The 60,625-nt window shown below is 25.5% G+C and overlaps 9 protein-coding genes and 1 pseudogene across 13 annotated transcripts; 5 read left to right on the top strand and 5 right to left on the bottom strand.

Annotated features, from left to right (window-relative positions):
• Positions 1-1,520: 1,520 nt before the first annotated feature.
• Positions 1,521-16,611, bottom strand: LOC113551552 (casein kinase I-like). Its single transcript, XM_026953849.1, has 8 exons — positions 16,206-16,611; positions 13,244-13,350; positions 3,919-4,144; positions 3,709-3,848; positions 3,545-3,623; positions 3,370-3,444; positions 2,564-2,840; positions 1,521-2,275 (listed from the first exon to the last, which is right to left on the bottom strand). The coding sequence occupies exons 1-8, from the start codon at positions 16,329-16,331 to the stop codon at positions 2,247-2,249; spliced, it is 1,059 nt and encodes a 352-aa protein (XP_026809650.1). The 5' UTR covers positions 16,332-16,611; the 3' UTR covers positions 1,521-2,246.
• A 4,373-nt stretch (positions 16,612-20,984) lies between these two features.
• On the bottom strand, positions 20,985-25,482 carry LOC113553914 (NADPH-dependent diflavin oxidoreductase 1). Of its 3 annotated transcripts, none has more exons than XM_026957491.1 (10): positions 25,333-25,482; positions 25,116-25,250; positions 24,738-24,920; positions 23,402-23,653; positions 23,191-23,329; positions 22,442-22,699; positions 22,128-22,382; positions 21,610-21,774; positions 21,301-21,527; positions 20,985-21,237 (listed from the first exon to the last, which is right to left on the bottom strand). In XM_026957491.1, exons 2-10 carry the CDS (start codon positions 25,205-25,207, stop codon positions 21,027-21,029), a joined length of 1,782 nt encoding a protein of 593 aa, XP_026813292.1. In that variant the 5' UTR covers positions 25,208-25,250; positions 25,333-25,482; the 3' UTR covers positions 20,985-21,026. The 3 variants fall into 3 exon arrangements, with proteins under 3 accessions (XP_026813292.1, XP_026813293.1, XP_026813294.1); XM_026957492.1 differs by having other exon boundaries at positions 25,336-25,396; XM_026957493.1 differs by lacking the exons at positions 25,116-25,250; positions 25,333-25,482 and having other exon boundaries at positions 23,402-23,567; positions 24,738-24,874.
• Positions 25,483-25,579: 97 nt separating this feature from the next.
• Positions 25,580-27,726, top strand: LOC113553915 (isocitrate dehydrogenase [NAD] subunit beta, mitochondrial). Its single transcript, XM_026957494.1, has 9 exons — positions 25,580-25,757; positions 25,899-25,949; positions 26,016-26,084; positions 26,145-26,363; positions 26,447-26,653; positions 26,714-26,878; positions 26,989-27,198; positions 27,257-27,412; positions 27,538-27,726. Exons 1-9 carry the CDS (start codon positions 25,716-25,718, stop codon positions 27,610-27,612), a joined length of 1,194 nt encoding a protein of 397 aa, XP_026813295.1. The 5' UTR covers positions 25,580-25,715; the 3' UTR covers positions 27,613-27,726.
• Positions 27,727-29,658: 1,932 nt separating this feature from the next.
• On the top strand, positions 29,659-33,398 carry LOC113553850 (WD repeat-containing protein 91). The gene is made up of 13 exons (XM_026957402.1): positions 29,659-29,946; positions 30,130-30,253; positions 30,310-30,450; positions 30,522-30,637; positions 31,060-31,247; positions 31,318-31,484; positions 31,552-31,651; positions 31,736-31,877; positions 31,952-32,073; positions 32,140-32,419; positions 32,503-32,724; positions 32,789-32,962; positions 33,125-33,398. Exons 1-13 carry the CDS (start codon positions 29,827-29,829, stop codon positions 33,275-33,277), a joined length of 2,049 nt encoding a protein of 682 aa, XP_026813203.1. The 5' UTR covers positions 29,659-29,826; the 3' UTR covers positions 33,278-33,398.
• On the bottom strand, positions 33,376-37,944 carry LOC113553851 (kanadaptin). The gene is given in 11 exon segments (XM_026957403.1): positions 33,376-33,567; positions 34,300-34,367; positions 35,264-35,465; positions 35,467-35,544; positions 35,607-35,786; positions 35,881-36,041; positions 36,106-36,248; positions 36,312-36,489; positions 36,720-36,936; positions 37,041-37,295; positions 37,373-37,944. Coding segments are annotated over 11 exon segments (1,869 nt in total). The 5' UTR covers positions 37,640-37,944; the 3' UTR covers positions 33,376-33,447.
• Positions 37,945-38,085: 141 nt separating this feature from the next.
• Positions 38,086-39,609, top strand: LOC113553534 (E3 ubiquitin-protein ligase RNF113A). The gene is made up of 2 exons (XM_026956902.1): positions 38,086-39,279; positions 39,457-39,609. The coding sequence occupies exon 1, from the start codon at positions 38,319-38,321 to the stop codon at positions 39,252-39,254; it is 936 nt and encodes a 311-aa protein (XP_026812703.1). The 5' UTR covers positions 38,086-38,318; the 3' UTR covers positions 39,255-39,279; positions 39,457-39,609.
• Positions 39,610-42,090: 2,481 nt separating this feature from the next.
• Positions 42,091-42,936, top strand: LOC113552213 (small integral membrane protein 8). The gene is made up of 2 exons (XM_026954967.1): positions 42,091-42,407; positions 42,743-42,936. Exons 1-2 carry the CDS (start codon positions 42,312-42,314, stop codon positions 42,899-42,901), a joined length of 255 nt encoding a protein of 84 aa, XP_026810768.1. The 5' UTR covers positions 42,091-42,311; the 3' UTR covers positions 42,902-42,936.
• Positions 42,937-42,969: 33 nt separating this feature from the next.
• LOC113550911 lies at positions 42,970-44,070 on the top strand (annotated as a pseudogene).
• A 921-nt stretch (positions 44,071-44,991) lies between these two features.
• LOC113553543 (aspartate aminotransferase, cytoplasmic-like) lies at positions 44,992-49,870 on the bottom strand. Of its 3 annotated transcripts, none has more exons than XM_026956916.1 (9): positions 49,687-49,870; positions 49,495-49,621; positions 48,493-48,671; positions 48,197-48,305; positions 46,492-46,709; positions 46,247-46,397; positions 45,596-45,761; positions 45,386-45,528; positions 44,992-45,282 (listed from the first exon to the last, which is right to left on the bottom strand). In XM_026956916.1, the coding sequence occupies exons 2-9, from the start codon at positions 49,601-49,603 to the stop codon at positions 45,143-45,145; spliced, it is 1,215 nt and encodes a 404-aa protein (XP_026812717.1). In that variant the 5' UTR covers positions 49,604-49,621; positions 49,687-49,870; the 3' UTR covers positions 44,992-45,142. The 3 variants fall into 3 exon arrangements, with proteins under 3 accessions (XP_026812717.1, XP_026812716.1, XP_026812715.1); XM_026956915.1 differs by having other exon boundaries at positions 49,495-49,605; XM_026956914.1 differs by having other exon boundaries at positions 49,495-49,870.
• A 1,946-nt stretch (positions 49,871-51,816) lies between these two features.
• On the bottom strand, positions 51,817-56,112 carry LOC113553943 (aspartate aminotransferase, cytoplasmic-like). Its single transcript, XM_026957546.1, has 8 exons — positions 55,870-56,112; positions 54,887-55,065; positions 54,580-54,688; positions 52,986-53,203; positions 52,740-52,890; positions 52,467-52,632; positions 52,257-52,399; positions 51,817-52,171 (listed from the first exon to the last, which is right to left on the bottom strand). The coding sequence occupies exons 1-8, from the start codon at positions 55,976-55,978 to the stop codon at positions 52,032-52,034; spliced, it is 1,215 nt and encodes a 404-aa protein (XP_026813347.1). The 5' UTR covers positions 55,979-56,112; the 3' UTR covers positions 51,817-52,031.
• Between the last annotated feature and the right edge of the window lie 4,513 nt (positions 56,113-60,625).

Genomic DNA, 60,625 nt, shown 5'->3' with positions numbered 1-60,625 from the left:
AATTTAAAAAGTGTCTGAAGTTTGAATTTTACCAAATTTTGTAAAAATTGAGAAATTAGCATATCATTTTGTGGTTAAAAATTTATAACAATTTTAATAACCATACTTAAAATTTAAAATAACTAGTTTTGCAACTTATAAAAAAATTTACTTAAGTCATATTAATTAAAGAATTTAATGAATTAATCTATTTCTAAGCAAAAATTAATCTAACAATTCTAAAAAATACATTAAAAAACATTCTAGTCATTTATATTTTTAAATAAACATCATTGATCATTGCCACAAATGAGTTTGTATAGTTTATTTATCTTTAACCTTATTTTCATTTAATTTATACTTTATGTTTATTTTATTAATAGTATAATTTGAATTTAAATATACAAAACAGTAAAACAGTACAGTACTTACTTATTTCATAATTTGTTCATATTATGAAAAAATAATAGCTTAAAGTATCATAATATTTAAAATTTAAATAATTGTTAACATTTTTTATATACTGTGTTAACTTTGTCAAATAGTAACTTTTAATAAAAGGTAAAAATATAAAAAAAATATGCAAAATTGGTTATTAAATACTATAATAGCAACACCATGCTATAACTAAATACTACCATAGTCCATAGATACAACTTGGCATTAGAAATAGGGTTTGGTGCTAGTAATATACTTTTGTAACCTTACCTTTAGATATTATCACAATTGAAGAAGCTTTTGACTATCTTAAACCACGGGTATAAGTTAATATTAACAGTCTTAACATAAGCTATGGACTTATTATAAACAATATTTTGTCTGCGGCTAAAAACTTATACTTAAATAATTAAATGATGAAACTTCCAGTACACTTAAAAATATTTTCTTAAAACAGAAATATAAATTAGTATCGTGATATATCTCAACTTTTGAACAAACGCGACACAACAGATGATAATATAATTATGAAAACAAATATAATTCAACAATATATTCAGGTTTATGTAAATTGAGATACTGAACTCAGATGATGATGAGGTTTGAAGAAAATTTCAATTAATCAATTTCGAGTTTATTTCAATTGTTTAAATCTCCAATTTGTTATTAATATTCTTAATATTTCACCAGATATTTTCATACATTGAAGCCTCTTTCAAATATAATATAGGATCTAGAAAACATTTTGGTAATTGTACAATAACGTACACATATATATACAGGTAAGACACTAAAATACAAATAAAATTAAATCTTTAAACATTTACACGGAAGAAAACAATATTACTCAAGAATAAAATAAATATATATCGCCCTAGTAAATGCAATTAAATAAAGCAATAAAAACATTATTCATTAATACTTCTTAAGTTTTATGAACATAATAATTGGCATAAATTAGTTCAATAATGCTGAACATAATATCTCTTACAAAATTCTGAAATTATTTTACTTTTTATTTTATTATGCATCTATGTATGAATAATTCAAAAACAATAAAGTAGGAAACAAAGTAAAAAAATAACATTAAATGCAACTTAAAGTAATAATAAAAATGAGTTATAGTTTTTTATTTTATTTAATACATAAACGACATTTATTTATATATAATTATTTTAATTTAAAAGTAAGTTTCTGTATCACCTAATACTTAACTTTGAAAAAAAACATATATATATATTTATATTTATATGTATGCATATAATAAAATATAAATACATATATATTATATGAAGTACGACTTATTTGAATTGACAATACATACAAGAGCGTGTATTTTCAAAATAGTTGGTTTCCATTATAATAAAAGTCAATGAGAGGAATTAATAATAATAATAATAATAAAAAAGAGAGATGGGAGTATATCAGTTTTGGCCACTCCACTCCACAAAATAGAGGAAGGCGCGATTCATATAACTTTTTTTTTATAATGCTATATAATGATGGCAAATAAAAAATAATACAAAATCGCATTTTAGATAGAGGGGCCAGGAGGGTTAAAGGATAAGGGATCCATTGTTTAGTTTTAATTTTAGTGATTACCTGAAACAAAAATTGTTGTACATTATGATGTAATACACTAAAAAAAAAAATATATAAAATTATACACTTCGTGTGAGATTTTCTTTTAAATTTTTGTGCACAATTTTGAAAATTGAAAAATAAAAAGATTTGAATTTCAGATTTGACATTGCTTTAATTAGTTGCTGAATTTCAAAATATTTATATCAATATATAAATTCAAAGCTAAAATTAAAGTACATGAAGGCTCAGTTCTTGCTCGCCTGGTTCGCAGTAGCTAGAAAAATATTAATACATATTTGTTTTTTGTTTTTCAAGTTTTTTGTTATTCTAATATTATGTTAGAATTATTAAAATAAAAAAAAAATTACGATTGAAAACTGAACAAACTGTGAAAGAATTACTATATCAATAACCATTAAAAAGGACAACACATCTGGAAATACTGTCAGGTGTTTTTTTTTTGTTTTTAAATACAATTATTTTAAGAAATTTCAGTTTGTTTATTAAACAAAGATCATAATTTTTTTTTCCATTAACATTTAATTGGTTCATCATGGATTACCTAGGGTAGCTGACGTCTGGGGGGGAAATGGTTGTGGTCCTCCAGCTGCAGCTGCGCCGGACACAGGTGAGCCGCCTTGTGGTACAGCAGCATTTTGTCCATCATTACTGTACTCCTTTTGTTTCAACATAGTCCAATCAAATATGTAATCATATTGGTGATTTAACGTTCTAAATAGAATGCGGAATAATTGTCTCAAGTACATATAGTCTGGTGATTCTTCAAATCTTAAACCTCGGCTGTAGTTTAGGAACATGGCGAATTCTGCTGGCAATCCCTAAATTAAAAGTAATCCATAAAATATTTTTTTTCGAGAGTTGTATATAAGTCAATTATTAAACAGAAATGTTTAATATTATAACATAATTATATTACTAAGGAAATTAATTAAAATATTTCTATCTATTATTATGTAATATTTGAATATTAATATATTAAAACAAAATACAATGAGTAATAATACAAAGTATGATTCTTTTAAAAGTGAACATTCAAAAAGTATAACAATTTCAAAACGGGTAATTTTAATTTTCCAAAAATATTAAATTTTAATACTTTTAAAAGTTGTTAATTTTTAATGTTTAAAGAATCATCATCTAAAAAATAAAAGAAAGACTTCTTTATAAACATTTAATCTTTACTATTTATTAAGCTAAATATAATGCATAATAATTAATAAACTAAATGTATATAATAAAAACCTATCTGAATATCATATCTCTAAAATATATACAATAACATTGCAAATAAATCATACATTTTATTATTCAACCTTATTAAAAAGTTTAATAGTTTTTTAATATTACCTTGCATAGGAATTCGACAGGTGTTGACATTTTTTTCTCACTAATTTTTTCATATTTTTGCCTTTTTGTTGCTGCCTAAAATAAGTAAATAATTATTTATAAACTTATTTAAAACACTATTATTATATAATTTATTTTTAAGTAAACATGCCCAATTCAAAAATTATTATTATACCTTTAATCCTTGCCATGGCAAACATCCTTTATTAAAATACATAAGTACATATCCCAAGGATTCAATATCATCCCGACGGCTAAAATAGAAAAAAAGAAGTATTGATTTAATAACATTTAAGGAGTATAAAAATAAATATTTAATTATCAATGTGTTATAATAACCTCTGTTCAATTCCTAAATGAGCATTGATAGAAGCATAACGGGCTGTTCCTGTAAGATTTTTATCCTCACGGTATGAAATATGCGTTCTGGTACGCATATCTCTATATTTTTTAGCCAATCCAAAATCAATAAGAAACAACTAAAAACAAAGAATTGTATTTGTATTTATTTATGTTTAATTTAATTAAAAACAGAATAATATGATTTACTTTATTGCAATGACGTCCAATTCCCATAAGAAAGTTGTCTGGTTTAATATCACGGTGAATAAAGCTTTTACAGTGTACATACTCAATACGACTGATCATTTGATCGGCAAGCATAAGAACTGTTTTAAGTGTAAACCGCCGTGAACAAAAATTGAATAGATCTTCCAATGATGGACCCAGTAAGTCCATCACTAAGATGTTGTAGTTTCTTTCTAATCCAAACCATCTATAACCAAAATATTAATTATAATTTTTTAACATTCAAGCTACATTATACAAAATATATATTTTTGAATTAAATTTTTTATTAATCTATCTCTATTAGCAATCATGTAATTGTATTCTTAAATTACTACCTATCTTTCTTATCACTTAACTCCCTTATTCAAATTATTATGATGTTACTTCATTATTCATAATTTTGTATGTTAAATTGTTCTTTTATTTTGAGCCTTGACCCATTTTACTATACAAATAAAATGAAGAAATAATGTATGTATTAAGAAACTATATTTTCTATTTCCCTAGATTAGGATCAATAAATGGTCAAGAATTTGTTAAATACGGATGATACTTCTTAACATTTTATTAAAAACTACTAAAAAAATTTGAAAAATCACTTAAAGTTAACTTTACTTTCTATTTCTAATCTATTCAAGTGGTAGATAAAGGTTTTAAAGAATTTTTAAGCTAATAACTGGTAAATAAAATGTTGTTAATGTATTTTTAATACTTTTAAACTGCTAGTAAATACAATTTATAAGAACATTTCATTAAATTATAAAGATTTTTATCAAGCATACCATTTTTTATTAAATTTATAGAAAAAAAACCTAAAACAATATAAATATTTGAATTTCTATAGCACAAGAGTTAAAATATTTCAACAATTATATTATGTTTAGAAAATTTTAACGTAAATTTCTAATGGAAAATTCTAAGTTTCTACTAATGCAGTAATTCATTTTTTAATTACAATTTACAATAAAAAATAATATATATATATGATCAATAACTGGTTTGTCGTAAAAATTATTGTTTTTCATATTATTATTTTTCATACTGCAAATGTTTTATCCCCAAAGCACCAACTAGATCCAATTTGTACCAAAAAGTAGAATCCATTCTCAAGTTTAAGATTGAATTATTTTGACTGTCCCTAAAGGTGAAGTCAGGTATAAGCAAAAAATATATCTATAAAACCTGAATTAAATACATTTACATATAATATTTGGGTTATTCATTTATTAATTATAGATGATAATTATTTCTATATCTACATTTTATTTACATGCAAATATACAAATTTTAATATGAAGGGATACTTAATCAAACTCTATTATGGATAAGTACATCAATATTTTATTGTATAAAATATTAAAATAAATTTCATAAATTCGAAAAATGATTTGGCGGAATATTTAAATCAATAGAGGTCATAGATGTATTTTATAATGACAAAAGTCGAAAAAAGTAAAACCCGCCTGAAAATAGAAAACGAAACCAGCATTATAGGCGTGGTATGTTTTTCACGAGTCTCTTTATACGCAACTCCGCCCGGTGACCTATAAACCTAATTTCCTACTTGCATCATCAAAAAATAAAGATGGACCCAAATAATCGTTCACCCTTAAAAATCTCACGTGCCGATTAATTAAAAATCATATTTTATCAAAATACTATAATAATTAGATATAAGAATATGTTATTATATTATATTACGCCGATAGTTGATGAAAATTATATAATTTAGATGACTAAAAATTAAACGAATTAATAATTATGATTATAGCATTTTGACTATATATTTTTTGTCCATTTCACTAATAGTAATTAAATATTGTGACAATTTATTATGCAAGGTTTTTCAAACATAATATATTTCTTTGTATATAAAAATGAAATAATTAATACTAATTAAACAACAATTACAACTTAAACTAAAAAAAAATGATGATCTCGAAAAGTAAAATGCAGAATAAAATTGCATACAAATAAAGAGCCAACGAAGAACATTTATATGTTTAACAACAACGTAGGCAAGGTTAATTATTACTCGTAAATATATTGTATCTCAATTTTTTAACTTTAAGAATTATCTTTTGTCTAAATAAGCCACAAGAAGGATTTATAGTTGGGGACTTGTTTATATAACATAAATACCATTCAATATCATTCACCTTGTCTGGTTTATAAATGTAAATATACTGGTACATATACTATTGAATAAATAATATTTATTAGTTTTAAACATTTTACATTTACTTTTGAGGTTTCCATTATTTAGATCAAATATTACTATAGAAACACCACTGTGCAACCGAAACGGATGACTGATTCAGCATGAATGAGACGCCTACGATTTTAAATTATTTATACCCATAAGTATAACAAAATAAATACGTGTATCAAATTTGAGGAAAATCGGATCTTTTCAAAATCGTTATTAAAATAAAAATGAAAACTACTTTCGAAATGTATAGGTATAATGTATAATAAAGTCAACTACTTTAATAAGCAACGACAAAAATGAATTGAATTTGATAAATGTATTAACTGACAAATAATTAAATATATTATCCAGAATATCTCTAAAAATAGACTTATAGACAATTTATAATGAAATCTATATTAAAATAATCAATAAAACCTAATAACAATACATTTACCAACTAAAATGTAAATAATTTACATATAATTTATAAAATTTATCAATTATAAAAAAAACCTGGGGAAGTTGCTCTTCTATTATACATAAATTTCAAATGCACCTTTTAATTAAGTAAATCACTTTAATGGAAGTGTTAAATTTAAATTCAATGATAAATCATTGGATAGGAACAAATAACGGTATACGATTTTAAGAGAAGACGATGAGTTGCCCTCTATTTCTAGAGATATTTTATATAATTTATTTATATTACTACCTAATGGTAATTTATTTCTCTGTCAGTAGTCCGATATGTCAAACTAAATCGTGCTAAGAACATTAGATATATTATATTAATACATTATTAATTAAAAGTTCTAAGATTTATATGCATATGCATATTTTTACTGGTCGATTATATTATTTGCTAAATAAACATAAAATATGATACATGAATAAAGCGAGATTTCTCGTTGAATTTTTTTACTCTAAAATTTAGAACATATTTCAACATTTCGCCGATTTTAAAACATAGGTTACAATTTTAAGGTCATATTAAGACTTTTTATTCGACAAAAATACAATGTTAAATTTATCAAGTCTAAAAATGCTAATATTTGGTGATAATTTCAAATCTCTACGATTATACGATTTTGAATTACAATATAATTGGATTTAAAACGAAAACTGGGTTTTCGTAAATATTTTTTTTTTGGTTTAACAATGAGTTAAACAATGTACCTACCACCTTTTAATTACAAAAGCGTTTTTTTTTTTAAGTTTAATCGTCCTCAAAATCAGTAAAAATACATTGGATTTAAACTTTAAGGGATGAAAGGTAGTCGAAAGTAAAACTAGCAGTACTTTTCTAAAAATACAAATAAAACAAAAACTATATAGAAATTTTAAAATTTCTACTTTTTTTTCAATTTGTTTTATACAATTTTTATTTTTGAATAAAAAAAATTGAAAATTGAATTAAAAGATAATTCATTAAAATTATAAAAAATTATTTTATACATTTGTAAATTCATAACAAGTTCAATAACAGATTTTCTAATTAGTATACTATAAAGCTATATAATTTTTTTATAGATGGTTTAAGTTTAAACGTATAATTACGATTTATCCTATAACAATTTTATTTATTTTCTTATTGTTCAAAAAATATTAATTAATACAATTTAAATTACTTAAATTATCATTTTCATTATTTATAACACATACCTATTTATATTGGTCTATAGTGCGTCGATATTGACTTATACGTTTATAACAGCTGGTAATATCTTCATATGAAATAACATTATACTAATAACTTTATTACTATGTATTATATTATGATTTGATATTACTTATAGAAAAATAATCTAGTAGTAAATTAAATAAATAATATCCTTAGGTGACGACCATCTCTGCTCAGAATCGTTTTTCGTATGCAACTTAATTTATTTTTTATTATTTAATTTAATTATTATTTTTAATTAATTTATCGTTTAATTTAAATTTAACACATCTACTACAGTAATCAACTCAATGACGAAGTACACTTGATATTAACTATACATCTTTGACAAATGAATTCCCAAATTATTTTAAAATTACTGAAACGACCAAAGTACCAACTAAATCCAATTAACTACCCAGAAACCATCCTTAAAATTAAAAAATATATATTTTTACTACAAATGGTGATGACAGATAACAAAAAAAATACATTGTAAAACAAATACATTCATTATTTGGCTAAGAATCTAATAACCTTTTTAGATTTTTTTTATTTTTGTTTACCCTCTGATAAAGGTATTATCAAAACAATTGTTTTGTAAGTTATAAAGAATTATATTAAAGTGCAGACCATTATATGTGTATAGACAGTATAGTACTATAATGTAAACACATTACTCAACATAGGTAAATGTAAAACAAAAACGAAAATACTAAATGTCACGTTCATAGACAAATAACATTAAAAATCAAAACTGTTCGTAATTATTTGATATCATACAAATACCATATAATGCACATAAATCAACATCTTCAAGAAATTTAACGATAAACAAATATTTTATGAATTATAATAAAAAAAAAAGGTAGTTAAGTGGGAATCGATCTGCTGCATATTAGGTGTCGAGCGGGTCACTATTATGAGTGTTCAATTTGAACTTGATAATATATCATTGTGAAAAAAAGAATTTCGTCAAAATTCTAACTTCAAATCTAAAAAAAAAAATGTTGTGGTTATTTGTTTTTCGAATTACGAGTATAACAAAATAAAATTATCATTATTTCAAAATCTAGATAACGTAAAAATTCCTTTTTTCCTAAGTTTTTGGTGTATCCAATTATAAAAAAATATCGTACATTTTTAAAATAACCTCTCTAAAATAACAACTTTCTATCCAAAACTATCCTTGAAGTTGAAAATCAAAACATTTTATTGACATATGAAAACTTATCTCATATAAACACCATGGGCGGATAGGTTATTTTTGGCCTAACGGGAAATTTTAAAAAGGAGCCTCACACAAAAAAAAAAAGTCTAAAAAAAAGGGCCTCATTACCGAAATACGAAGGGAGGGGTCCACCGGGAAATACCTGGTTTCCCGGTAAGCCTATCCGCCCATGATAAACACACACATCATCGTAAAATCAATACATTTATTGCTCTACTCAGAATCTAAATTTGTATTTTTAATCAATATCGTACTATAATAAACTAAAATTACAATATAAACAATAATACAAAATATAGCCTGAACCTTAACCCTAATGTGTAGAATATAAAATTAAAATTGAATATATTTTTTTCATAAAGATTATTTTATTTTAAAATATTGTTTATAAGTTGTATAGTTAAAGATAACATTTCAACCTTGCAGTGCAAAATAGACAAATATAACGACTGAGAATATAAATATAATATGAGCTTAATAGATCAATTATTTAGGGAATTAATTATAATGTTAAACTAACAGAATTCATGGTCATCGAAATTCTAATAAAAAATATGTATATAGCCATATAGGTCATATTTTAAAACTAAAAATATAACCTTGATATTACAATAATTCGGAAATACGGAATATCTAGATGTCCGGGATAACTATTATCATATGAAGTCAAATTTAACCTAACCATAATAGGCAGTGCTTGCATTGAAAGGGAACATGGGGGCGGAGTCCCTCTTATTTATTAAAAATGTGAATGAGTAACCCCCCCCTTCTAGTTGTATCCTAATCAATAATACATTTAAATATTAAGACACGCACATATTTTTTAAACTTTTTAATCGCCCTCCTAATTTTTTCCAATTCAAGTACTAAAATAAGGTTTTTGAAAGGATTAATAAGTCGATTTATTGTTACATAGAAACGTAATATATTATGTCAACATAATATATTTTAAAAAGTTGTAAACAATTGGTAGGCTAAAAAAGAGTTGAATACATTTTTCTAATGAAATTCGAAATGTGTGTAATAATTTACTTACAAACGATAATAAACAAAACCACTTAATAACTTTTAACAAAATTAATAATTTTACAGCAGTAAATTTAATTATAAATAGATAATATACATCACAATTTTTATCGGAAATGTCGGTCGATATTTAAAAATTATTAGCCAAGTTCACCTTACACTGGGATGCTTTGCGATTCTCAGCAATCCTATAGAGTTCAAATATTATATGTAATTTTTTTTTTACCTATAACAGTTATAGTCTTTATAGTGAAAACTTATATAAATATCCCAACACATTAGTACAAAAATAGGTAAAATATAAAAAGATCATTGATCTGATGATTGATTATTACTGTACCAAGCGTAAAATGTCAATAAAATTATTTTTTCATTATAATGTATAAACACAGTATATGCGGTAATATGAAGTTCACTTATAGTACTATTAATTAACATTTTTTTTTCACAGTACAGTATTCTGTTTTATTATCGTCTATAATTGCCTAATAGACGGTACTGATTTCGCACGTGTTACTGTTATTTGGAGAGGAGTAGGGATCAGAACGTTTCCGACTAAAATTAAATTCGTTTCGATATCTAGTTCGAGACTTATTTTCTTGTCGATGACCAAATGCGATTATTAACAAAAATAAATAAATGTTTAAAGAAAAACACGGCCGTTGGTTTCACAGCAATACTACGCTGGAACTGTTGTATATTAGACACGGCACGCATTATGCGTACCGCATACGGCAGAGTGCTAGGACTGGCGAGTGATGACTGCAGCTGACGGGCCCCAGACGAAGACAATGATGAGGTTTAATGGCCCTAGAGCGACGTTGCCAGCTGTTGACCAGACCCGGCGTAATACACTAGTACCGTAGTATGAGCAACGTTGCCGTATCGTTCGTACGGAATAGAAAAGTTTCGTGATAGGTATAATTCCGTGGCAGTGGTACATAATAATGTTATATTGTATATTTGTGTGTATAGTTACATATTATATTACTTATTTTATAGTGGCGTCGGTGTACTCCAGGAGAAAGAGCCGCCGGGAAAACATTGTTACATAACGTCATAACGATAATAACATAACTACGTAGGCACGACGACGTCTATATTGCGAATTCAATCAAAACAAACGTCTAAGAAATAAACTATTTAATAATAGTCTGTTATTATAGGGCGGGCGATGGGATGGATATTTTATAATATCATTTATCGACAAACATTATTCTGGTCGGTGACAAAAACAAAAACGATTTTTTTAAATTGTATTATAGAATATAGACACCGTGATTAATATATTAGATAACCGTAGGTAATGCACATTCATATTAATTATCAAAAAAACCTGAATACGCAAACATCATAATATATTCAATTAATTAAATACTACACATCTTAAAATAATAATTTGCATATTTTACATATAATTTTAAGTATTACTTGTAATAAACAAAAATCATAAAACGAGAACAATGAAGAAACAATATTCAAGATTATACAATCTAGTACTCAGAAACTTAATACATATGATTGTTTATAAACTTAAAACACATTTACTTTTATTTAATATAATGATGCCAATCTACCTACACTTTATTTTAAGGGAGGCTTGTTGCTTTATGTATTTACATTTAGTAGAACTACCCTCCTTCCATTCACAAACTAACAAAAAGTAAAATACAATATATACACACTAAAATATATTTTTTTTTAAACATGCATATTATTAGTTTTATAGATAGACAAAAGGTAGAAATAATCATTTAGTTTAACAAAGAAATTCATTGGGCAAACCAACAGTAAGGTCAATATTGTTACAGCCAAAGATACGTTAAATATTCTAAAAAGAGAATAAAATATACAAACTAAAATTAAAACTAAGATTGTATGTATATTGTATGACGTCTTAATAATTAAGACAATGATTGTATAACAATACCAATACGCGTTTAAAATAATATTTCAATAAATAAAAATAGAAATAGTATTGTTTTATATTTATGGATAAAAAAACATGAAGCCATATTTTAAATTTTAATGATATGTTTTTTTTTCTAATGTATAATCCAATAAATGTGTATACTGGGCACAGTAAAGCACACTATACACAAAATTTATAAAATATAAATAAAAACAGAATATTTTGTGGCATTTATACCATCAAAATAGCTTTTAAAATAAATTATTAGCTGTAACATATACCAGCATATGTAGTAGCTTTGTCTCCAGTTATAAACATATAATATACCGAATTCCAACAAAACCAATTTAATCTATTAGCTTTAATACTTGAGTAAATTAAAGGTAACAACATTATCTGTACATGGTTTTTTACGATATTTCAATTTAAAAGTGAGAACTGAGTATTTACAATACTGCAATTTAAATATACTCATAATTTGCCTAAAAATTAATGAAAAAAAAAAATATTGAAATTCATATTGTGTTCTAGTTGGTCTAATTATATGTTAACTCACTCTAATATTAAACCAAACAATAAAAAATTGGTTTAGCTAAATGCAAATCAACTATTGTTCATACATAAAACTGATAAAAATCATGTGGGTTTTGTGATCTTTTGGTAAATTGTCTTTAAAGATTATAACAATATTTAGCCAAATACAAATTAACATTTATGAAATAATTTTCACTCAAATGGTAAAAAATATATTATACATTATAATATACATAAGACTATAATTTAACCCTATATGATTTTACAAAATAATTGCAAGTAATTTTATGATCATATTTAAACTAATAAATGATAATTATAGTAAAATAATATTCATTTTCATGGGATTAAAATAAAAGTTAGGTTTCTTTTCTTTGAAAACACAAAACATTTTTAATGTTTAAGAACATTATACTATTTCTACTTATATTTTACACTTAAGGTATATTACTTAAAAATAAGTTAATTCTTTATATTTTTCATAAATATTAATATCTGATTCACAATTAATAATCACTTTGTAAAGACATTGAGTTATTAAATAACTATAGGTTTCTATAATTTTATATTTCATCATACTTATTAAAATAACTGATTGTTTTTCAAATTTGTTAATCCCTAGACAATTCTATGCATGTCCCGTGGTATAATTTTAATATAATATATGTATATAAGTACCTTTGTGGTATAAAGATATTAAGTTTTGAGTCTACAAATATTTTATAAAATAACGATAAATTAACTTACCTCATATGTGGTATTCCAACTCCTCCTTGTAATACTTTATAAAGTCTGCTTTCATATTGCAGCTGGGGATGGCGAGCTTTTGCACTTTCAAATTTTATTGCCACCTCCTAAAAAAAAAAAATGATCTTTTTCAAATTGAATGTATTTACAAAAAAATCAATTGTATTTAAGAAAATACATTTTTAAAACATATTATCTAAAAAATGTACAAGTTTTATAGTATTAAATTAAACAACTACACCATTATATTTTAACCACCAATAATAAATATTAAATTCTAGACTTTATAAATATAAATAAATATGATGTTATAGTATGTTTAGTAAATATTACCTTCACAATTCTATATTTTTAAAATAATTATATAATTCATACAAATGGTAAGTAGAAATATTTAATCTTAAAAGTCTGAAATTAAGTGAGAAATTAAGCTTAGTAGAATCTTTAGATATTTCATGCACTAAATTGGTTTTATGCATTAAACTGATACTAAGATTACCAGTTCATACATTTAAAAAAATGTATAATGTATAATTAAATAAAAGTAGGTGCAATGGGCAATTTATTTTTAAATCTACAAAAGAAATTTACATATTTTATAGGTACTTATAAATGAATAGTAAATCATACATAAATAAGCATATTAGGAAATTATCACATAGATAGAATATATTATAATTATTATATTTAACACCTTGGACCTGAATACTATAACCAAGGCTTAAATTTCAAGGTTTGATATCACAACTATAGGAAGGTGTATTAAATTCTAATATAATATTAAATTATTTTTTTTAAGTAGAACAGTGGGTAAAATTAAATTTATAATTATCTACAAGACATTTTTTAATAGAATTTTTTTTTTTTTTTTGTAGAAATACACAAAATAAATTATTCCAATATCTAATAAACATTAGGACTACATACTTATTGATTTTAAAAAGGTATTAAAAATTTAATAAATATTTTAAAAATGGTTTAAGTTCAGATTTAAGTAAATAGTAATTTAATTAATTATTAATAAATATTAGTTTTAAAACTAGGTATATTCAGTTTATTATAACTTTATAAAAAAAATGACTATAACACCTGTTTGTGAATTTTTCTTGGATACAGTATCAACTTCAACATGTTGATCCAGTTAATGGTGAAATCGAACAGAAATCTTATTCGGGCTCGGATTTTATAGCATTTGCTGATTATTATAGGATACAGATAAAAATAGCTAAGTGAGCTATAAATTTGTTTTATGCACCAGGGACTACATATATGAAATTTTATAATGCTATTTTTTGCATATTTGAAATATTTTAGGTGTTTAGCTATTTTTCAAGTTTTGGTGCTATTTTTTGCTAACATTTTATTTTGTATTTTGAAATTTAGCAAAACATTAAATCATACAGTATAACTCAGGTAAAATAATTTAATTAATAAATAATAATTTAATTTATTTTATTCTTATTTTCAGATAATTTTGAATAGTTCTATGCTTAATTCAAGTAATTTTAGTAATTAAAAAATGTAATCAAACATTAGTTTTTAATTAATTATAAATGTACCAATGAATTCATAAATAATCTTTAGTTGTGAACAGACTACATTGTTTGACTACATGTTTTTATGGCATATTATAGCTCATAATTAATTTATTTTTAGTGCTATAAAATCCGAGCTCTGGTAATAAGTAAGTTAAAAAAAATTATGTATATACATTCTTGAATAAAACATGAATTAATTTTTTGTTTTAAAACAAATATTTACAGATTACTATTTAATGTAATTTTATTTTATTCTAAAACTTTATAAATATTATTTTATTTGTTTATGAACTAATTAATACCTACTTCATGACGTCAAACATTTTAAAAAGAAATGTGTTGATGGATTATCAAAAATAGTATCCAATTTATAAAATAATAATTTATACAGAAATTATTTAAGTAAAGTTTTTTGATACTCTTCTGCTTTAAAATTTATATTATTCAATCCAATAAGACGGTGATGGAAATAATAAAATTAAAATTATGATAAGGACAAGGTTGCGAGTGTCCCAATCCATGATAGAATTTCCTATAGTAAATTTATTTAAAAATGCAATGTATGAAACATATATAAATTAAGACCAGATACAATTAACTTACTTATCATATTAATTACTCTATTCACTGTAGACAACTACCAGATAGTAAAATATCCTAATAATGTTTTCACATTTAAAAAATGTCACAATATATTTCATAAACAACTAGTGATCTTCTTATGCATTTAATAATTTAATTTCATCTACAATAATGATTTAAAAATTATTTTTAATTTTAATTAAACCATCCAATCTAAAAAATGTTCTTCATGATGTTCTTAATAAGTTTATTTCTACTTTTTAATAATATTAACTAACACAGAATTAATTTCTAATTTATATTATTAATGCTACTTAATGATAACAGTATAGTAATAATATAATATAGATAATATACATTTAACAAAATGATACAAACTATAATGCTTCAAAATGAAAATTTTAATTACATTTATCTCATCTCAATGAGAACAAACGCTGTATGTAGTACTAATAAATGTATGGTTTACCAGGTGTTGCCAAGTAAATTCTATATTTCGTACAATGCCCATTTACCGAGGAACAAATAAGTTGATAAATAATTTCAATAAAGTACCTACAGGATAATCATAAGTAGCCCACAAAACCAAGAGTGGAGAGTTGCGTACGACGTCCTCAAGCCCTAAGTATTCGCTACATAACACGTTATATAAATACATACAGACATAAATATAAATATAAATTATAAATATCATATTTAATGTTCATTTTACGTACAAACATTTAAGTATACACGCGCGCATATACACAAACACGGTGTCATGCCCACACGCAAGAATGGTACAGGAGTAAACGGGGCGAGAAAATGAGGATAACAAAAAATTAAGCTTGACATATTCTTACCTCGCCGTTGATAACGTTGAGCCCCAGAAATATCTCGCCGAAAGACCCGCTGCCGAGCCTCCGGACGACACGGTACTTTCCACCGCCTATATAATCGTGTTTGAAGGTACTGGCGACATTCGACATTTTGCGTACGACTTCCCGGACGGTTCACAGCTCCCAAATTTGGTTATCGACGGACGCGTCGGATGTGCCTGGGGGGCGGGCGCGCGCGCAGCTCGTTACTTATATTGTGTCGAAGATAATATTATACAAACTATTCGGTTTGCCGATGACTTATTCTAATGTTCACATAACGATCGACGAGACTGGAGAAAATCGACGAAAACAAAAAAAAACAAAAAAAATTATTCCGATTACGTCCGATCGCTTTGTTGTTGTTGGCTCGTCTGACATTAATTTCGCCGCGACTCTAGCGACACTGGCGGTGAATAAGGATGTCTGGGACGACAGATTTCAAAGAGATCGCGGAAAAAACGGTCCTGCGCCACACTGTGGCCACCAGTGTCCACCACCATACTTCGGCGCGCCAATGTTTCAAAGAAAAAACTACTGAGAAGGATCCATTCTGTTTGTTGTTTAGCTAGTAGCTATCCTATAATTGCCATCGGTAATCGTTTATAATATCAAATATTATGTACTTATAAATCATAATGTTATAATATAATTATACACGTTTATATTTATATATTATACATGTACCTACTCTTTCCAGAAATCGATAATCGTCACTGTATAACATTATTTATATATATATATACATATATAAATTAAGGTATAAAGCTACAAAAAAATACGATAAACGATATTATAATAATTGGTGCAACTAAGAAATACTATAAGACCTATGACCTATAGTGGCTAGTCGAGTATAACTGTAAAATCTGTTTTTAAGATTGTAAAAATTTAATTCATAAACTCAGCTTAAGCTTTTTTTAAATTATGGGTATTATTATACTTCTATGTTGTACAGTATACATATAATAAATGAGTCCAAATCATTAAATTTTAAAGAATCCTTTAACATAATCCATAATATGGCGGTTAACCTCGCGATGAGTGAAGATTCCTATTGATCATTACACATTACATTCCAAAAATGTTTTATTTTTAATTTTATTAAATAATTTATAAACATTCTTAGTTACATATAGGTGCCTACAAATTACAAGACTCTTTTTAACAATGTGCACTGTGCAGTAGACGTGACACACATAATGGTAGCAATATAAATTTAAAAAATATGTAACTCATCGTATTATACCTATTATAAAATGTATAAATGTGTTCAACTTTTCATATTTATAGCTTTGCCCTTTCCACACCCTAAGACATAGACATTGTATGTATAGTCATACAATACTACGTACATACCTATTAAATATACACGAAAATGTATACACTACAATTAAAAAATATATAATAATAGTTAATCCTGGACTGACTGGACAACCTATAATGACTATTAATATTATAGTAAATTATAAATAGGTACCTAGTAATATAGTACATATAAGTATAAGTAGTATATATAATACACAGTAAAAATTATTTTTTAAATAGTAATAAGCCGAGTTTTTTTGCTGATTTTTTCATTAATTTATATTTTTCTATTTCATTAACATAAACAACTTTCGTAAATTATTAATACTGGTTGTGTTTAACATTGATAGATTAGGTACCTTTGGAATTTCTACCTACGGATTGACATTTTGTATTACCCTGCTATAATACCTAACCAAGTTTACATATTATTCTCGATCGAATTTCTATCAATTATGGTAAATTCTTACAAAATATTTATATATTTAATTATTAAAAATTAAAAATTTAAAAACTCCTTATATTTTCAGAAATGTTGCTCAATTCACTATCAAAAAATCACTGTATGCTATACACGTATACAGTGATTCACCAAACATAATGACCCCCATTTTTTTTATTCAAAAATGATTTTATTCAAATTCTGATTCTTTGAAGTTTTAAATATAGTTAAAAATCTTATTTTCAAATCCTTAAACTTTTTGGTGATGCAATCTTCTGTTTTTCAAATGAAACCCCCCTTTTTATTGTATATTATTTAATTGATATATTTTATTATTTAATATTGATTAACCTGATTCAAAATTCAAACAGCTGTTTTTCAATTTTTAAAACATTAATCTTAAGGATAAAAGTCCTTAAAAATAGTTTTACAAAAACATAAAATAGATACAATATCAAATCTTAAATTGATTATACGAATCTAAGAAAAAAAGCCCCTTGCCAATATAATTATGCTCTATATTATTGATTTTGTTTATTATTTATATTAACATAATATATTGTCGTGCTTTAAAGAAATTTAATATAATAATATTTTTGTACTTTTACATCATATTTCTTTATTTATTGGAATCCGAATAATAATAACACGTAGGTTATAAATAGATCATATTAATCATAAAACAAAATATTCTATGAATATATAAAGTTACACAATAAAATAAGTAATATTTAAATAAATTTAAACAAATATCTAGATTTGTTAAAAAGTGAAGTTTTATTGGGAATATATCACGTTGTAGAGTGTTAAAAAAAATATACATATTTAATGAGAATTGACTTACTAATTACTGTAGAAAAAAACAGCATGATTTGTTATGGTAGTAACTAGTATGGTTATAACAAGGGTCAAGGAAGATACCGGAGTTTTGGGACACACAGATTTTGTACGAGGATTTTACTTGAGGGCTTTTTTTTCCGAATAACAGTATTATACTTGGGCCATTTTTATAATTATTAATATTGATAGAGTAATATAAATTATTCAAATGTTCAAATAACCATAACTCCTATATATCTTTCAAATTAATTATTAATTATTATGGACCTTATTACCTAAATACCTAATAGACCTATTATTCTTAGTTATAATGCAATAATTACCATTCGTTTGAATTTTAATTTAGGTATATTTAATAAACATCTACATTTTCGGAAAAAGTATCCGCTAAATAATTTGCTGTTAAAAAATGAAGGAGGTTTGTCATTTAAAAAATAGAAATTTGTTTCTTCATGTGATACTCCTTAAGTAGTAAAAAATGTCAAGAATTTTAAAACATGGTCTTCAAATAAAGATATTTTAAAGAAGAAAAAGCCCAAAAGGGGCAGGGTGAACATGTTTAACGGAGCTTTCGTATGAAGCCGTAAATATAAGTTTTATATGTGTATAACATAGTAACAAACTAAAAACCCTATAGTGGTCGTTATGCCACGATTTAATTATATAACCATAGATAATTTGATAAGGACACACGAGTTTAGGAAATGACTAACAAGTACGTATGATGCTTATATCTAAATACTATTGAGTTATAATCAAATAACTGTTCACTGTGCTTATTTAATGTAAACACGTGAACATTGAATAAACATGCACCTCGAGTATAAGACATATTGTCTTATTGTTGTTTTTTATAATATAAATTATTATAATACATAATATACTGATATGATTATATATTATATTTATATAACCATATAGTTAATATAACTATACTATTAATCCATTAATATTATAACCAGTTTTTACAATATGGTGTTATAATTTATCATACTAAATTATTAACTTTCAATTATATCTTTAGTAAAATATACTAAAAGATATTTAGAATTCCATGTTTTTAAATCAATTGACTCAACTAAATATTTACACAATTTTAACAGTGTATGCAATTTATACTAGCTACATGCCAATGTGAAACATTAAACTTTATCAATGTGTTAATTATTAATAGGTATCACTAAAGACATTACTCATCAATATAAAGTATTTTATATGTCATAAAGGTATTCTCAGGCATGATACTAGCATACATTGAAAGTAAGCTATGTATTTGTAGTAAACGGGTAAAACTTTAAGCACTTGATTTATTTATAAACCCCTTCTATTATTAAAAGATTTAATTTATATATTCTTTATAATAAGTCTATATATTTTTACATTAAATTATTTGGTAATGCTAATTTAATAATTTTCCAATTTAGTATTAGTTTTAAAATATTTAATATGATTTAGTGCAATTATCTAGACACCTGAAAACATATATGAAACCAAATTAAACCACTTATATCAAACATTCATAATATAATGTATTTAACAACATTCTCAAAAGGGAGGTTAAGGTCCAAAAATTCAATTGAAATTTAATCGTTAAAAAATATTTATAACATTAAAATTAAATTTAGTCTAATAAATAATAATAGAAATTTAAAATTATATTGAAATGATTACATAGGTAAATTGCTTTACAAAATTTAAAAAAAAAATATTAGGTGCTAGATAATATTATTATCTAAATGTTATGTTATGCATTAGGAAGTTGATAACAATACACACAGATATGACATCTTTATAATTTTTTTTTTTTTTAATATACAATATCATATATCATGGATATACATGAAAAAAAAAGCCACCTAAAAGCGACCCTTTATAAAATATTTAAATTGGATAGATTTTTGTTTTTTAACCATACAATCTATACATTAGTCTTAACATAAAATAAAAAAATATATAACAACAAAAATGTGTTATATTTAGATTAATATTTAAAGTTCACATTGTCATATGATCAGGATTCATTATTTGACAATAAGTAATTAATAATGAATTAACCATCTAATCAAATAAGATATTGTATTCAGTAAATTAATGAATCTTTATTAAATTGTATATTATTGTATACAATACATATTATTTATTTTAATTAATATAATAATAAATATTACGTTGTACTTATATTATATTTGATATATGTATGGTGTAAAATAAAAATATCAACTCCAAGTTTCAGTTTGATAAAATCCTTTAGTTTCCATCATATCTATAGTATTTAAATGTTTGTTTTTTGTAAGTATATTTATAAATACATTTTTAACTGCAGTTGGCATGTCTTTTGCATTTCCAGCAACAAATACATAACATTCTTTACTAGAAAGTAATTTAAATAATTCTTCTTCATTTTGTTCTAAAATGTGCTGTACATAACTGCAAAAACAAATAAATGTACTTATTTGATGAAATAAAAATAAAAAAATATTTAAAAATTACATTTTATGATCTTGATCTCTTGAAAATGCAGTATACAATGACAGTTTTTTATCTGACACTAATTTTTCCCAATCATTAACACAATGGAAATCACCCAATTTATTTCTAGCACCAAAATATAAATGTAATGTTTTTGCATTGCCACATTTCTTAGCTACAGCTTCATGCACAAAACTTCGAAATGGTGCTACACCAGTACCCGGTCCAATCATTATAACATTACATGACTAAAAATAAAAGATTTAGAAATACCACAATATTACTTAATTTTGTCTAAACTAATTTATATTTTATTAGTTAAATATTTACTTGACTATATGGAAACTGAAAAGTTCCTTTCTGAATCCAAACTGGGATTTTATCACCAATGTTCAAACTAGCAAGCCATGTAGAACACAAGCCAATTCGTTTAGCCAGCAATTTTGTCTTATATTTAACAACAGCAACAAGTAAATGTATTTCATTTATATGTACCTAAAAGAAAAACAATTAGTAAATAATTAAAACTAAATAATTTTATAAAATGTATATTCAAAATTAACTAAATATTATGATAAATTGAACCATGGTTTTAAAATTTAAAGGAATGCAACTAATAGTTTAATTACAAATTATATTGTTGTATTATATATAGTATATTTTAATATATGTGTTCTCTTTTGGAAAGGAGCCTGGAGCATAATCTGTATTTTTAAACACAAACTATTTCATAGTAAAAATAATATCTGGAAGCATATAGTTCAGTTGATCATAAATTTAATCTTATTTATATTAAAGTTTATCATAATGCTATGTATTTATTAATTTATTAGTAAATAAAAACTCACAGATGGTGCTGATGCAATTGAAAAGGCTCTTGGGCGTATTGGAGAAAAAATTTCAAAAAGGTATTCTAAAGTTAAATTAGCTGTTGCATGAGGAAAATCAGCCAATACTTCTAGGATAGTTCTTCTTGGGCGATTACAATAACTATATAGTTCTTCTTGTCCTTCAGGAGTGGTGAATTCCTTCAGCTTTTCTTTTTCTAATTTACTGTCCGTGAAGTATGACAGCAATTGAAACGTATACCTATTTGGTATAATCTAGATAATTGTATTTATTATCAAAAATATATATATCATAAGAACTGAATAATATTTACATTTAAATCCCAATAGTATTTAGCACATTGATATAACGTAAATTGTTTACTCAAATTATAAGGTATAGGCATATCATCACTACATTGTGTTATATTCAGTATTGTGGCAGGATTTAGTTTTATATTCTTGTTATCATTAAGCAATTGAAAAAACTTGTTCACCGATGTCTCGGAGTTAACTGGACGAACCATTAAAACATCTCCAGGCGAATAATTAATGCTGTTTTCTGAATACTCAAATTTTAACAGTCGTACATCCTAAAAAAATGATTAAATAAATTTAATAATTATTATTTGTTTTTGTTGATAAATTAATTATAATTAGTAAGCATGTGTTGAGAAGAGTAATACGTATTGATTTACCTAAATATATAATTTTGGTCAGGTGTACTATAAAACTACAATTGATTATAAATTTAATATTATTTATAATCAATGGTACTAAACTACTATATAAAATAAATAAGTAGTAAGCAACAGCCTAAAAGGCTGACATCAGAAAACATGAATAATTTAATTTGAACTTTAAAGTTTAAATAACTATTATAATTCATAAAGTATCAATAAAAATCAAGTAAATATATTATAATTGTCACACTGATATTTTATAATAAGGGTTAATATCTATGGTAGTGTTTCTCATTCAGCAAAAATCAATTATTTTTAATTAAAATGTCAAATACTCCCAATAAATATTATTTTCAAGTATACTACTTATTTTTATGTATAATGCATAAAAAACAAATTACTTGAAAATGATTTTCAGCTGTTGTTCTTGTGTTTGATAAACAAGTGACTATTGTTGAATTTGGTTTTAAGTGATTGTTATTGGGCAACTTGTCATTTGTATGGGTAGAAATATTTGAATTTAAACATTGTACATTCCACCTAAATATAATTGTTTGTTAGTTGCAAACGTTGAAAGTTTAAAATATGCTATTGACTCATTTTATAATTTACTTTGGTGGTGGTAATGAATTGCGGTCAATAGGCGTTAATCCATCTGTAAGCGGATGTTTTTCAATTAATACATTCCATAAATTATCTATCCATGGATCAATAACAGCAAATGCTCCAATATCATGTTGGTCATCAGCTAACCCAATATCACATATTGGTCTTCCTCCTAATTGTAAAAGTCTTCTATATAGTTTTTTAGCAACATGATTGAATTTTATATATGAGCTATCTCCCAAACCCAAAACAGCAAACCTACAGTATTTGTAAAATGATATTCAATAAAATATAATAGTAAATTGTTTATACAATAATACTTTTATTTAACACATTAACTGCACACATACGCCAGTGGCCAGTTGGCATTTTATATACAATATACATTACAGTAGGCCAAAATAATATTCTCTTAAGAGGATGCTGACACAGGCACAGTATTGTGATAAGCCAGGTCATTGTGATCTATTTCTGATGTTCATGGTTTAAATGTTATGTTATTATGTTAAATCACAACACAAGTTAATTTACAGTCTTTTTATTAAATTGGTTGTGATTCTGAAGTTCCGCCAAGCTAACGAAAAGCATTTGATATAAGTGGTAAAAGAATATGGTGCAGCACTTGGACTTCTGAATGGTGATTAAAATACAGCGTCAGACGGTGTAGGTATTTGTATTATAATTTTAAAGCTAGTTACAATAATTTAAAATTAAAAAAAAAAGTTTTAAAATTTTCATAACTTGTTTCATAATTAAAATATCTATGAAATCTAAAAAATAATCTTATTTTTAAGTTTTATAATAGGTCAATTTACTTTAATTTTAAAAATAATAGAGTAAAATAGAATACTGTGAACAAAAAATTGTCATGTACATTTGCAAGACAAAGAAAATAAACATGTGTGACTTCCTCAAAACTTTAGAGTCTAAAGTTCTTAGATCTATGTTATTATGTCATTAAAAATAAGTAATTCATTTTCTTAAAACATAAGATATATTAAGTAAGAAACAACTTTATTCTAAAAATTTGTATTTTTATACACCTAAAATATTTACTCTTGAATTAAATATAATATGAATCATAACCATCTTACTGCCGAATAGTAAGTGAAAATATATATAAAATCACAAAAATTCCTACCTCTATATATTATCAGTAAATTAGCCCTTATTTGATATTGTATATTGCTTGCTTACTGAAATTTAAATTCTAACTGTATAAACTCATTAGATATTATTTTAAAATACATACAACTAACATTAGGATTGCAGTATACGTTAAAAAACAGGTGTGTATTTAACGTGTTAACTTTAATCTTCAGTAATGGGAAAGTTTACTTACTCAACATTAGTTAAAGAATTAGAAGGTAAATTTTTTCTTAATAGAAATTTCCAAGTAGTTTTCATATTATCTGGTTGATCACCTTGTCCAGTAGTTGAACAAACAAAAATTATTTTTTTTTCAAAAATTAATTTATGAATGGGATAGTCATCAATTGCAATAACAGGTCCACTATAATGCAACCTAAATACAAAATAAAATATATAATTAAATTTTAAAACTTATTTATTATATTGATAGGTGGATATCAAAAGTACAAATAAAATAAGAATATAGTTAGTTTTATTAATTTATTTCCTATATTAATTTAATTATTAAAGGCTTAAGTGTCCTAATTTTTTTTTCTGAATTATTTGAACTAATATAAAGTTTAGATACCATTTTGATTCTCTCCAGATCCTTTCAGCAACTTCCTGGGCACATCCAGTTTGACTACCATACAATATGAGAATACGACGACCGTTGTCCATTATGTTTTTATTTTTATAGTCACAAGACTGCGTTTTTTTCTTACTGCGAAAACATTGAACTATTTAAGTATCGAATAGTACTATAGTATAAATGTAAAATAGTCAAAAATTATGTATCTACTAACTACCGAACTAAATTAAAAATAAATGTTAAATGTTGACTATGTTCAAAGACTAATGGTTCATGCCTTATAAATGTTTAATGTTTTCATCCTTTCCTGTAAATATAACCAGTATAACAGTAATTTTACAGTATTATTATTCTGTGATAATACAAATCTTATCTACAGCTGTTACCCTCTAAAGGCTGTACATACGGTACAATTACAGCGGACACCAATATGATGATTATTAAAATCCGTGATTTCATTGGACGCAGCGATCACCGATTCTTTTTCTTTGATACTGCGAACTATAAATCCTAGGTCCGAAGGTGTACGTTTTTTACTCTTCGAAATTGTAGAAATAAATTTTTTTGTGTAAACTGTAAGTAATTGACTTTATCAAAATGTCAATTCTTAAAAATGGAATGAAACTACTGATGAACAGAGTAAGTACGATAATGCGTAAATTATAATAGGTAGTAATGGTAATATATATTTATATTTTTGTTTTATTCTGTAACTTATTCGTAGTACTTTTCCAACACATATTATTATATTTTAATAATGTATGTATTTTTTTTGTACAGTCAGCTCAAAATGCATTGGGAAATAAATGTCTCCACACTCCGTCATCATTGGTACAATTAATTTCTAATATTTGAATAACTACAACTTTTATTAAATCATTTTGTACTCATTTCTAGGACGCCGCTAAAACTGTTGGCATAAAATCACCGATTGCTAGGGCATTTGCTTCTGGTGAACCAAATGAAGTAAATAAATAAATTGTTTATCTGTATTTTGTTTTTTTACATAAATTATTTATTTTACAGGATAAGTTTTCTAACATCCCAGCTGAACGAATTACATGCACATTAATTCCTGGTGATGGAGTCTATCCTGAATTGATGAATTCTGTTCAAACTGTACTAAAAGCAATTGGAGCCCCTATTGATTTTGAAACCATATTATTTTCAGAAGTACAACATTCTAGCAGTGCTCAAGTTGAAGATGTCATCAAATCAATCAATCGCAATAGAATTTGTTTGATGGTAATTAATATGTTGTCATTCTTGTTTTTTTTATTTTTTTTTTTCAAATAGTCAATGTTATACAAGTTAAATTTATTATATAGGGTGCATTAATGAGTCCTGATGTTAGTTATTCTGGAGAACTTCAAAATTTACATATGAAACTCAGGAAAGGTTTAGATTTATATTCTAATGTTGTTCATGTAGTTTCATGGCCGGGAGTTGCTTCTAGACATAAAAATATAGACATGGTAATTATTCGTGAACTTACGGAAGGAGAATATTCAGCCCTTGAACATGAATCAGTTGATGTAAGTAATACATTTTTTGTTCATTTATTATTTATGTATTAAATATTTTATTATTTTTAGGGTGTAGTTGAGTGTTTAAAAATTGTTACTGCTTCAAAATCTCAAAGAATAGCGAAATTTGCTTTTGATTATGCCATTAGAAATAATCGTGAACGTGTTACATGTGTTCATAAAGCTAACATTATGAAACTTGGAGATGGTTTGTTTTTAAAAAGTTGTTCAGAGGTGAGTTGATAATCTATTAAATGTAAAAACTATTTAAATACTAAAAAATAAAAAATAATACATTTTTTAAATTAAGTATTGTTTAGTTAACTGTGTTTTCTTGTTTTAAGATCAAACGACTATATCCCAGTGTCAACTTTGAAGCTATGATTGTTGATAACTGTACTATGCAGATGGTATCCAATCCTCAACAGTTTGATATTCTAGTCATGCCCAATTTATATGGAAACATATTAGATAACTTGGCGGCCGGTTTAGTAGGTGGAGCAGGTGTTGTTGCTAGCTCATCTTTCAGTCCTGAATGTGCTGTGTTTGAACCAGTAAATATCATGTTTAATTAGTAAATGCATTTTTATTAACTTTTAATAATACTCTTAGGGTGCAAGACACGTATTCCAAACTGCTGTTGGTAAAAATATTGCTAATCCAACTGCAATGTTGATGTGTGCATCTAAAATGTTAAGACATGTTAATCTACAACATTATAGTGAATCTATACGAACTGCCATTAGAGAAGTACTTGCTGCTGGAAAAGTAAGTAACGTTAAAATACTGTATTCGTAATTTAAACTAAAATGTAATTATTGTATTAATTATATAAATTTTAATTTTAATCACATTTTAATTAAAAGTTTAAAAACAATTTTAACAACTTTTAGGTAAGAACGAGGGATTTAGGTGGTTCAAGCAGTACTCATGAATTTACTGATGCAGTTATAAAAGCTATTGTTTAAATTATTATTATTACCTTATTTTTGTGAGTTCAACATTAAATTTTCTTGTAATAATAATTTGATTTCTCATTTTAGCTTATTTTTATCAGTTATACACAGTATTATTGATATAGATTACATACTTTAAAAAATGTATTGTAAATCTAGATAACAATTTTATCGAAAACTTAAATACTTCCTTTAATGTTGTAATTTCATTAACTATTATTTATTAAAGTTAATATTTAAAAACATATTTATATAAAATTTTGTAATTAGACTAACGCATATTAAAATACTATTTGAAAAGTTTTTTATGAACTATTAAAAGTACATTTAAAAGTTACACTACAATTTTGTGTTTTAAATACTTTTAAGACAATTTTATAAAATATATTTTAGATATATGAAAAAATATTTATTAAAAAAAATTTCAGTTAATAATTGTACTTAAAATAATATTAAATTATTATATTATTGTATTGAAACCTAATTGCTTAACTTTAAGAATACTGAATAGTCTCATTTAAATAAATAAATAAATAATAAATCACAATTTATTACACTGTAATTATTAGTATTAGTTAATCTGTTTTTATTATAAGAATTGATCAGCAAAATACCAATTATACTTTATTATCATAAATTATTTAACATATTGTTATAATGTATACAGAATGATGTATTTTAGTATTAAATAAAATCTTATTTAACTATCACTTTTAAATGTTTTCATTGTTTAGTCGCTATTATAGGTCTTTGAAAATGAATAGGTACATTACAGATTCTATACCTCCTTTTCACAAAAAAATAAAATATAAGTTAAATAAATTGTTTATATTTTTGAAAATACTACATTGCAATTTTTGGATAATTTACAATAGTTTAGCTAGTTTTAATAAACGTTTTTAAAGGTTGTCTTATGTTATTTTTGAGACAATTTTTAATATCTATATTGGTCGAATAATAATTTTAGATAGTTTAATTACAAAAATATAATCAAACAGCGAAAATGATAATATTAATATATAGTGAACATTGCAAGTATCAAAGGTAATTTGTTTAGACTGTTTAGAGTTAAACTAAAAATAACAAAATCAATTTTGTCAAATATTGGAGTGACATAAAAATTCTTATTTATCTAGAATATAAGAAAAAAGTACAGCAACTTTTAATTCCGATCTAAAAGTTCTAAATCCAATTTGCTATCCAAAACCACCCTCAAAGTTGATAATTAAGGCATTTTAAGGACTACTTTTGTGTACATATACTGCATATGATATACAGTAAAAAACATACATAATTGTAAAATCAATATTTTAATTATACCGCTCAGAATCTGAAAAACATAAAATTCATAATATTACATTGGACTATTGAAATAGGATAAAATCAAAGATTAGGCTTCTTACGATTAGATGAAATTAGATAAAATTCTCCTTTCAATGTTTATAATATGTGTAAGGTGTTTTTACTGTTAACAATAAACCCCATTCAGTAGAGTAATCTGTATTACTAGAAAAACGAAAGCTTAAAAATACACAATCACGTTCCAAATTTATTTTTATTTATTAGTAGTCGTCAGTCGATACGTATCATGTAATTATACAAAACATCTTAAATTTGTATCGAAGAATTTGTTGCCTACCCTATCAATTTTAAATTAAATCTAAACTTTGTTGAAAAATCTATTAATAGTTTATTACTTCAACGCTTTCAACTGGGGTTAAACTAAAACAAAAGCATTCCTGCGTCTTTGTACTTTGGTACAATGTTTTGTAATTTATTGAGAAAAATACAATGTTTATATCATTGACCTATTAAAATAAATTATTATAGGTCAATGGTGTATTAACATTATAAACATATATTTGAAAATTATTCATTCCAAAACTATTCCTTGGATTGAGTAACCCAAACCCAAGGCGGCAAGGCATCTCATTAAATATTGACCCTGTTTTTTTTTATTACATACATTTATTATATACCTTTTCTGCACAATGTTATCAATGATTTTTTTTTTTTGCAATAACTAGTGATAACATTTAAGATATTAAACAAATTCAAAACATAACATTTTGGCAATGTATTTTAGTTTTTTATTACAAAATATCAAATAGCAAAAATTTTTATTAACCTTTTACAATTTATATTCCTTCTGTTCCTGTTTAAATAATGATTGACACGAAACTAACAATTCGATAGATACTAAGTAGTTTAACAAGTCACACAAAAATGCCTCACATGCAACACATTGATGAGTTGATCAGAGAATATTTTTTATTTCGAGGATTTACAAACGCATTAAAATGGTTTGATTTCGATGTGAAACTTGATAAAGATAAAGGATTTCGAGTAAGTGATACACCGATGTATTTGTGTATACACCTATTTGATATTTATCGATAATAATTATTAATTATGCTGCTCATAAGATAATGTATTTAGTATAATGATGCATTAATACATCATAAGCATTTTAAAGGCATTATTCTAACCTAAACGTTAATAATTAAAACAATTATTAATTTTTTTAAGGTGGATAAGCTAGTTGAACAAATATTGCAGTTAGTTTATTCCTATGATTTGTCTACAATTAGAGAACTCTGGACACATTTTGAAAATAAATTATTTTCGAAACTAGATCAAGACATATCTTATGGTTTGTATTTTTTCAATTTATATTGAGATTTTTTATAAGAATATCTTTATTTTCAGCTGTAAAAAAATTGGAAAATAGTTTGTTCAAATTTTACCTTATTCATGCATTAACTAATAACCGTTCAGACAAAGTAAACGAGTTCCTTACAAAAATGACCAATGATCTACAGTTACAAAGTGAATGGAAAGATTGGTTTAGTGAGTTAATTTTTTTTATTTAGTTATGTAATTAATGATTTTAAAATAATGATTTATATTGTATATGTAAGTGTTGCCATACTTGAAAAATATTGAAGATAATCCATTGTTTGCTATTTACTTCACCAAGCAGTGGCAAGATTCATTTTTTATTTCTTTACATAATTTTCTCTCCATTGTCTATCAAGTAAGTAAATACACTACACAAGCTTTTATTTATGTAAGAAAAAACCATCGCTAAAATGTATTAACTTTTTGAATAATTACATTGAATATATTGTATAATTCAGTAGGTAATGTCAAATTAAATATTCTATTAATTTATTGATTTACTTAAATTTTTCTTGTTTACTATAGTGCTGTCCTAATTAAAAAAATGTATAATATTTTTATTGTTCAATGAATATTTAGTATATTATATGAATTGCTTGTATTTTTTAATTTATTTGTTTATACTTAAATATAATCTTAAGAACATATTTTAATCTACAGTTAAAATTTTGAATTACTAAATTTACAATGCTGGATTAGAAGTTTATTGTATTATTACTTAAAATCAACCAATTTATTATTTATCCAAAAATAACAAATTTTTTTTTTTTTACTTAGATTATTCCTCGGCCTAGTTTATGCAACTATGAAGATGACGCAAACAAAATTCGCAGACTTCAAGATGAAATTGATACCCTTAAACAAAAACTCACTGATGGAGTTACTCAACCTAAATACAACACAGTCAGTGGATCACTTCATACTCAACCGCTAGATATAATTGATGATTTCTATACAGTGTCTCAGTAATAAAATAATAAAATTGTATTACACTTGGTTAGTTATATTATATGTTAATATACTATTCTTTTCTAGGGAAACATTAAAGAATACTAATACTGATACATCCATGAAATCCTTGAGATCTCTTATCAGAACTATCGGTGGATTGCCTACAAGCCCAATTCTTGGTAAACAAGTTAACATGAAGCGTATATCTCAACCAATTCCTACTGCTACTGCTACTGCTACTATTTCTACTGGTGATTGAATTAAAACATATTAAATTAACAATCTGGATGTTACAGAATAATCATAAATTAATTTTAGATATGAGTTATAAGAAACATGTAGGAACTAATTCAAAACTCAGTACAAGCTTATCAACTTCTCCCTCATCTTACATAATGATTAAGCCTGGAAATACTAGGTGAGGATATTTATTTGTGAACAGTCATTTGGATAATAATCAATTTTAAAAGTAATTATAAAAATTGATTTATTCATTGTACAGTGAAAGTAGCCGTAGAACTGTATCAAAGCGATCAATATCTTTAGAACGTGATTCCACTAGAAGTAGAGGTCCTCGGGATGCCAGCTTAGATAATTTAGACAAAAGACAACACAAAGTCCCACCATTCCTTTTGCTTAGTCAAGTAAGTTAAAATTAAGAAAAATAATATTTTTAGTTTTATTATGTACATATCAAACAGTTTTTTATTATTGACAGGAATCTTTTAATGAACATAAAACGAAGATTACTCAATGTTGGTTTAACATGTCTGGTTCACTTATATCTAGCACAGATGCTGACGGTTATTTGAAAATTTGGTCAGCTGCCCCATCACCAAAGTAATTTAACTTATTCAATATATTATCTAATTTTAATATAATAATCTTTATTATATTAATTTATAGAGTAATCGGATCAACTAACTTGAAAAAAGTTGTATACAGCTTGGATTGGTTCAAAACTAATGATCGTTATACATTGCTAGGGTGTGACGATTGTTCAATAATTTTATATGATGCTAAAGAAATGAAAAGCTCTTGGGAACTGAATCCATTTAAACAATCGACAAATTTGAAAATACAATGTGTTAAATGTGGTCCTTCAGATTCTACATTTGTTTGTTCACTTATTTCTAAAGACAACAATAAATTACTTTTATATGACGTCAAAACCAAAAAAATTGAAGTATGGCCTCGTGTATTCAATATTATTATTCATTATTTTGAGATATTTTTATAAAAAGTATGGTCTAATGACTATTTTTATAGAGACAACTTATACTGGGAAACGATGATGTAGCTGTTACATGTTGTGCCTATAATCATAATGGTCAATTGTTGTATGCGGGATGTGCTGATGGATCAGTACGTACAGTTGATCTTAGACATAGCGAAATTGTTGATCGTTGGACCCCACATACCGATCGATTGATGCGTCTACAGTTATCTCCTGATCATAATGATTGTTACACATTAGGAGCTGATAACAAAGTAATTTATATTTGTAATATTAACATTACTTTATTATTACAATAAATTGTATTTTGCCCTTTAGATTTGTCGCACTAGTATGAATGGTAATAAGCAGTCATGTGTATGGGAAGTAAATATTAAGAAAGACAATCCACTCCAGCCCAATGCATTTATGAGTCAAGCATTTACATTAGATCAGTCTGGTGGTTATATGCTACTATGCCATAGTCAAAATAATGGCGGAAATATATATAAAGTAATAATTTACTTTTATACTTACATTTTACATAACATATTGATACATTTTTAATTTCTTTCTAGTCTTTCAGCTATATAATGTGTTTTTGTGTGATTGTATACATAATATTTTAGGAAAGTCAGTTTATAATGTTACTTATAATTGTAATTTATTTAATAGATAACAAGTACTGGATTAAATGTTGTCTTGTCTCTGAAAGAGCATCAAAGCATTCCAGTTGTTTGTGACTGGTCATCTCTAAATCAATGCGGTACTTGTGTAACTGGTTCAGATGATGGAACTTTATGTATATCTACACTTCTGACTCCATAATTAAAATTTGGACGCGTGCATTATTATCATTGTAATATTTATGATGTAAAAACTATCTCAATATAATTTATTATACAATTATTTATATACATAAGAAATAATTTTAAATTTGTATTTATTCATAAGCAATATTTACATGTAATTCATCTTTGAACAATTAAAATATAATATCAATAACCATATTTTTCATTTAGACTAGTTCGTCCATCTCCAGTTTGATCAGCTGGTGGTTTCCAAATCATGTTTCCAAAATCTTCCAATTTGTCTTTTTCCAAAGTTTTAGCTATTATCTAAACACATAAAACTATGATTAATAATAGATTAAATATTTTAACGGTTATAACTTATAAGCAACCAAATTATTAAGCAGGCCAAATTTGTCCACCATCAGAACACAGTAAAAATAGTAAAATTTATTTCTTTTGCTTTTAAATTACCAACCAATGACAATATTTAAAACAATTGTGATATTCTGGTGATATACTAATAAGCCATTTATTATATTCTTATTTGTGTGCTATCTGTTTAATTAACTGATGGGCAATAGCTATTAAAAATTAACTTTATCAGTATGCTGCAAGCCCATAATTGAAAATAATAATAATTTATATATAAATTTAGAATATCCCCTGCCATTTTCTCAGAATCGACATTGAAAATTTGAGCACTAATTATTATTATTATTAATATTTCATGTTTAATATTTATCAACAAAATATGACTAATCGTGGTTGAAATATACTTATATATATATACCTATATATTTCAACCATGTGACTAATTGTCACAGACTTGTGTTTTTTCTGCATAATAAAAATATCCATCTACTCGTATGAATAAATATTTTCTTGGTGAGCAAAAAAATATTTAAAATAAAGGAATATCCTATATTCCCTCTTGGTAAAAAAAAATAAGTCATAGCAAATTTAATTTTTGTAAATATTTTGATAATATGAAACAAAGCATAACATATTTTAAATTTAGAAATTAATAACATTTTTAAGTAATTATATCTTACATACTTTTTTATCTTTTTTCTCTAACTGTTTTTGTCTCTTCTCTGCTTCTTTCAATTCTTTCAACACTTTTTCTAAAAAAAAGGATTATCAAATATATTATATTAGAGACTGAAAAGTGTGTAAACAATTTATATAGTTAATATATAGACAAAAATACCATTCTATCTGAATACTAATTACACAGGAGAATGTTGATAAATATGATGAAATTCATTCATTTCTAACTACAAATTACTACAATTCTTTTACATGATTATGAGTAGGGCCCGGATTTCAATGCAAAGTACATATTTTTTTGGTTGATATTACACGATGCTTTCTTAGTACATAACTCATTCCATGTAACTAAGGTTTCAAAGTTAAAAATTGTATTTTGCATTTTTTTTGCATATTTTGATGTTTTTTCATTTTTAGCATTATTGGGTAATTTTATTGGTTTTTAATGTATATTTGATCAAAATACGATAAAATTTAGCCTATTCAAAATAATCTAAAAATAAATTATTTTCTTGATATTTAAGTAGGTGTATCGGGTTTTTCCATACATGTATTTTGTAAAATATTATTGTTGAAAGCAATGCTCAAAATTTAGTAAGTACAATAGGCTTACTTAGAATTTTAATTTTACATACATTTTAATGTATATTTTGGTATATTTAGAATCAATAATATTTCTCCAAAATGGCCAAAATATATGTCAATATAAAGTCATTATTATTCATTTCAAATTTTCAGTTTTTTTTTTTAATAAAATAATAAATAATAATTATAGCTTATAAATAAATTACAAATTAAATTTAAAAAAATATATGGCATTTTAAGGTCATTTTTATGGTAAAATATATTTTTTAAGGGCATTTTTGGCTATTTTTTAGAGCATATTTTTATGGTTTTAAGTGCATTTAAATCCAGACCCTAATTTTGAGTATTTATGACTGGTTATTATTTTTTAATTCAATAATAATACCTTCTGCTTCATTTAGGTCACTTTTTTCTTTATTTATGACTTCTACTTTTTCTTCAACATTGGGTTTTATTTTTGTATCAATTTTTTTTACTTCTTTTGGTATTGTTGAAGTTATAGGCGTTGGACCATTATTAATTTTTGGATTTACTTTAACCGCTTCTTCTACTTTGGGTGTAAGTTCTATCTGAGGTTTTGTTAGTTCTAGGTAAAGTAGTCGGTCGTACAATATTAATAATTTTTCTTAATTTTTCTTCTTCTATTTGTAGTTCGTTAATTTTAATCTGTAAATACACAAAAAACAGAATAAAATATAAATAATAACAAATAACTATGAATACTGTACTTTCAATCTTTTGATCTCAATTTTATCAACAGTTTTATAATTTCTGAGATCAGACATATAAGACTCTAAAGAGTCTTCGTCATTAGTTTCACCATACTCTTTAGTAACATTTTTATTTAATCTGTTTAATTTATTTTTGTTGTGTTTAAGATCAGCAATTAGAAGTTTATGTTTCTCCATCTAAAAAAAAGTAGTAATACAATCTAAATTAAATATTAATTTTATAATATCACAATTGTCAACATAAATTCATTTAATTATACAATTTACTTACCAATGTTTCATAAGTATCAACGGTTTCAGCAGTTTTACCAAATTTTTTCATTCTTTTTTTGCGCTTTGCATCAATATCTCCTGTACGATCTAAGAAATTATCATCATCGCTGTCGTAAAAGTCTTCCTCTTCCCAATTTTTTTCTTTGCGTTTTCTACTTTCTACAATACAAAAAGGTTATTGTAAAATTAAAAAAATATATATTTTTAAAGCAAATATATTTACCATGTGTAGATTGTCTTAAAAGTCCATACATATCTAAAATTTTACATGCTTCCAATGCACAATGTGCAATTGCTTCTTTTTTTTTACCACTTATTGTAGCTTCAGCAATTTGTGGCCTTCCTGTAATGTTTGCTATTGGTAATCTAAAATAGATTTATTACAAAATATTTAAAAAAAAAAAAATTATTATTAATATTATAACTTACTCTATACGACATGTAAATGTTCCAAATCCTTTTTCTGATACATCATACTCCAATTCTTGCCCTTCTCTTTCAAACCAACCTTTCAATGTTTTTTTCGGATCATCTAAATATAATTGCTCGTTTTCTTTAGGAGCAAAAGGATTTTCTTTGGTATCTTCTTCTTCATTTGCATCTTCTCCTAAAATATAAATAAAACATTACATTAAAATAGGTAATTAGATCATTTTAATTTAAAGATTTTTAATTTAAGTAAAATAAAAATAAAAACTAGAACAAAGTAATAAAAATAATAATTGTCGATGAAAACATTTTTATATTTTGTATAATGAAAACGTGTATCCTTTGAAAGAAAAAGATATGTTTCATTTATAACCAATGGCATGATCAATATATTTATAAAATACAAACCCATTCCCCAATCAACACCCTGTTCCATTTTTTTTCTCTCTTCTTCTTCCCTTTTTAGTCTTTGCAACTCTTGTTCTCTTTCTCTTTGTTCAAGTTCTGCTTGTCGTTTAGCTTTTAATTCAGTAACAGTTAATTCAGATTCTTTTTCTTCATCGTCTGTAGGGCCTTGCAACAAATACATTCTAGTACTACCACCAAAACTAATCAAATGACCAACCTAAAAATAACATAATTGAAAATAAATATATATTGTATAATAAACAGTTAATCTGTATAGTATTAATAAACATAACATATGTATAAATACATTTTAAAACTTACATGAACTTTTACATAAGTTTTAGGCTTAATTCTTAAACGATTTAAGAACGTTCCATGAGTACTGTCCAAGTCATATAAATAAAATCCTCTATTTTCATCGCTGGTAGAAAAAGTTGAACGATACTGTAGGACTGCATGAAAACGTGAAATTGTTGGATGTGCCATTGTGACATGGCAATTATTTAAACGTCCAAAGCAATGAAATGATCGGCTTTCTAGTTGTATTGTACTTAACATTACACCAGATTTCAACTCCTAAATTAAAATTAAATATTAAACAACAATAAAAGCTTTAAATAAAATCGTAAATGCTAAACTATCAATTTTCAAACCTCTAAAAAATATTTATCTCCGGGTTTTCCGCCCCATGATGGTTCTTCATACGGAATAGGAATTTGAGAAGTTGCCTTGGAAACTTTTTTTGGTTGATCTATTTTTTGTTCAACACTAACTTGAGTATTTACCGCCACATTTGTTGTTGATGCCACATCACTGTCGTTGCTTATGTTGTCCTCACATATTACTGGTTTTTTGGTGCCAGGTCTAGGACCAAATAATTTTGGCACTTTGAACACAGGACCTTCTTTTTCGTTGTCCATGGTACTACACAAGTTTACTTGAGGTGTATGTGTGTTAGTCTGAGAAGTTATGTTTATTAAAACGTAAATAGCGTACAAAAAAATCTAATAGCTACTGATTACAAATATATTATGATTCTTCAGTTAATGAGATCCACAAATCAAACAGAATGAGTTAAAGAGAGCAATGAATGGATGATTATAATGGAGTTTGAATTAGGATATATTAACATTATTCACTATTATTTAGCATTAAGTATATAATATTTCAATTCATGTAATGTACTGTGTAGTAAACTGAACGTTTTCGAATATTTGTATTATCTATTATTATCAGTTTTCATGAATCAACAATGCTGTGTAAGATATAGATAAATGCTTAAACAATGGTCACGGACTATATGATATAATATCTTAATTCATGATAGGCATAAACTGCTAGTAGTAGTAGTTCATGATAATAGGCACATAATATCAGTGTAGTAATATCAATTGACAATTTATTATCTAGCAGGTCTACAGCTTACTAATAAACTAACGCAGGTATTGAGATTCGTTATTCCGTTTTATGATTTTTCTGTTTGCGTTCAGTGCCGTTCACTCATTAGGTTTTAGACTTAAGAAGAAATGTGACAAAAATATCATCGAAGTATAAGACATATTTGATTGCTAGTGAAAACAGTTAAGAAAAAAGGTAAATATGTCAATAGAATTTAAAAAACGTAAAGTTCTTCAAAACCGACGTAGACGTACTGCATCTGATAGTGAAAATAGTGATGATGAAAGTGCTGTTGTTCAAAATGAAAAACGTCATAGAAAATCAAATCCATTTATCCAAAGTACCTCAAACAAAAAGCTTAAAGCAGCTGAATTAATACATGATTCTTCAGAGAGTGATAATGAAGCTGTTGGTGTTTCATATCGTTCTAAAATGGACACTGACATGAGTGGGCCTAAAGATATGGGTGCTACAGCAACAATTGAAATTGATACTGAACTTGACAAAGATGCTCAAGCTATCTATGAACGTTCTTTACAAGTAAATAAAGAACTTAAAGGTAAAGAAGATGACAAAGTTTATAGAGGTTTAGCAAATTATACTCAATATTATGAGAAAAAAGATACAGCTTTAGGTAATGCATCTAGTGGAATGGTACGCAAAGGACCTATAAGAGCACCAGCAAATTTACGTTCCACTGTTCGTTGGGATTATCAACCTGACATTTGTAAAGATTACAAAGAAACTGGTTTTTGTGGTTTTGGTGACAGTTGTAAATTCTTACATGATCGTTCAGACTATAAATTTGGGTGGCAATTAGAAATGGAATCTTCTCAGCAATGTGATTCAGATGATGATGATCCCACAAAGTATGAAATCAAAGAAAATGATGATGATTTCCTGCCCTTTAAATGTTTGATTTGTCGAGGATCTTATGTCAATCCTGTAATGACAAAATGTAAACATTATTTCTGTGAAAAATGTGCTTTAGCTCATTTCAAAAAGAGCACTAAATGTTTCGTTTGTGAGAAACAAACTGGAGGATTTTTTGATCCAGCTACAGCTATTATTGAAAGACTTAATGCTGCTAATACAGACATAATACATCAATGTAATTCAGATGAAGAATCGGATTAATTATGTAATCGGATTATAATTTAATGTATGTAAAATGAACTAATAATAGTATAAATGCTTAAAACAAAATGTATTTAATTAAGTAATTTTAATTTAAGATTTATTTTTCAAACCTTTAAAAATGAATAATTGTTAATGAAAAAAAGTTCTTAAAGTTCTAATTTTTATAACACAAAAGTATAAGACAATTTTCTTATTTTAGATTTGTAAATTATCTGGAGTTCAATATGAAAACTGTGGATGATCCATGTCAATCCTTACAAATTGAGACAATTGGTGTATTCAAATATATATATATATATATATATATGTATTAATTTGATAATTTGATGTACCAAAGTATTATAATTTAATTTTAGAACTTTATAAAAAATGTCTATGTAATTATTTTAATAATTAAATAAACTATTATTTCATTTTATTTTTTACAATTTTTTTAAAATCAATAATCAACATTAATTATTCTTAAAACATTATAATTTGTTTTTTCCATTTCATGGACAGACTATTTAAAAGATTAATCTTTCATTATTATAATTGTATTATGTTATAGATACAGTGTTGATAAAGAAAAAAAAATCCTGTCTTGAAATTATGTATACAAAATACTTTAGTAATTGTGCTCAAAATGTTACCCCTAGAAAGTAATTTGATATGTTTAAGTGACTAATTTAATTATTGTTTTTAACATAATTTAAGATCAACATTTCTAAAATCAATACATGTATACATACATTTGTTAGATTATAACTGATAATTATCCCTACGGGGAATTTATCTTTACCATGGTAGGCTAGGATATTTCTGAATAGACCATAATATTATGTTATAAATGTATTTTTATATTTTATTTTTTATTATTTTAAAATACTAATAAATTATAAATATCAAAATTAAATATTTCAAATAATTTTACATTTATCTGTGGTTGGTAAAAAAAAAGTTAGTTATCTATAACTTGTAATTTATTAGTTGTAAAAGTAAAGTAAATGAAATATAATTGTATATTTGTATATATGAATGCTTATTAGTTATTAATAATAACTAAACTATATACTATAAAATCTTGATTAGTTATTCATGTGCATTTTACAATGAAACCAAAAAATTAAAACAAAATTACACAAGTAAAAATAACTCTTATACATAGACGCCGTAAGGGGATGCACTTGCACTCCCCTGGTATTTCAAAAAAAAAAAGAATAAAATCTTTAAAAAATTTAGTGGTATTGAAAATATTTTATTTTAAATTAAAATAAAATTTAAACCTATTTTTAAATTATAATTGTAGACGCCTAGGTTTTTTTCTAAATTCCTCAATTGTATTTTCAATAAATTTGGTATCTTCTTCTTGTCAAAAAAAATATTTCGATGTATTTAATTTAAATAGTTTAAACATTATTTAGAAATCAGTGTATACTATGTACGATACAGTAGGGGCGCTGGAACAATGGTGGCAGTAGGGGCAATTGCTCCAAAAAATAAATACTGTACGGGCAGAGCCCCACGACTTTTTGGCCTATTTATATTCACATATTACATTTAGCCCACAATACCTAAATATTATTCTACAATTTTGTTCAGCAAGTAATATATTATATCTGTTAGTAATTTAAAATACTGAATATCACATTAATTGGCAGAAAAATACATAATATGAACTTTAATTATTTATTATTTCTCATTCCAGAAAAATAAATTTTGTTTTGCCTTCAATTTTTATACCTACATGATTTGAATTTAAAAAAAATTTTTGTAAGAAAAAAATGTAATTATACCTATGTACACATTTCCTCAGCATAGGTGCTGTAAAAATTGAGGAGGGGGTGGAGATGAAACCCCAAAAAATAAAACCCTTTTTTCTGCTCCTATGCCCTCTAGAAAAAAGCTTGAAATATTTTGTCCCTACAGCAAAAAAAATTTTTCCAGTGCCCCTGCGATACACGATACACCCCTTTTCGAAATCGCTATTGGCGCTTATGCTTTTATATATTTTCATTGATTATAAATACAGTATTGTATCAATATTTTACAATTATTTACTCTAGTATTATAATAATATGTATATATTATTTTATTAATGTATTAATAATAAAATAAAATGATTTCTAAGTTTAGTTATTTTAGTTTATTATTAGAATCTATATTCTATATAGCTCTTTTATTTACAAGATTTTTATTTATTTGTTATTTACATTTTCAAAATTATTATAACATTTTTTTAATAACACGTGATAATTGATAATGTAATGAACCTAAAACGTTGGGTGATACATAACAGAAATTGACAAATAATCAAGGTTTTACTGATTTTTAATGTCATACAAAATATTTAATATCTAATTTCAAAAACAATCAAAATATTTTATATTAATACTAAACCAATATCATCTTTTTAGTTTTACTTTAAGCAGTTTAAAAACTGATAGTTGCATATTATGCAGTACGATCAGTACGACTTAGGGACAACTAAAACAATTAACGATATTTTCTAAATAACGTCCTGTAATTTTATTTCTGAATTATTAGAACAAAAATTATATTAAATAATTTTAAAAAAATAATCTTGGCAGCCAGTGATATATTTAATGCGTTGGTTGTTGTTACTTGTTAGCATGACAATTTGACATTTTGTCATGCTTATTAGTGAGCATCGAGCGAGCATCACAGACCAGATATCTTACATTTTTACAGATTACATAGATATAAACTGAATGATTTTACAAATATAAAATTTCTATTCCATGATATTGATAAAAACCATCTGTTATCTTAAATGATTTTTTTTTAATTTTTCCACAGTCCATATTCCGTAGCTCATTGGCCTCCTGCCCTCGTTGTCCATTGTCCGTCTTGGCGGCAGGCACTGATAAAAAATTGTCTTTACTACGACGTCGTTTCTGTATTCTGTTGTTGTTCGACGATTAACAAAAAGTCAAAAACTGAACAAGAACCTCACAACGCCTAGCGGTTATCGCTACTGCACAATTTTACTTCTGGACCTATTGTGAATACGTACGATTCCATCTCGAGGTGGTGAACAATCCGTTCCGAGTAATGAAAGATCGGCAAACCGCACCAGGAGATGGTATTAGATCTCTAAAAACTTCCAGAGTGTTTCGGATCATCAACTTTGAACTCTATTCAAAACCGGTATTATAATATGTCATAATATATGATTAAGTTATTCCTAGCATTCGGGGGATAAATATTTTTAATAGAATTAATTTCATAGGTATTAAAAAAAAATGTTCCAAGTGTCTACATAGGTACTATTATTCTTACCATAAAACTATATTATATTATAATTAAAAGTTAGATAGATTCTATATAGAGTTTTTGGTAGGTCATTACTCATTTTCTCAAATATATGTCTACACCTACCTATTATTTAATTTAAAATATGTATTAGAAGTTGCATGAAAAATTGAATAAAAATTTATATTACTTTTAAGATTTAGTATAATATGATAGTAATTTTTTTTCAGAATAAAGTGATCATGGCATTAGGACTTGTATCAATATCATTCACTTTTGGATATCTGGTATATATGAGACACCAATATGAAAAAATGGGATATTACCCAGCTGTTGCTGAAGATGGCCGTCATGAAGTATATAAACAAAGACAATCCAAATGGGATTGAAAGTGTATTGTTATAATATTACAACCTTTTAGTGATTTTTCATTCATTCGTTATCAATCTACTAAAAAATGGAATCTTGCCAAGCCGTTGAGGCTGATATTGACAAATTAATTGCTAAATATAATAAATATGGCCCAAAATGGCAATTCCAGTTACACAGGTTTATTTCAACATTAGAACGGTACAAACGAGAAATTGAAAGTCAAAGTTCTGAAATAGATAAATGTGGACTGTCTTCAACAATTTTACAAATGAAGCTTGCCATTAAGGATATTTCAAATGAACATAGAAGATGGCATAGTGATGTTTCAAGAGTAGGCAAAACTATAGACAAAAATTTTATTTCCGACTATACAGAAGCCAGTAATAAAAAAGCGTTTAAAACCGATCATGAAAAAGAAATCCTAAACAAAATAATTTGTATGCATTTGTACAGGGATTCAAAATGGGAAGTTGCTGAAGAATTTTTAAAAGAAGCTGGTATTACAGTTGACGACAAACAAAAACAACGTTATTTAAATTTAAATCATATTGTTGATAGTTTGAGACAAAAAGATCCTATGCCGGCATTTGAATGGGTATATCAAAATAAAATTGAACTAGATTCCAAAAAATCAGATCTAGAATTTAAATTGCACCAAATTGTGTTTTTAGATATTCTTAATCGTGGTGATCAGTATGAAGCAGTAGTTTATGCTCGCACAAACTTTAGTCGTTTTATTGATAAACAAAAGGAAATCCAATCCACAATGGGTATGTTATTATATCCTCCTAATGTTGCACAAATGCGTACTGAAGTTATTGACTTGTTTATAAAAGATTCTTGTCTTAGTGATGACGATATGTTGAGTGTGTGTGTGAATGTGGGTTGCTCAGCTTTACCAGCTTTGTTGGATATTAAACAAGCAATTTGTCGAGATGTCGGAGGTGTTTGGAATGAAAATGATGAATTACCAATTAAAATTGACACTGGTTTTGCTTATCATTCAGTGTTTGCTTGTCCAATATTAAGAACGAGAAGTGGAACATCTAATCCACCTATGATGTTAGTATGTGGTCATGTAATATCCAAAGATGCGCTTAATAAATTAGAACGATCAGGTAGATTAAAGTGTCCATATTGTCCTAAAGAACAACTTCCATCAGAAGCTCGAACTATACATTTCTAAATGGCTTAGTAATGTTTTAAATTTTCTCATCATATACATTGTAACTAATTTATGTTTAAAAATGTTTAATTAATTCATATACCTAAGTAATATTTATGGTTGTAATGTATGCACTTTTTTAAATTCTAACAGTTACATCATGTATTGTATTGTATCAATTGAAGGTTAAATAATTGTGTTGTAAGAAATCATATTGGCAAATCTTCATGTTAACTATAAGTAATATTGACGGTGACTATTTTGTTTATGTAACTAGATTTCTTATTTAAAATTAAAACTGGCAATTTTCCAAGTTTATATAAATCCATAATTTATTTGCGACAAATTTTAATTCAAAAATTTAAAATAACATACTTTTTAATTTGTTGTAAAAATAATTTGATTAAATTTTTTTTGTAAATGGTGGTAATTTTTTAATTAAACATTTATGTTTAAATATGGTATGTTTATATTTTAGTCAAATTATAAGTTAAAATGTGAGAAAGAAATGTTAAATTATATACATTTAGTTATATAAATATATTTTAAATAATACTTATGTTTATGAATTTGTGTATATATTATGTATTTAATTGATAGAAATGAGGTTTAAGTTTCAAAACAGTAAGAAATGTATAAATTTAATTTCAATGAGTAATTCTTATTTTTTTCATGAATTTAAGTATGTTTTTATTTTATGAATCATGATTTAATTGCATCTAAATTAAAGAAATTAATTATATCATTGTTTTATTTCTCATTGAGTTAAATATTATTAAAAAGGAAAATTGTATGTGGTTCATAGACTATAAGCATAGATACATTATACAAGCCAGTGAAGGGGCTGGATACAAGGTGATACAAGCTATGTCTAAAGTATCTATGTAACATTTATCCATTAGAACTTCATAATATATAGATTCAAAAAAAAAAATACACATATAATGAGATTTCTGTATAATTCAAGTCATAAATATTCTACATGTACATTATTTAAAATATTAAGATTTTATCAATCAAAACAAGTTAAAAGACAGGTAGATTATAGTAGTAGCTTGTGAATTAGGTAAATGGCATACTACATAGTGGAAAATTATATGTTTTTCCTTAATGTATCATTAATTGCTTTAGCAACATAACTAATATTTGTGAAATTCAGTCCAGTAACATTTATCCGCCCATAATCTATCAGATAAATGTGATGAAAATATCTTAAATATTCCACTTGACTATCTGAAATTGAACACTTAAATTAGTATGCACTGTGAGATTGTTTATGATAAAAATTATCTTAGATTTCATTATCTAATTTATAAATTATATTCAAAATATATACTTGTTAAGTGTAACAATATAAACATGCCCTTTTGATCTGTTACATGGTTCCATTTTCCAGGAGCGCCTTCTTCCTCGAGAGCTTTTCGGAAAGCTTTTCTTATTTCTATACTTCGATTAACCATAGCTTTGAAACTGCTTGACCTTTTCAAACGATAATATTTACATTTTTAATTATCTAATTTATATAGAATGATGTACAATAATTTACCATTCGTCGTATAGTTCGGGATCGGATAATATTTTTAAAACGGTCCTAGCACCATGATTTGGAGGATTTGAGTAAATACTTCTAACGATTTTTTCGAAGTGGACTTTAAGACTATCAATGTTATGACCAGATTTTAGTGTAACCATCAAATTACCAACTCGTTCGTCTAATACAAAATTATTATTAACCCATCGTACGGTGCACGGGGTAAAAAATTACCCCAGACATTTAAAAATATTTATAAAATATAAAATATGGTATGTGAATATTTGATCACCTCAATAGCCTCAAATATTGCATCTAAAATAGACTTTTATTGGTTTTATGTTGAAAAAAAAATGTTTTTATAATCATTCTGTATGATGTAAACTCTTTGTATACCGCCAACATATTTTATATACTACTGAGAAATGTAAAATAAAATGTTTTCATAACAACTTGTTACTATTACCGAAAACAGTTATATACTAACCATAAAATAATAACTAGCTATCTTTGAGGGGTACATTTTTACCCCATGCGCGTAAATGAGACATCTAAATCCATGCGTCGTACGACGGGTTAATATTAGACAAATGCAGATAATATTATATGATATACACACATCTATGTTTAAAGTTGTAGTAATTTAATTAATAGTTGGTAACTTACTGTACATAGTAAACATCTTGGAAAATGATTGTGCGCAGAGAAATTCAAACCCTTCTTTATGGAAATGACGAATAGCCCAGGTGTCTTCTTCAATATCTCCAGACGCCATTCCTTGATACGCGATGTCGAAGAACGGTATCAATTGACGTTCCTGAAGAATTTTAATAATCATAAAACAGTAATTATTTAAAAATACTAGAGTACCTAGATGGTAAATATATATAAAGAATTTCGCATTAACTTACTTTCATTATTTCAGCAATAATTTTCCATTGGTCTTTAGTAAGGTCTAAACCAGTTGGATTATGACCACATGCATGCAATATTACGACCGAGTCGATTGGAGCATTAGAAATATCCTCACAAAATCCTTCAAAATCAATTAATTTAGTTTCCCTATTCAGATAACGGTATTGAAATATGTTTTGAAAACCACTAAACGAGAACACGGTTCCATGCATTTCTAAAAGAGATTATTAATATTTAATGTTTATAAAACTAAAAAGTTGCAAGTAATTATCTAATACCTTGAAATCTGGTATTTTCCCCATAAGTTATTAATTAATAATTGTATAATATTTTTAATATTTAATAATAAAATTATTATTATCCAATTGTCATATGTAAATTAAAATAGAAGAGGTATAATAATAATTACATATGTGATCTACCTAAGTATAATGTAGGTAATCTATAGGTACCTAGATATATAGGTAAATTACCTTTAATAAAAGGATTTAACATTTATAGGTTACCTGTTAAGTATGTGTGGGCATAGCGCGTTTCGCCCAGGCTAGTTTAGATTAATTTAAAAGTAAGTTGATAAAGATTCAATCAAATATTGTTCTCCAAAAAGTTATTTTCAGTTCACAAAAATGGTACAATATTAACAAATTTAGTCCACAAAAAATAAAAATGGTAATAGCTACACAAGTTTGGTACCTATATGTTTATCTACTAATTTTTGAATTATATTTAGGTACACTTCAAGTGTTCTAAATTAAAAAAGTACCGAATTTTTTATTTTTAAACAGTTTTATAATAAGCATCTATTTAATTGATAATTTTGACAAAATGGTATATTTTTATAATTATCGATGAAACCGGGGAAGCTTTACTCCTTGAAATGTTTTTTTAGTTTTTTGTCTTTAGTTCATCCAGATTAAAATTCAATTTTTTGCTTAGAAAAAAACTGATGGATATTAAGAATGTACTTATATGTTAAATAACCAACCAATAATTTTATAGATTCCTATTATTATTATATGTCATATATTATATGCTTATTAATATTGTGTACTATGCATACATGAGTTAATGTATGATAGTATTTATTATAAGGTGCCTAATCAAAACATTCATACAGATACGAGTGATGTAAATATGAGTAATATGACTCAAAACAGATTCAGTCATTAATAATAAATATAGAAAGAGAATTATTGATAATAATATTTTATAAATATAGGCGTATGCACTATGTAGTATAGGTACTTACTTTATTTATAATGACAAGCTTCCGATCCCCGCTCTTATTCTATTAATTATTTTCAACTTTGATTTTGAAAATGTTTACTTAATATGTAGTTAACTTCGGTGACGCTGATGAGGGAGGTATTATTTTGACCTTTAGTTTCCAAAGATTAGTATCCCTTTTCAAAGGAGACTATTTAATCAATAAACTACATATTTTGGGTGACTTTTCGGGAGGTATTCACAGTATAATTCAAAATATGTTATTAGATCTAATAAATTTAATTTAACTTTCACAAATTCGATAAAATTATTTTGCTAAGCATGAGGAAAATACCATAAAAGATTAAATAAATATTTTATACTATTTAATAATATAATCTACATTTTTTAACTTCGATCATTTTCTCCGATGACCATTTATCATTTATAAAATACCTAATGCAGTTAATATTTCCAATTTTTTAAATTACTTACCCCATGATGGATTAGGATAATAAAGAGTTGTGCAATTCATATGTCGCGATAAAAATTCAGCACCTATTTTTATAGCACCTGTTCCACCAACACATTGAACACCAAATATCTACATAAAATTAATATTCGAAATTATGCCTTGTAAATATATGAATAAATATTGAAACTATCATAGTGTGGTAGTTTGGTTCATACAGATTTAAATAATATAGTTGTACAATAATTATACGATAATGACGGTAATGTTACAATAACGTTTTAATATAATAAAAAACAATAAAAATATACGTCTTTACCATTCCGTCTTTCCACTGTTTTTCAATATCACCTAACAATAACCTGCATGCTGATTTTGTAAAACCTTCAATTCCTGTAGGTGATAAGTAATCATGACTCGAAGTATCATTTACAACCATGTTTTTTGCTTTCTTAACCACAGGTAACAAATATAAACTACCATCTTCCGATCTGAAAGCTATATTAATAGGTAATAATATTATTACGAGAATATTATAATTATTAATTTATTTTATATTAGTTTATTAAAAAAAAAAAAAAATTGGCCATCACTCCATCGGTGATCGGTCTACTATTTCCTTAAGTTTCTAAAATATATACAATTATTATGAATTATATTAATTATTAGAAAACTAAAACTAAAATAAAAATACAATAAAGTATTATTAATATAGATAGCTAATGTTATTTTTACAACATTAATGGAAGAATTAGATTTAAAATGGATCGACTAAGTAGTTTTACTATACTAAAAACTTATTTAATTTATTTTAAATTTGAGTGTATAGTGACAGATGTAACTACTGGAATTACTTACTCTCCTCTGTTAAATAATTTTTATATAATAAGCAATATTATATATTAATTATACATAAGCACAGTTTTAATAATTAATAATTGTCATTATGACATTATAAATTTCATGAAACACCTGTGTACAAGAATAGTAACAATAAACTAATACAACTCAAAAATCTAATTTTTCAGGACATTATTTCAAAATTTAAAACTATATTATTTATTTATAAACTGTTTTATTCTGAACATAAAATATTATTTATTTATTTATTTTATTCTAAGCTTTGAATGTTATTTAAACGTGGAACATATTATTTTTCTATAAAAATTCATATGTAATATTAATGTAGGTACATAGTACATTAACTATAAATCATTTTTGAAATTAAATAAGATTTATTTTTTTTGAGAAATGTACATATTTTTGTGCATAAGCGAAAATGTGATTGGTTTGTATTGTTAACTGTAGTAAAATTACTTACTTCCATAGATAAGATCTACTTTTAGAGGAGATATATCGTTTTGAAATGCAGTATTAACTTCTATATATCCAACTTGATTCACTAACGGAACATTATTAAATTGAACCATAACTGTTGCAATAGAATACTAAAGTTGATTACTTAAGTATTTACTGTATACCTACTATAATAACTATATATCGTATATACTACCTATATGTATTGTGTAATTTAACTGAATAAATGCCGTTTAGACGTTTAGTTCAGTATAAAATGTGTCACTAAGTAACTGACATACAGAAACGTTCAGAACAATTCGTGAATTCAGCTGCAATATTATAAAAATTACTCGGATATAATAATGACTATTGGAATTACTAGCAGGTACCTACATATTAAAGAATATTTGTTTAACGACGACTAATGTGGTTTATATAGGCGAACCACAATCGATGATCCTACGTGCACCAATATAGTGCCTATAACCATAAGGCCATAAATGTTCTAACATGGATTTGGCAATTAAATTATATTATTATATCACGTATAGTACTTAGCGCTCATCGATTTCCACACCGGCTTACTCTTTTTGGTAAACCATAAATACGAACGTGTCATGTGATCTATGTAAAGTGTTATTAATGTTGAAGAGAGCATGATGATATTATATCCTGGCCGGGCTTGAACTATTATTTAATTATCCGTTTATAATAATAGGTTAAGTAACTTTCAAGTACCTACTTATAATCGATACACATAGTATCGTGTTCATATAACTATAATTATTACATAATGTGTTTGTTCGTTAAACACCATTAAACCAATTACCTATGTATTTGATACTTTACCTTAAGACGAACTTAGCGAACTCTACTTTGGAATGATATTCGAGTCTTGCCATGGGCCCACGGCAACCCCCGAACACTCATAAAATATTGTATTATTTTAAATTACTTATGAGTTACCTATTAGCTATTACAGTTACCTATTACTTATATTAGGCATACAATACATACTAAACACTCGACATGGCAAACAATTGTCACACGGAATTGTACAAATATGATGCAATTATACATAAGTGATAAATTAACAAGTACATACTTGTATAGAAATTAAGTGATTTTTATTTTTTTTTCATGTTGAATATTTGAGTTTATTAAAAAAAAATATTATGTTTATCAAAAAAAAAAGAAAAATGATAATCAAAATATCAGCGAATATCTGTTGTTAAACAAAAATTACAGCTTTTATACAATACCATGTATGTTCTACAGTCTTACAAATACGACCAATATGTGTAGTACATTGGTACCTATAAAATAATATTCACAAAACGATTAACAAGTATATTACCTTTAGCCGGTTTTATTTAATGTTATGTATAGGCTATATGTTAAAATTGCTTAAGTCGAAATCACGAAATCAACAATTAGACTATATCATGGCACTGCAAGTCGGTAAAATTTGATTGATGATTTCATAAATTAGGCAGACTTTTTTCAGCAACACGTTCGATGACGATGTGATACTATAAATATAGGTATACTGGTTACTGGATACACAGTACAGGCGAAAACCTAAAACTATATATAAAAAAATAAGATCCGCAGCCAAGATATGTTCAAATATAAATCAATAATTGTTTTCTCTTATTTTTTAAATAATGTTACAATTCTACATTTAATGTCTACCTAATTTAAATATCAATTGTACTCATCCTTGTAAACAAAATTCAAAATGTGTAAATATATAAGATAATTTTTCACCACGAGGTAAAAACTTATAACATTTGCATACTGCATAGGCACATTATTTCAACTATGTTTAACTTATTTAAGGCATTTACCGATATGTTTACTAATTTATAGGTATCTGTAATATTTTTAAATTAACAAATTTTATGATCTGAACTAAACAAATCATTTCATACACTTTAAAGTTTAAATGCTAGAGGCAGAGGTAGTGTGGCACGTGCGAGAGTGTAGTTGATTCATTCGTGTTTGATCCACTCGAAGTTATATTTTAGTCGCGAATCAAAGGACACGAAGCTCGAAGTACCAACTACACTCTCCCTAAACTCATTCAAATCACGACTCACAATAAGGTGACCACACAAGAGTTTGGACTTTGGAGATAACATAATAGATTATGCTACACAAATGTCTTTATAAAACAATAAGCTGCAATAGCAATTATTGGGACGCTATGCCGCGGTAATACGTGAAAACAATGATTTTTTTAAAAATACTCAAATATCCATAGGTATCTACATAAGATAATGTTCAACTGTATTATTTAATATTTATAATCAGGATTGTATGAAACAATATTACAAGAGCATTTCAAAATGTAAGCCGTTTATTTTATCATGATGGACAATATGTACTATACCAAAGTAAAATACGATTAATTCAAATGGGTACAATATATTTTAATTTTCCGTTATTATTAACTAATAAAAATACATATCATGAGAAATTAATACTTCATAAAACTTTTCGTTGAGGGTTGTCTTCAAAACTCCATCCAATAGTACGCTACTGCATAGTATAATTTTATATATTTTTCCTTAATGTATCATTAATTGCTTTAGCAACATAACTAATATTTTTCGTATTCAGTCCAGTAGCATTTATACGGCCACAATTAACCATATAAATGTGATGAAAATACCTCAAGTATTCCACTTGACTGTCTGCAATTAAACGCATAGATTAGTATTTAGTATACACTAGCTATAAGATTATTTCGATTATAATTATAATTTAAGCATTTTCTACCGGTTAAGCTTAACATTATAAACATTCCCTTTTGATTTGTTATATGGTTCCATTTTCCAGGAGCGCCTTCTTCCTCGAGTGCTTTTCGAAAAGATTTTCTTATTTCAATAATTTGATTAACCATAGCTTTGAAACTGCTTGACCTTTTCAAACGATAATATTTACATTTTTAATCATATAATTTATATAGAACGATTTACAATAATTTACCATTCGTCGTATAGTTCGGGGTCGGATAATATTTTGAAAACGGTCGTGGCACCATGGTTTGGAGGATTTGAATAGATACTTCTAACGATTCTTTCGAAGTGGACTTTAATACTATCAATGTTATGACCAGATTTTAGTGTAACCATCAAATTACCAACTCGTTCGTCTAATACAAAATTATTATTAATAATATACAGATGCATATAATATAATATATTATACACACATCTATGTTTAAAGTTGTAGTAATTTAATTAATAGTTGGTAACTTACTGTACATAGTAAACATCTTGGAAAATGATTGTGCGCAGAGAAATTCAAACCCTTCTTTATGGAAATGACGAATAGCCCAGGTGTCTTCTTCAATATCTCCAGACGCCATTCCTTGATACGCGATGTCGAAGAACGGTATCAATTGACGTTCCTGAAGAATTTTAATAATCATAAAACAGTAATTATTTAAAAATACCTAGATTACCTAGATGGTAAATAGATATAAAGAATTCCGCATTAACTTACTTTCATTATTTCAGCAATAGTTTTCCATTGTTCTTTAGTAAGGTCTAAACCAGTTGGATTATGACCACATGCATGCAATATTACGACCGAGTCGATCGGAGCATTAGAAATGTCCTCACAAAATCCTTGAAAATTCAAAGATTTAGTTTCCCTATTCAGATAACGGTATTGAATTTTGTTTTGAAATCCACTAAACGAGAACACGGTTCCGTGTATTTCTGAAATTAAAACAATGAATATAAATATAACACTAAAAAATTGCTAGTTATTATCTAACATCTTGACATCTGGCAATTTCCGCATAAGTTAATATTAATTGTTTATGTTTAATAAACACCTATGTATTGTATATATAAAGGTAAATTGCCTTTAATAAAATTATTATTTATACTTATTAAATAAGTACATGTATCTTGTATATGTTATACGTGTATCTACTATCTAGAATAATATTTAGGTACACTTCAAATGTTAAATATTAAAAATGTAGGTAACTACTTTTTTATATTTAAACAATTTTATAATAAGCATCTATCTAATTGATACAAAAATATTATTTATTTTTATCATGAATACTTAGCCTAAGCCCTTTTGTACAATTAACGAGTAAAATACTTATACAAATCATCTTGAAAAATGTTATAATTTTATATAACCATTGGGTAAACTGGAGGGACTTTGCTCTTTAAAACGTTTTTACTCTTTAACTTATACAGATTAAAATCCAAATAATCCAATTGTTTGCATAAAAAAGACTATAATGAGTAGAATGTGTAAAATAATTAATAATTATGTAGATACTTATGTAGGTACTATTATGTTATACGTCATGTATTAATATTCTGGTTAGCGAATGTACTATATATTATGTACCTACGAGTTTATGTTTTTACTTATTAATGTATTAGATCACAAATTGTACGTTTACAAAATATTTTTATTCTATTATGAATAGATCTATCGTAAAAATAGAATTTAAGTTGTGAGAATTTTATATTTGGCCCCTTGTAGAATTTTTGGATACTTTAATTTTAAAACAAGTTATGGGCATTTTAAAATAATAAATATTTTTATATTCAGATTTTGTAAGGGATCCTTTCAGTATGATATTAAAAATAAAAAAAAATATAATGCATATTTCTGAACATTAAATTTGCAAATTATTCGCAAAATGTGTACATAAATTTTAAATAAATTGTTTATTCATGGTGGGGAAGCAATTTTACGTACTTTATTTAGAAGGTTAATTAACAAATGGAACAATATCCTCCTCTTAAGAGGCTGTATGGAATATGGATAGACAATTTAACCACATATTAAAACACCAAATAAATATACAAAATCTATTAACAAATTATTAAAATGTAACTTATCGTTAGTTATTTGTATGTACTTATATGGGCTAAATTTATAAATTATTTATACACAGTTTTTTTTATACCTAATAATGTAATCAGAAACAGTTCAGTTACAGAAAAATTAATTATAAAAAAAATTAAGATTAACTTTTAAAAGCTATAAGTAATTGGTAGGGATAGGAAGGTGACTATATAGCTCATAATTACGATGTTTTTAAATGTTAAAAAATACAAACCATATGATGGATCAGGATAATAAACAGTTGTGCAATTCATATGTCGCGATAGAAATTCTGCACCTATTTTTAGGGCTCCAGCTCCACCAACACATTGAACACCAAATATCTACATAAAATTAACATTCGAATTAAGTCTTGTAAATTTATTAATAAATATTGAAATTGTATATTATCTGGTTAATAGTAGTTTAATAAAGATTTAAATAATATAATAGTACAAATGTACAATAATTATCTGTCAATGACGGTAATGTTACAATAACGTTTTAATATAATAAAAAACAATAAAAATATACGTCTTTACCATTCCGTCTTTCCACTGTTTTTCAATATCACCTAACAATAACCTGCATGCTGATTTTGTAAAACCTTCAATTCCTGTAGGTGATAAGTAATCATGACTCGAAGTATCATTTACAACCATGTTTTCTGCTTTCTTAACCACAGGTAACAAATATAGACTACCATCTTCCGATCTGAAAGCTATATCAATAGGTAATAATATTATTACGAAAATAATATAATTATTAATTGTTTATTAAAAAAAAACACTTGGCCATCGGTGATCGGTCAACAATTTCCTTAAGTTTCTAAAATATATGCGATTATTATAAACATATTATGAATTATTATTTATTGGTTAGTAAAAAAGTTTAGTCACAGTCTTCTATTTTCTTCGAGCTAAGTTATTATTGTATGAATTATATTATAAATAATAAAATATAATTAATGCAATTATAGTCAAAACAATTTTTAAGCTCTGAAATAATGAATTAAGTTTAATTTATAATTAAATAGTAGATTTCTGTTAAATACTTAGGTAGTTTAAATAAATCTTAAAAGTTAAAGTTATATATACATTTAGGTATACATCACTTACTTATAAAATACCTAGTTTATACTTTATTGTATAATATGAAACAATTATACGTAAGGATAGTAATAATCATCATGACATTATAAAATGACAAAACGCAAAATTCATAAAAAAAATACCTACTTTTTCATGAAAATGAAATGAACATTTTTATTTATAAATTGGTTTATTCTGTACATACATAAAATATACAATTTTAAACATTAAATTTAGCATTATAAAGACTTTAGTAACGGTTATATATTATTCTTATAATTATAAATGTACACATTTATATATTTAATAATATCATTTTTTAAATGAATAATGAATTAAATTTTTTAAGTAAATTAAATATTAGTGTGATGCTTAGACAAATTAATAAGTGGTTGGTTTATAAAGTTAAACATAATATGTTATACATTACTTACTTCCAAAGACAAGATCTACTTTTAGAGGAGAAGTGTCATTATGGAAAGCAGTATCAACTTCAATGTATCCATTCTGGCCCACTACCGGGACATCATTGAATCGAACCATTATTTTTGTAGTATAATATTAATATTAATATAGACTGCTTATTTATTATTTACCAATATTATATGTATATACACTATATATTATTTAACGTATATAAATAAATGCAATATTATTGATTTGTTATTCAGTAGGAATAATAATATTTTATTATGTATTAAATTACTTAAATCAAATAATAACTATATATAACCTATGTAGGTATTGAATCAATTAAAGAATGGTCGTTTGACGACAACTATTTGGGGTTTATATAGGCGAATAATAATCATTGATCCTATACTATGTCACTGTAAGCTTAGATAAATAAATAAATATGTGCCGATATAGTAGGCTAATATGTACCAATAAATATTATATCATACACCGGGCAATTAAATTATTTAATATTATATCACGTAGGTACCTCTATACGTAATTAGCGCATAATTATTTGTAGGTAATTACTCTTTTTTATACCTAAGCCATTATTATGAACGTGGCATGTGATCTTTGTGAAGTGTCATATAGTTGAAGAGAGCGTGATGACTATACATTCATACCGAGCCTAAACTCGGGGTGCCAAGAACATAATAATATTATGGTTATATTTACATTTATTATCAAAGGTTTAGAGTTATTTTAATTTAAAAAGTATTTATCACTCGTTACACATAATATCATACTCGTACGCCTATGCTGTGGTAGTAAACAAGGGTTCTAGGTTTAACATAGACTAGATCAAATATTAAGGGGTGGTGGTAATAAATAATTAATAGTCTTAGTAGTCATATGGTTAACAATTTAAACATTACAAGTTGTGAATTTTAAGGTAAGTAATTGATCATAAAGTCTGGACTCGTTTTTTTTTATTGTTGGACAAAAAAATGCAAGCACATGTTCAAAAATATATTAATCAATTCACATAATTAAAATTTTCTCGTACAATAATTTTATTTGAATTTTATTTTTTATGCTTAAAATTAACATATATTACCTATTATTCCATAGAAAATATGTGGATTATGACAACATTATTATCACAACATTTATAAACATTTTAGTTTTTTTTTTATAAATATAATTAAAAATGTTCAATGAGTAAAAATGTTTGAAATTTTAATAGGAGATTATTCGTAAACTGTTCATTTATCAATCAAAACATTTCGAAAACTTATAGTCACGACATTTTCTATAAATTCGTAAAAAATTTATATTTCTTTCTAATTTTTGTGAATTTAATGCAAGATTTGTTGTTAGTTTTTTTACTTATAACTGGAAAGAAATTAATTTTTATGACCCTTCGAATTTTAAATTTTGATGAAATTGTATATTCACCTGTATATTAACTATTTTTCATTCAACAATTTTTATTTTTTTGTTGTTATTCAAAAACAAGCAACCATAGGTACTTGAAATATTAAACAAAATTTATGTTTATATTTACTATACATACTATATATTATAGTATAAGTTTCTCTATATTTTGACTCTTTTTGAGATATTTATAGATACTTGACATTTGATTTTTTTTTTTTTTTTTTAAAACAAAAATTTATTAACTAGATTCAGTTTTTGAAAATATAATACAAGCTCTCACCTAAGTTATTTTCAAATCTGTATAAAAATATTAAAAATACATAGTCACAACACACAAATTGTTTATTGTTTTTATTATTTTAAAGTTTACAAAATTCGGTAAAATCACAAAAATGCACAAACTACAATATTATTTTGTATTAAAAAATTTATATAATCGTACATTTTTATACCTAAGGTTTAAAAATTGAATACAGTGTAGTGTTGTACAGGTAATAACATTTTATTTCTTTGATAAATTGTACTATGGAATTATAAGGTCTTATTCAATAATCAACTTTTATTTATTGTTTGCTCATGCAATAATTTTCATTTAAAGTTTAATTTGGTATATACCTAGATGACCCTATGGCCTATGCAAGAGGAAAGCACATCAGAATTTAATATTTACTATAAGTCATTATAGGTAATATAGGTATACGTATTTATTACACATTTAAACATTGTGTTTCTTTTAGATTGTTTGTGTTTTGTGTTATGAATAATTATGTTACACATCTTATTTGGTAAGATTCTGCAGGGAGTGTTTTAGGTATTTTTAGATATAATATTCTTAGTTATATAGTATATGTAAAAATGTAATGTTTACAATTTTAAATTAAGCAGGTAATAAACTTTTATTATTTTTTTTTTGTTTTAGTTAGTAATATCTCTTTGTATTATTTGTCTAACAACACTGTAAAAAAAAATTAAAAGTAATAAATATGCTTTAACTTCTTATTAGTAAATAGGTTAAGAAGTAAAATTTAAAATTAATTAATTTATTATTTAGTTTAATTATTGTGTGCTTTTATTTAGTGGGTTCATGAAAATTTTTTTTAATTATGTACAAATGTTAAAAACGTATTTTTACACAAATTAAAGCTTACATTTATAGTTTGTATGTAGTTTTTTGTTTATCATAATTATTTACATTATTTTTTAGTTATATATACTTTTAAATAAACTGATCTATTTCATTAGGTAAAAATAAATGTTTCTTTTGATATAAATCCCCCGAATCCTAAAAATTATATTCTTAAAAATCAGATTGTATTCAAACAAAGAATTTTAAAAGTCCCATTTCTGCCTATACTAGAAATTTTCTCAAGAAACATAATAATGTTTAGTAAAGCACTATACGTAGTTTCCAATAGTCATAGTATACCATATACCAACTATACCAGCAATTTGCTTAGTTAGAGACGTTAAAATATAGCCTGAAAGAAAATGTATTAGCGTTTTATTTTCTTTGTATAGGATGTTTAGCAGATCCACAGGACTTAATGTTGGCTAATCTGATTAGTATTTATACTCAAAATTTGGATACAAAAATTGGAAAGCCGCTACCTCCAAATTTCAGTTTACATGAAAAAACCGAAAATCATTTAAACAGTTTCACATCTTTGATGCATTTTTTAAATTCCGAACATATTGGTCGTTGGTGTAATTTTACTATTTTAAAAAACAATAATCACAGTCATACGAAAAAAATTCATAGAAAGATAATGAAACTATTGATTAATATAATTAATATATATTACTCTGGGGTAAATACGTATTGTGCAAACGGTTCACCTCATGAGGTAATACCACAAGAAAAAAATATTACTCTATGTTATGGGTATTGGTGGTAAATCCATCCGGGGACATACAGAATGTAAAGTAGTAAATAATCGTATGTCTCCTACAGTCTTACATAAACATAAGTATGATTAAATTTTCAATGAATAGGCGAAGTGCTAATATTCATACTGGGGAGGGGATGTCCAAACCTCCCCCCTAAATACGCTAATGGTATTGACTATTAGCTATCGTGAGAAATTATCCCTTGTATTAATTACTTCAACAAACATAAAAGTATATTCAGTAGAACAATTTATTTGTATAAAATAAATAAAATCAGTAGATGCACAGACTATTTTCACTTTTTAGTTTATCGATGAGTAGGTAATATTATTCACGAATGTATTATTAAATGGGAAAATATAATTTCTGTCTGTTTTGATGGGCGGTAACTATAGGTGTACAATAGTAGTTCAACTAAAATTTAAAGAAAAAATAAAAATACATTTTTCGCTCATTGCTAAAGACATTGTCTAAATCTTGTCATTATTGATTCTGTTGGGTGATAAAATCTAATAACATTTGATTTTTATGGAAAGGTTCAGCTAATTTATAATTTTACTGAAGGCAACTGCGTAAGATACGCAATCTTAGAGAAAATTTCTAATACAATAAACTTAAAATTTAAATCATTGAAATCTGTTTCTACTATAGATGGGTTCGCCGCAACAAAGCTATTATAGTGCAGAGAAATAAAATTACTCAGCTCTATTTATGATAATATGTATTACTATAGTGCACTATGAAATTTGTATTGCTATAGACACCATAAGTAGTCGTGCCACTGTGGAGTATGGCATCCCCTGAACACACATTAAACATTTTATTGTTATATGAGTTATAAGTGGCCTATTATTAATAGCTATTAAAATTGCATAAACAGTACATACAAATAAACACTCGATACCAGGTAATGATTGCGTGGTAGGTATTACGTAATTGTAAGCAAAAAAGTGATAAATTAATACTTTTATTGTTATTACTGATTTATATAATTGTTTTCGTGTTAAAAACAAATAAGTATTATATAATGTTTATTTATAAAAAAAAAAATATCTAAAAATAATAGCGAACACTTAGGTACTAAACTACTGGCTATGCGCCTGCTGCATATATGTATAAACGACCGATTTGTTACCTAATAAAATAAACGGATAGTAACTAAATACTTCAATTGATTTTTTTTTTTAATATTCTATTCAAAAATTTCACAAATTTCTAACATTTAATATGTTTATACATTGTTTTATACTATTTGTGTAACCAAATTGTTGATTAATTCGTTTAAAATTTAAATCAATTATTACTGATGAAGCCACAATTATAGAAAAAATGTTACTAAGTATCCAAGAGTACCATTTAATATTTAAGGGATGTCTAGGTGTACAAACGCTCAGACAACCGTTGTATAAAATTTAAAATATATTATTATGAAAACCTTAATGCGTATAATATAATATATATATA

The sequence above is a fragment of the Rhopalosiphum maidis genome, chromosome 2 (genome assembly GCF_003676215.2).
Source record: "Rhopalosiphum maidis isolate BTI-1 chromosome 2, ASM367621v3, whole genome shotgun sequence".
In the NCBI taxonomy this organism is placed as follows: domain Eukaryota; kingdom Metazoa; phylum Arthropoda; class Insecta; order Hemiptera; family Aphididae; genus Rhopalosiphum; species Rhopalosiphum maidis.
Note: the sequence above shows the minus strand (reverse complement) of the source record. Positions and strands in the feature narration are given on the sequence as shown.

Bases quoted from the DNA above. Each gene is read 5' to 3' on its own strand.
- LOC113553914 (XM_026957491.1), bottom strand. From the start codon at position 25,207: ATGGACAACGGTCGTCGTATTCTCATATTGTATGGTAGTCAAACTGGA. The intron at 23,654-24,737 runs GTAAGTAAACTT...CAAATACTGTAG, and splicing joins AATTCTTTAACTAATGTTGA to GTTTGCTGTTTTGGGTTTGG. The intron at 22,700-23,190 runs GTAATTTGTTTT...TCATTTTTTTAG, and splicing joins CAGCTGAAAATCATTTTCAA to GATGTACGACTGTTAAAATT.
- LOC113553850 (XM_026957402.1), top strand. From the start codon at position 29,827: ATGCCTCACATGCAACACATTGATGAGTTGATCAGAGAATATTTTTTA. The intron at 31,878-31,951 runs GTAAGTTAAAAT...TATTATTGACAG, and splicing joins CATTCCTTTTGCTTAGTCAA to GAATCTTTTAATGAACATAA. The intron at 32,074-32,139 runs GTAATTTAACTT...ATTAATTTATAG, and splicing joins TCAGCTGCCCCATCACCAAA to AGTAATCGGATCAACTAACT.
- LOC113553943 (XM_026957546.1), bottom strand. From the start codon at position 55,978: ATGGTTCGATTCAATGATGTCCCGGTAGTGGGCCAGAATGGATACATT. The intron at 52,633-52,739 runs GTAAGTTACCAA...ATTTTGTATTAG, and splicing joins CAAGATGTTTACTATGTACA to ACGAACGAGTTGGTAATTTG. The intron at 52,172-52,256 runs GTAGAAAATGCT...GTTTAATTGCAG, and splicing joins TATAATGTTAAGCTTAACCG to ACAGTCAAGTGGAATACTTG.
- LOC113553543 (XM_026956914.1), bottom strand. From the start codon at position 49,603: ATGGTTCAATTTAATAATGTTCCGTTAGTGAATCAAGTTGGATATATA. The intron at 48,672-49,494 runs GTAAGTAATTTT...CTATTAATATAG, and splicing joins AGTAGATCTTATCTATGGAA to CTTTCAGATCGGAAGATGGT. The intron at 46,710-48,196 runs GTAAGTAATTTA...AATCTCTTTTAG, and splicing joins TTATCCTAATCCATCATGGG to AAATGCATGGAACCGTGTTC.
- LOC113553915 (XM_026957494.1), top strand. From the start codon at position 25,716: ATGTCAATTCTTAAAAATGGAATGAAACTACTGATGAACAGA. The intron at 26,085-26,144 runs GTAAATAAATAA...TTTATTTTACAG, and splicing joins CTTCTGGTGAACCAAATGAA to GATAAGTTTTCTAACATCCC. The intron at 26,879-26,988 runs GTGAGTTGATAA...TCTTGTTTTAAG, and splicing joins TTTTAAAAAGTTGTTCAGAG to ATCAAACGACTATATCCCAG.
- LOC113553534 (XM_026956902.1), top strand. From the start codon at position 38,319: ATGTCAATAGAATTTAAAAAACGTAAAGTTCTTCAAAACCGACGTAGA.
- LOC113551552 (XM_026953849.1), bottom strand. From the start codon at position 16,331: ATGTCGAATGTCGCCAGTACCTTCAAACACGATTATATAGGCGGTGGA. The intron at 3,445-3,544 runs GTATAATAATAA...TACTTATTTTAG, and splicing joins TGCCATGGCAAGGATTAAAG to GCAGCAACAAAAAGGCAAAA. The intron at 2,841-3,369 runs GTAATATTAAAA...CTTTTAATTTAG, and splicing joins CTGTCGAATTCCTATGCAAG to GGATTGCCAGCAGAATTCGC.
- LOC113552213 (XM_026954967.1), top strand. From the start codon at position 42,312: ATGAAAGATCGGCAAACCGCACCAGGAGATGGTATTAGATCTCTAAAA. The intron at 42,408-42,742 runs GTATTATAATAT...ATTTTTTTTCAG, and splicing joins TTGAACTCTATTCAAAACCG to AATAAAGTGATCATGGCATT.